Source organism: Micromesistius poutassou (assembly GCF_964030765.1).
Source record: "Micromesistius poutassou genome assembly, chromosome: 4".
Taxonomy (NCBI): Eukaryota; Metazoa; Chordata; class Actinopteri; order Gadiformes; family Gadidae; genus Micromesistius; species Micromesistius poutassou.
Genome location: NC_140274.1, coordinates 13,144,497 through 13,215,330, shown reverse-complemented (window position 1 = coordinate 13,215,330; position 70,834 = coordinate 13,144,497). Strand labels below are relative to the sequence as shown.

Below are 70,834 nucleotides of genomic sequence, written 5' to 3'. Positions count from 1 at the left end.
GCGGCTGGCCAACACCTTCCTGCACGTGGCCAACCTCCACTGGATCCTGGTGGAGGACTCCCAGCGGCGGACCCCCCTGGTCACGCGGCTGCTCAGAGACACGGGGCTCAACTACACCCACCTCAACGTGGAGACCCCCAGGAACTATAAGCTACGGGGGGACACACGGGACCCCAGGATACCCCGGGGAACCATGCAGAGGAACCTGGCCCTGCGCTGGCTGAGGGAGACCTTCAACGCCAACAGCAGTCAGCCGGGCATCGTCTACTTTGCGGACGACGACAACACGTACAGCCTGGAGCTCTTCGAGGAGGTGAGTGATGAACAGCGAGGCTGAGTGATCAATCATAGTCGGGCTCAAAGCTGAGTATACGGTACATATTTTGATGTATTGTATGTATGTGTTTTGTGAGACATCTGACTGTGACAGTTTACAGACTGTTACTGTTTAAAAAGGACAATTGCACCGACCCCAGAAGCAAAATTCTAAGTGGTCTTGTTTTTGACCACTGTCAAAGAGGGTTATTTCTAGTGATCTAGTGATCACGAGTGGTTCCTTGTGTAGTTGGGAAGAAGCACCCACTATCCAGGAACCACGCATGAGCGAGGTCTGGATTTAGAACCCTTGTCACGTAATATAACAAGAAGCAATTCATTTGAAGGTAGGGAGCAGGCCGATTGAGACGTGGGGGTGTTGGTGAGTGACACAGCGGAGATGGACACAGATCCATTGTCTGCACTGAAAGCATACATCCCAGATCTGAACTTGGACGCGGGGCTGGCTGAAAGCAGGAGCTGGTCAGGCGGAAATTACTTAAGGCGTTACATGCGCACGCTTCAGTTGGTTGAAGACCAGAGTCGCACTGCTGCAATTGGAATCACCTGCAGAGTCTTAGCGGCGTGTGTGTGTTCAATTGGAGAACTACAAACAGTCCAAGACAGCAATAAAGACTTATCCCTGTGCTGAGAAAAGGGGTCTAGCCGTGATTTGATTTGTTTTGTTTGTTGTGTTTCCTGTACGCCTCATTTGTTTCTGTTTCAGCGGGGTATCACTATGTTGTACTATTTTGGGTTGCCACCTAATTTGAGAAATACAAGAAAAGAAAGCTAATTACTTACAAGCGCATTTCCTGGTTGCAAGCCAAGCCAATTCTCTCATTCTGAACTGCTTTCTCAAAGCTAAAACAGAGAGAATGCCCTCTTTCTCTCAATACTCAGCTTTTTTGCTCCTAAGCTTCTCAGAAACACTAGATGCTGAAACTTAATTTAATAATTGATGAAAGATGTATTAACTGAAGTTGGGTTGCATCACTTTGAAGCACTGCATGGATAATTAACGTTTAATGTGAGTCGCCTCAGTTTCCTAGAACCACATAGTAAACTTACTCTACAAATTTGACAGCCCCCTGGAAGAATGGGAACCTGTAACAATTAAAACAAATGCCACAATCTATTCTTCAAATTATTTTCCTCCCAACATATTCAATTTGGTGAACAAAGACTGAAATTGACAACCTAACAGAATGCTCTGGCTGTACTATACAAGCTGCAACAAAGCAGATTTAAGAATTCAAGGCCAAAGCCCAAATCACAGAGCACGTAGGGACACACAAAATAATGTCCCATTTGAAGCAAGCAAATAAATACAGCCATATTACATTGGGGTAATGTGGTTTGATCCGTCAAAATAATATGATTCTAGTTCTTAACAATAATGAAAACAATAACCTTAATTTAGTAACAGAGGTAAAAAAAAAATAGTTTAAAAGTTCATGTTTGTGTTGTGCTACAACAATGGAGGTGAATTATGCGTCTGTATGCTTTGATCATTCGGCCGAGTCGTCTTTAAACTTTGATGCTCAGACTGGCTCAGAGCCATTCATTCAAAAGGCCGCCACGGTTCCTGTTTCATTACTTGAAATTTATTCAGATTAGGTTTTCCAAAACACCCCTTATTTCACCCAAGAGAACACTATCTTAAAAGTTGCTTGACACTGCCCTGACCAATGCCAACAAACGGTCCAGTGGGCGCTATCTGTAGGTGGTAGTTGGCTGTCAGCCGAGGTTCGTTGATTCTCTGTTGGCCAACTTCAGCCAACATTCTATAGTTAGTGTTTTTTGGTACAGTGTAAGCCCCTATAACACCAATTAATTACACTGCCTTCCTGTCTTTTTTCCCCAGTTTGGAGTTTTGAATTAACAATTTTGACTTCACTAGCTTGGCAGAATCAAACTATATTTTCTCAGCAGGTCTCCCTGCTCCCACCACTCACTTGTTGTCAGAGGCGTAGCGACGGGCGGGCCTGGACGGGCTTAGGCCCGCCTAATTGTCAGTCTTGCCTGTCCAATCAGAGAGCTTTCCTTCCTTTACGTTCACCATCTAAAAAAGGCACGCAAGTCAGCGCTGAGAGCTCAAGAATCAGTCAAATCGTGAACAACCAGGGCAGCTCCTCCCCCCTCCCCTCCTGAACGTTTCTGTGAGAGCCCTCCCACGATACAAATATAAGAAATAAAGAAATACAGCCATTAGACTTTAGGCCTGTCTGTCGGTCGAGGAGGAGGTCTCTCTCTCTCTCTCTCTGATGACACACCAAAGCTACGTTCATGCAGTTTTGCGCATGTTTAAAATGTTTAGCCTAACGCCGAATTGTCAGCTGTGACTGAAAGCGTTGAAAATGTTTAAAATGTTTCCGCGTTATTTGTCAGCTGTGATCAAATGCCTCTAATAAATTCCACCTTTATGTCATAAATATAACATGCCTTTGATTAATGTTTGTATGATGCATCTAATCTAGGCCTATCCTATGTTTAATCAAATTTTTTCTGTGCCCACCCATATGGACATTTCTGGCTACGCCACTGCTTGTTGTACTCAAAGAGCTTAAACATGCATATGGCAATATGGGAAAACACAAACAGAATCTCTTAGTAAGTGAGTTACATTGCAGAGAATATGCTAGCTTGTGCTCTGCTGCGCTGTACAGAGTGTGGGCCTTTTCCCAAAAGCATGTACACAAACACACAACGAAAGCCACTGAGACTTGAGAAAACTTGATACAAACACTTCAATGAGGAAATTGGGACGGGTTCAACTTTCTTGCCGTGGTTGTCAAAATATTGCTGCTTTACTGATATTTCCATAAAAGGTGGTGAAGACAAAAAAAGTCAAACAAGGTACAGTTCTAAAATAGTAACCGTAAAGCTACAGCTGAATCCTGACGGTGCTCTCGATTCATGCAAAGTAAGACTGAATCTTTAAATAACTAGCAAAAAAAACTAACTGGTTTGGTTTCCATCATGGAGTGTGGAGGTGTTCCAGAGCACCGCTGATTCCCACTGTGTGAAGCAGTCAGCTCCGGGATCTCTGGTCCTCCCTGCGTCCTGATTGCAGGCAAAGCAGATGTGAGTTTGCTGAGAGGTGATGGATGTGTTATTGGTCTGAGTCACTGAGGTGCAAATTAAGAGTGAGCTGTACCAAAGGGTAGTGGAGGGACACAGGAGTGCAATCACACACACTTCACCATCCTTCAAACTTAACACCCAAAGCTCATTAAGTTGTAGTGTCTGGCCAAATCCTGCAACATTCTCATTCTCTAAATCTCAAATCGATGTATTCTCATAGGCTATGAGGCCACTACAAAGTGTTCAAACCCTGCTGCTCTTTGATCTACAGAGCTGACCGCTCCACGGATACAGCTCATTTATTTTTTACACTTTAGGCACACAGATGTAAGAAACAACTTGCTGAAAATCATATGCTTGTTTGCGCGTGCACATACAGATCATGTGCATGCCCACGCAGGGGGGCACGACACGGCAGCCACACACACGCATACACACACACACCCCATGAAACAAGAGCATCATTATTTCTGGCACATCAAGTTTGATTAAATGCTCCTTCTCCCCTCATTATAAAAAAGCCTTCCCTTTACCGATTGAGCCGACTCTTGCTCACTCTGGAGAGACAGACACAAGTGCTGGATGGAGTGATACAGCGTCAGGGAAGGGCTGGATGTGAGAAGATTAAAGGACAAAGCCACAGACTAAGACGATAGGAGTGCCTATATAACGTTCCAGGAATCTTTCCCTGGTGAGCAGTAACAAAGCCACTTGCCGTAATTGGCCGGCTTCTGCACATTCTCCACATTCAACTATTGACTATTATGTTGACCCAGGCTCATTAAAGGGCTGCTTAGAACAATGACTTTCCACAGTTCAGTGTGTGTTGCATCAGATTAATGTTGTGCAGTGGCCTGCTCAATATGCTATATTTCACAACAACAGCATAGGAAACCATCGCTATTCTCGCTAGTCTGGATTAAACATAGTGTACACCATCTCCAGAGGTGGTTTTCACCACCTCTGGAGATGCCCCTTGAACCCCTTGAAATACCCAACGATTTGCAATGTTTTGAAGAGAGATCCAAGACGCTTGTGTTAAGTGGGCCATGCACACACATCACCACATTTCTCATTTCCTAACGCTCTCACTCTGCTCATCCTACTCTCCCTAGATGAGGTCGACGCGGAAGGTCTCCGTTTGGCCCGTGGCATTTGTGGGTGGCCTGCGTTATGAGTCACCCAAGGTCAACGCCGCCGGAAAGGTCTACGGCTGGAAGACGGTGTTCGACCCCCACCGACCCTTCGCCATCGACATGGCCGGCTTCGCCATCAACCTCAGGCTGGTGCTCTTCAAGCCCCAGGCCTACTTCAAGCTCCGGGGGGTGAAGGGGGGCTACCAAGAGAGCAGCTTGCTCAGAGAACTTGTCACACTTAATGACCTGGAGCCTAAAGCAGCCAATTGCACTAAGGTAACCCCCTCCCCCACCTTCCTCTTCCCAACTACCTTTTAGTCATTCTACTTTAGACCAGGGGCACTGGAACACTGCAGTATTTCCAGCTTCGATATTAGTTTATTTTTAATCCTCACCTAACCCTCTCACCTTTTGTCTGACCACCATTATTTGTCTTTCTTTTAACTATTATAATTTGTTCCTGATTGCTTATGCTAGTGTTGCGACTTTTATTCATTATCAGGTTTTTTACTGCTGTGACAAAGTAATTTCCCTCAGGGTGTTAATGAAGTTAATGTGTACCTTCTTATCTGATACAGAAATAATTTAAGGAGCAAAACATCACACTTATTTATATTTTTCATTATATTTCAAGCTCAGGAGCTTTAGAAATGATAAAGAACCTTTCAACCGCTTTTCCTACACATATACTTATGTACAGAAATGATCTTACAACGCATTAAATATTAAGGGCTGATAGTATGCATAAAAAAAAATAATTCCATGTTAAACCAGAGAGAATATTGTATAATGCAAAGTGCATATATCAGCATCCACATCCAGTGAGTCTTACAATAGATTTCTTGACTGAGATTGATACCCAGTTCTTTGAAACATTACTGCAAACTTTTTTTACTCTACACAATATGTGTGTGCCCTGCTTAAAGGTTAGTAAAGGCTTAAAAGATTGGCAAAGTTGAGATGGAAGCACAAAATAAACAACTCGAGCACTCGAGAATTAGAATGCAGCCCGGCTCCACCAACACATACAGCCACACATCGGCAAGCGCGGGGCAGAGCTAACCCCTCCAGGGCAGTGGCAGCAGTGCTGGCTGCCTGCTGATCCATGCTACTCCAAAACACATGCTGGAGGCTCCTGGCCCGGTTACTCCGTTAAGCCGCTCTCTGGGCAAAGACCTGTTGGCCAGAGGAAGCTCACAAGCCACTATCAGCCGAAACGCTAGCCACACACACACACACACACACACACACACTTCTATGAGCCATCCAGTGGGACAGATGAGCAGCCAGAAACCTCAGGGAAGAGGAGCTAGAGGAGGAGGTCGTGTGGTGAAGGAGGCGTGGAGGGGAGGGGGGTGGGTAGGAATGTTCCACTGATTACAGATGAGCACAGGGGGGGGGGGGGGGGGGGAGGTAAGGGAAGACAGGGCTGGGAGAGAGATGGCAAATTGTGTGCGGGCATCTCACTTCCTTATAATCTTCCTCCTCACCACGGCAATGGTGACTATTGACCTCCCTGTACACCTGAGTAAAGTGGGAGTGGGTCCCTGGCACATCTCAAACACAGATCTCCATGCATTATTCATCCCCGCTGCTGCGGCGGCACCCAGATGAAAAGACACCGAAAGCATTCCGGTTCTTGGGCTGGAGACGGGGAGGAGGGGGATGGGACAAATAGGACGTTTTTTATTTTTTTCTCCCCATATATCTCTTTCTCCCCGATTTCTCGCCTGGATATTTGTCGAGTCAACCATTGACCCGCGGAAGACTTGATTAGACCCCTCGTATCATGCAGCCCGGGATCTGTGCTGTTTACTTGCAAGAGCGCTGTAGCAGCGGAGCTGGGGGGGAAGGGTCGGCGTCTTCTCCTTGCAACTCATGCACACAGACTCATCTTTAGCAGTGGCTCAAGATGAACAAGGCTTTTGTTCTCGGCCCCTGGTGGCGGGAAGGCATTATTTGGGTAGCGGGAGCTGAAAGACAAGAGCCACACTATATTTTTAAGGCACTGCCCTTCTGTTGTCCCCTTTTCACACACACTCGAGCAGTGGTGCCCCGGAAGTGTTTCCATAGGGGCAGCCGGATGGGGCAACTGGAGATCTCGGGGTGGCCCATATATTCCTTAAAAAATACAAATACACAGCTTGCATTCGAAGGACTACATTTATTGTAAGAAACAAAACCTTTACTGGAGCTGACTGGCTTTGCATGTGTTGTTTTCTTTAAGAAGAACTACTATAGAAAATAAACATGATTGATTTAAGTATACGATTGGAAAGCGTATGATGCATACAAAATATATTATGCAAATGTCCCTGGCCGCTGGCTAGGGGGGTTGATTGTATCAGGGTGGCTGTGCCCCCCCACCTGGCGGCACCACTGCGCACCAGTAGCTTTTTAAAAACAGAAAGGCTTCGTGGCGCTCTGAGCATGTGCACAGGCTATAGCACCTCATATGATTGCTTAGATGAACGCCATGCACAATGCACCAGCAGAAAGGGAGAAGAGATTAATTAATAAATGAGTGTGTTAGGGAGGGGTCAAATTGCTAATTCATGTTTTTACACACGTACGCGTGTGTGTGTGTGTGTGTGTGTGTGTGTGTGTGTGTGTGTGTGTGTGTGTGTGTGTGTGTGTGTGTGTGTGTGTGTGTGTGTGTGTGTGTGTGTGTGTGTGTTCACTAGATTCTCGTATGGCACACGAGAACGGAGAAACCTGTCCTAGTTAACGAAGGCAAGAAAGGCTTCACAGACCCCAACGTTGAGATTTGAGATTTGCAGTTCCTCCAGACCACGGTAAATATGGTAAACTATGTGCTGAAATATCATATAAACAACTGTTTATGGACTGCAATCCATCCCCAACAACATGTTTGCCCAAAGGCCTCAATTTACACCCTGCTCCTCTGGCTGGATTATACTTAAATATTCAAGTATTACCAATACAAGGTCATCTTATTTGCCTGAAGTCGCCCGGTGGTCTTATGATGGGAGTTTTGTATTCAAGTTCCACAATACACTACAACAGCTGTGGGCCGCAATTGAGCAGTGAAAATGCTACCGGTAAACTTTGTTATCATTGATTGACCCTGTATGCTATTACCCAACATATGTCTTTGTTCGTTCCAGGTGGTCGATCCTGGATGCTAAAAGGAGATTAATCAAGGACCAGTCGCATTCACATCTTAACTATCTGACCAAAGGACTGGCTTTGGAGAGGCACTGCAATTCCTCTTCACAAAACACTTAATCATTGAGATTAAAAAGAAAAATGTATTATACTAAAGCACATACAAGTTGAATATGGCAAACATTCATCAGGTCCACCTTTTTTTCACCATTGCACGTGTGGGCGCAGGTGAACTGACGAGAAGACTTTCCTGGGTGACTGGAAAAAAATAAGAAAATAAAAGTCCTCGCCTGCATGGTACGGTAGCCCACTGAGGACATAATACAAGAGACAGCACAACAACAACAACAACAACAACAACGCAACGCAAAGAGCCAGCCAATCCAACCCATAGAGCTTGTGTGGAGCAAAGCAAATGAAACAAATGACCTCAGTGCGGTGAGCGAGCGAGGCCTCTATGGACGCATGGGCCTGGATCTGCTCACAGTGAGGCTCTGCGGATAGGGATTAACTGTTGGAAAGGGACACACCTAGAGGAAAGAGTACACCTGAAGTGTAAGTCCTAGATGCAAAATGTAGCCCGCATCACCACTCTGGAAAGAAAAACAACAACAAAGCTACATGGACCTGGACAATGGATCTCATTTGTTTTTAATGGATTTTACTTTTTAGCAAGCACAGGCATAAAAGGGAAGGAATGTCCTTTTTTTGTAGGAAAAGTTTGCTCTAACTTAATTTTTTTGGGGTTGTTTACATGCGTTTTACTTGCTGGTCACAAACTACTGACTCTCCGCCTATGTTTGACTCTTTATCATTGTCTATTTCAGTATCGTCTATGTCATTATTGCTCTTGCATTTTAAGTCAGTCAAAATGTTTGAAGTGGTTGCGGTGTAACATAGATCTTCTGTTCTTGGGAGCTACAGTATAACCTACATGTATACATTCAAACCAAACACTGAGGTAAACACCTGCAAATTAACCTACCATCTCCCTTAGAGGCAACCTGTAAATACCTTACTCAAAACGAACAATCAGGTGGAATTCAAGGCAATGTTGTTTGCTCGGATACAATAACATATAGCACCATTACTGTATGTACTGTATGTAACTGATTCAGTCTCCCTTGTCGTCCTAGGAAAAAATTCATTATTGCACTTTTTTATAACATAGCACAGGCTCATATAGGTTTTATCACATGTTAAAAAGTGAAAGCGCATCACAAAACAAATTCCTTTGTAGGAGTTTGGAATGGATAACAAATACACAACAAAAGAGGCATTCTTAAATGCCGACCCAGTTCCCATCAAGCCTCTGGGAGAATACTGGTGTACAGTGGGTCATCAACTGCAGAGTATAAATACTTTATGCAACCCAGTCTGTGTACATAAGCTGTTGACTAGAATGGGGGCAGTAGGCCATGAAATAAAGATATACATTCCAGGAAATGGTATAAAATAAAACCGTGAGTATAACAGGTTGACTTGTTGATTACAACCCTGCCCAAAAGTATTTTTTTGCAATTCAAACCACAATGACGAAAAAGCACAACAAAGAGAAAAACTATTGGATTTGCGCAGGTCAATTGATTTAAAGCATAATATTAGTTTGAGTCAGTTTTGTCCATTTTTTGGTGAAATATAGGTGAAATTATATCATGAAAAGAAGATGGAGCTACTGAAAGCAGCAGTACATTGAATGTTGGGTATCCTAAATCCAACACTGGTTTTATATCCTATATTAGGGAGTTGTTCCACTTGAAAAACAAATTGTACCAGTGCAGTACAAAGAAATGGTTGTCTAAACATTGCCTGCCACTAGTATAGAGTAAAGCAGATATAGGTAGATACCATGCCAGAAAGAGAATCAACTTTATTTTATCCCAGAGTCTCTGCAGTGTAGTATCGCTTGGGAACTCGCCCCAGAACATTTTTAAACCCAGATAAATCATGGTACGTTATGTAGAGATAATAAATACTAACCTGCTGGGGTTTATCAAATAATGACAGACAAATGAACAAATGAATGAATGAATAGATAGATATCACATATATTTCATGACCATACTGACGCGGTCTGCATGATATGGGTTGAGGAAGCGATAAGACCATCGGACACCTTGACCGATTCTCCCCCCCATGTATACACTTAAATGCCAACTTGTCTCTTAACTATTTATTTAAAAATATCCATCTTAATATATTTATTTATCTATTTATTCCAAGCATGAATGTGCAATTGAATTATTATTAGTATTACATGCTATGCCCCGTCCTCCCCATTCATAATTGATACAAGCGATTTAAAAATGTCACACCCAGCTAAAAACCAGGGTAGTCACATCAAGGTTAGAATGGCTGCCGCACTCCTTTGTCTAAGTGCTGTTGACAATACATAGATTTTTGTTTATCTGCATTGTTTGGCAAGTCGTAGACAGCTGTTCAATTCAATAAATTGAAACAATCTGAAATACCTGGAGGACAGTGGGCGATAAATGGGGAGAGGTTCGGCAGTTATTTTAAAGCTCTAAATTCTAATGGACATCACTCAAAATATAGTGTTGTAAAACAAGGATGAAAGATCAGATGATTTGTTGATCTACTTTAGATGGTTATTAACCCTTCCCTTAGGTCTTAAGTTAACTACTCTGGCTCATTTCAAGTGGTGTGGTACTAGCACAGAAACTGGGTTCACTGATGTTTCGATGTGACACCTTCGATGTGACACCTTATAGGAATGTTTTCCAATAGGAAAACATGATGTAATGGGCCTAAGACTATGGAGAAAAAAACGGCCACTGAAACAAAAAAATTGACCAATCCACAGGCTCCACTTTCAGTGCACTAAACGACTACTGCAGCAGTGGCAAGGCTTACTGGGAGTTGAAGAGAACGGAAATCTACAGTTTGAGTGGTGCAGACTTTGAAACATTCAATGTAATTGACTGTTGTTGCCCTCTAAGGGCTTTTCTAGTGCACAGCACTCATACCAGAGCTCATCTTACCTAACGTCATTGCCATCCTTGTTCCTTATGTAAATCACAGTTTTGCATGTAACTCTCAAGTTTCATTTGTCATAGCGACTGTCTTAGAAAAAAAATACAAATACATGATGAAGATGAATAAAGAGATGCAAACTGGGAAATGAAACCTGGCATCCGTCATTGTCGTGTTGTGAATTGAAATCAGTATGTGGTCCGCTTACTTGGTTTGCACTATGAAATACTAGCAGGGGCTCCATGTTTCCATCCACAGTTTGATGTAAGACAGCAGGAAACCAACTTAAAATCATCAGATCGATAATTTGCCTGCCTAATCTACAATGAATGAATGTACAACTGTTGTTTTGGTTTTGAACTTCTTTCAAATCACCATGGTTGCCGACAGACAGATGTATAAAGTACTAGAGACCCAGACTTCAGGATTTTGGACATCGGGTCTCATTTCCAAGTGAGCCAGTGTGTTATTTATCATTGGAGACGTTTAACACTTTTCATTTAGTACTTCTAGTTGCAGAAATCACTGTGCAAGTTGAGGGGAACTGCTAGCCTGCCAATAAAAACAGTTTTACCCACTCCAAAGTACACCTGATGCAAACCAATTATAATGCCCGACTATCGATGTAAATGTCTATGTTGATAGAATAATATTAGAAATAAAACTATCCTTGTATCACAATGATCACATTACATTTTGGGGGACTACTTTCTCAGTAGCGGCGCAATTTCACTTTGCTCCGGTGTAGCAACCAATTCACTAAAGCAGAAGGTAAACAGAGAAGCGCACTCCAGGTAATATCAGTCCGCCGCTGCCGTAGCTTGCTTCCAACTACAGGGATTATAAACTAAATGCAATGCAAGGGTAAGTTTATTTCTAACACTATTCTATCAACACAGACATTTACATCGATAGTCGGGCATTATAATTGGTTTGCCTCAGGAGTGGGTAAAACAGTTTTTATCGGCAGGCTAGCAGTTCCCCTTGACTTGCGCTAGCCTAGCACCAGCGATTTCTGCAACTGGCTCACTTGGAAATGAGACCCAATGTCCAAAATCATTGTGGGGGGTTCTTTAAACACCCCACTTAAGTGGAAGTACCTAAGTATTCAATTTTTGTACTTAAGTATTGCAAGTAGTTAATTTTAAAATGTACTACTCAAGTACTGAAAGTAAAAGTATTGTGTTATGTTTATATTAAAGAAAGCAGTCAAAAGTTTGAATATCATATTGTTTATATTATCTCAAATATTTAAACTGAAGGACACACAATTCATTTGGCTGTAGCAGCAGTACAAGGACAGTAATACATACAGAGCTGTCTTAAAGCTGTCAAACACCACATACAAGTGTTTATGTAAAAACAAACAACTAAAACATCTCAAAGGCCAGAGGAGTATTCCAAGAAAACGACTAATTGACAAACATGGGTAAGTTAAAGGACAATTCCGGTATTTTGAACATTGAGCCCCCTTTCTGGTTTGTCTAGGTTTAAATAGAGTGGTTGACACCGACATTTTGACTATTGGTCCTGTCCGGGTATTTGGCTCATTTAGAGTCGCCCCTGCCTGCTTCAGAATGGCTGGCGACGTGTCCTTAAAACAACCCTAAACGTTCGTTTTCAGAAATGTGCAACTCACCGAGTGGGTAGTGGTGTTTGTTTATGTTCCAAATCAAGTATCGTAGCGAAATACAGTTTCTGTCATGTTTTATTGCTATTTTATCACATTTTGTAAATCCCACTGATTTCTGTTGAAGACTCATTGCTCGTTAGCCGGAAAAGGAAAGGGGGGCTGTTTACGTTTGGTTGTAGTCTTTTCGTTTGGTTCTAGCCCTACTGTTGAGATGGAGAACCGAACGAAAAGACTACAACCAAACGTAAACAGCCCCCCTTTCCGTTTCCGTTTGCAATGAATCTTCCAACAGAAATCAATGGGATAACATTTTTATAATTGTAACGAGTAACGATTCAGCACATGAAAAATGTATTGGAGTAAAAGTATTAAACTCATCCAAAATATGTAGTGAAGTAAAAGTGGAAAATAATACTCCAGTAAAGTACAGATACAGCATTTTAATACTTAAGTACAGTAGTGAAGTAGTTCTACTTCGTTACTACACATACATCTCTGGTTGCAGATAACCTCACCTTTCTACCGCAGTATTCAATAGTCGATTACATCAGGTGTGTTATGTTGCTCTAGTTAATTACACTGTGCCTAAAAGAGGTAACAAACTGCCAGTTTATTAAAAGACAACAAACAATATTGCCCTTCCCGCAAGAAAGGTATATGTTGTAATGAAGTGCAATTGGTTTTATTAACAACTGAACATATTACGACTTGCACGTGTCTACATCGCCTTGTAAAGGGACATCGACATCCAAACAGTGTTTGGCAAAAATTTGACAAAACATATTTTACATTCATGACAAAACATAATAAATAAACCAAATAAGTAGACCAATATGATAATTTGTATGTTAATTCATTGTTACATCCTATTCATATGCTTTTGAAACATTTAATAAAATGTTGGAATAAAACATTTCCACAAATTTTAACAGAGCCACCTCCCAAAATAATATGTTGGGAGTGAGTTTAGTTTTAACGCAACAAGGAAATATTTAGTTGAGCAAAAATAAGGTATATTGCAATATCACCGAGGATCAGGTGATAGGCGACTGGGGCCCGACCCTTCCACATCCTCCATGGTACCGCTCTGACCAGCCACTGATCAAAAAAAAAATCCCCTCTCACCTCCAGTCCTCACTGGACGTCCACGGTCATACCGTAGTCGGGGCCGCTGGCAAATTGGATCTTTCCATCCGCTTCCTGTTCTTCAAACACCATGACCTGTGGAGAGAGCAGATCAACAAGAATAGCCATGTGTGGAGAGAGGGGAAAGGTCAGGGACTTGGAGTTAGCCAAGTCGGTGGAGCGCCTGAGGACTGTTTTCTTCCCAGAAAGGGCACTGAAGTTCAATAACATCAAAACCATTGTTGAGGTTGGACAAGAGGCGCATAAAGTAGTATATTAAAAACTGTTGACCTATGATGGACTTTGTGCTGCATTTTAGTGGGGCTGGGGAAGAAAAACTGTTGGATAAAAACAAATGATACTGTGAACTTCAAAAACATTTCATGTATTCAAAACTGATGATTAGGTGTCAGCGGTTTATGTGTCTACAAACTAAGTGTCTGTCCGTCCTTCCGTCCATGTGTTTGGCTCAGCCATCCAGAATGGACATACCTGATTGGTTCCCTTGCGAAGCCAGGGCCCAGGGAGGTAGAGGGTTTGCTGTGGACCAATGGAGCAGTAGCGTCCGAGATTCTTCCCGTTGATAAATACAACACCTTTACTCCAGCCCTGCAAGTCCAACACAGCCACCAGACCGTTACAACTTAGATATCTGACAATCTGTCAGTAGCTTCTCTATACCACTACTACTAGTATAGTGTCACTACTATAGGTGCAGTAGTATAATGAAAAGGAATGAAGACATCAATGCAGTCTGCAGAAAAATAATCCTGTTTGACTTGTTAATGCGTCGGGTGAGGAGGCTAAAGGAGATGTATGCCTAGTGACTCACAGGAAGCTTGAGGAAGGTGTCTGTGGGATGGCTGTCCATGTACAGTTTGGCCTGCAGGAACGCTGGGAAGGCTGGCCGGTGACGCAGAGACTTCCAGTGGCCGGAACTCTGAAGTCTAACAGTTAGATTTCAATTATTAGATTTACTTCATTTTTCAATCCAACCACAAACTTTAAATATTGGGTCTGTTGTCACAGACTTGTAAAGTAGTTAACAATGAATATGCAATTCCTCTTGTTGTGTGTCAGTCTGAGAGTTTAAACTGAATTATAGTGAGAGTTTTATTGCAGAGGTACCCAATTTAATTGGGTGAATGAAAAATTATGGGTGAGGAATAAAAAAATATGACCTACATATGGACAGCCATAATATATTTCCGTATGCACACATGTACACATATTGCACACATATTCATTATCAGAAGGAATATTCAGATGGAATTTATTTGTTTGTGATATTATCTGAATCTGATTTGCTCCAATACAATGGCATCCACAAATAATGTTGACATAATTAATAACTAGTATTCTTGTCCCCATTAACCAGTGGGGCATGGAACCTATGGGGCATGGAACAGTGTGCGTCGAAAATTTATGTTTATGTAAAACTGACAAAACCAAAATCAGAACATGATTGAACATCTGTTGATCATCAACAACTGTTGATGCTCAATTATGCAAAAGTATGAGCAGAGCGAGTGTACTGAAAGAGAAAATGCAAAAAGAAAACAAAGATAACAAACAAACAAACAAACAAACAAGAAGGTAGCTCCCAACAGATTCCCAGTATCCAATCAAAAATGATGGTTCAAAATGCACCATGTTACCGTGTCGGCGTGACAGCCCATTAAATGCTTTGGTGGTATTTTTGACATGGTTCCACCATGTTCCCAGTGCAATTTAATGCTCTGTGTGAAGTATACTCTGTCCAAAGCAGAGAGCCAGTCTGAGAGGCAGGGTACGGACAGGAGTGCAGGGAGAATGACCAACATGAAAATTTAAAATTAAATGAAAGACACAAACCTGTTTACAAAATCTGCCTTCATATCCAGACTATAAATTATGAAGTCTCGGAGGTGCTTCTTATTCAACGTTATATTTCCAACAAGACCTGGAAGGCAAGTCAAAGTTGTTACTCAAGAGGTACTGTTAAATGTGTTTTTTCCATGGTGAATTGTGAAATTAAACCATCCATAAATGGCCTCAGTGGCATGTCGGTAATGCAATTGCTTTAGCCAACGATGGGGGACTGTACCTTTGCGTTGCTCATCCAGCATTATCCCATAATTCACTCTGCCACAGTTCTCAACAAGTAAACTCAGAGTTCTTTCTCCCTGTAAGTAGTACATGAATAAAATATTATACAAGGTCTGATTGGCGGAATGAGCCCTGCACACCTTTTTTGTTCAAACTTGAAATACATATTGGTGTGAAAACTTTCCAGATTTTCATATAGATTTAAATGGATTGATCCAGGATGGCAGGCACCCAAGCAGGCAGCACGGTGTTAAATATTAACAGCCTTAGGTTTTCAAAACATACTCCCTCAGCAGGCTAACATTGCTACACACTCACACAGACATTCAATCTAAAACAACGCACACGCAAACAAACACACACGAACAAGGCCACTTGTGACAGCAGCCTGCTGCAGTGGTGCCCAGACAGGCAGTTCATCAGATGCAGCTGTTGTGCTTGGAAGCAACTATAAAGTGGAGGTGAACCCTGTTTCAGCTCGAATTCAAACACTTTGAGGTTTTTTCAAATGCGTTTTAGGCTGAGAGTTCTAGGAGGAGAGGAAATGTGTTATCCCCATGGTTATGCCCCACGCCAACTTTGTGATATATTTTTTTAAGCTTGTGCTGTCGTCGTGTTCTGTTATATAAAACAAGCTCATAAGGTGAAGAACTGCATTTCAAAATCCATGATGTTTCATAACAAGAAGATGTGAAGCATTCAGAACAAAGTGTACCTTCTCTTCAAGAAGCGGCAGCTCCAGGGTTGTGTAATCCAAAACACCAACAAAGTGTTTGTTCAGAAAAACCTGGAGGAGTGAGAGCAACATCCATGAGCAGAGGGTCAGAGCCACGGTCTACTCATCAAAGTACACAATCATTAATTATGGATATGGGCATACAGGGAAATTGATAACCATCCACTCTGTATACTTGGGGATTTTGCCAGGTAATCGCACCATAATATCTTAACTGTAAAATAGTCTTGTTTGCCAGCTCTTCCTGGATGGTGGTAAAAGTGGTATTTTAAAGGGTTTTTAAAGTGAGGGAGGAAGGACTGCGCGCTTGGTTGCCATTGGCCTGCTTGCACTGTTAGTGGCGTATGGTGGCATAAGTATGAAGTGAGAATCAAGTTGTTTCAGGGTGTTTTGGTGAACTACAAAATAGCAGTGAGGGATAATTATGTGAAAAAGGGTTAGGGTTATCATTGGGCCTATTTTTGCCCTCAATGACTTAAGCTATTGGTTGTAATTTGGCTATGCTTATTTTCAGCTCCAATTGTTTTAAGAAAAATTAAGACACAAGACCAAAAGTGATGCCATTTAAAATGCATCATGCTCTGAATCATTCACTAACATCCTTTCCACAATATTAAACAGAACGGTCAGAGTAACAAACAATAAAAATAACAACAAGAACATAATTTCACAACTATTGACATGGGCTGTAAGCCTAACAATGTTTGAGGCAAATGTGGATGTTAATGGACGTTTCAGAATGTTGGTCACGGTGTTAAGCCAAATAAGATTGAGGGACTTCATTTATAGATCAAGTCAATCCTCCTCGCTGTTTGTGTTGCAAAGATATCAGTGACCTGGTCATACCAAACGGGATATTTTTTAAGTGATTTCAGAATAACGACGAGTGTAACTCCACGTTTTCGCCACCCTTTCACACGGCTTGGTAACCCAATGGTGGAGTACCAAAAAATAAGGTCTCAGCGTGTTTATTTCGGCAGACTTTTGGCAGTGGAAACGCCAATATAAGCGAACCGAACTGCTCGGTGGAAACGCCAGTGAATAGAGCCGCACTGTACCGCAACGAACAGTAGTGCACCGCTCGGTGGAAACGAGGCATACGAGCGAGTTCGTTGGGTCTCGTAGCCTAGAGACTTGAGCTGATACTTGACTTGAGCCCTCCCTCCGGGCTGCTCCACAGCCAGGGCTCCTGCTTATTGGTTCATAGCACAGCCAGGGCTCCAGCCTATTTGTGAATAGACATTGATGCGATTCAGATCCCTTAGCTAGTCCCACCCACTCAGAGGAGGACTTTCCTCCTCTCTCCCATTGACCCCCATGTTATCCACCGGCCGCCAGTAGTTCCCGAGAAATGAATGGGAGTCAATGGAGGCTGAGGGAGGAACGTCCTCCCCAAAGTAATATTCAATAGGCGATAGGGGGTGCTAATATCCCTTTACCCAGGGAAACGAACATTGCATATACAAAGGCATTAAAGTAGTCATATTTAAGGGCATTAATTCATTACACTAGTCTGGGCAATCTACACTTTCTATTCTCACAACATTCCTCCTCACTGGAGAAGCCTCCACTGACTGAGATTATATATATATATATATATATATATATATATATATATATATATATATATATATATACATATATACACACACACACACACACACACACACACACATACATATATATACATACACACACTGTATATACACAACATCGTTTTTTTCTGAAACAAAAAACGTTCTCACTTAAAGGAAAAAGGATTATCCCTTGAGGGTTCACACAACAAATACAGCTACTGCTGTGCAATGAATATTCTATCATTGATCGCTGTCTTGCCCGCGAGCATGAAGTGAGACATGTAGCGACACCAACTCGTTAGCTTCTTCTTACTCACTACATTGATGGGTTCAGCGTCTGCCCATTAGAGTCTAGAGACGTGATACATTACAGAGTGCTTGCATTGTGTTTATTATAATGCTCACCAGCGCTCTGTCTCTGATGTTATTCATTGAGTGAAGGGTTCCCCCACTGGTGATGGTGGTCTCGTACAGAGTGTAGCCGTACGACTGGCCGTTGTTGTTGTTCACCGGAAGATTCTCCATGTTCACTGGTGTGCTGGATCTGAAAGGCTAAATAAAAAATAAAACATGAAATATCTGCACCACCAATTGAAATACACCTTTCTCTCATGAAAGTTTTACTCTCAAAGTAGATTTATGTTTTCTGCAAGTTAGGTCAAATAAGATGGAACTTTATTCATCTCAGATGGTCAAACAAGCGAAATCGAAAGAGACAAAACATCAGCAATCTTTAACATAATTGATAACCTACTTTGTAACACGCAAGACCAAACTCAGACATGGATTTACTTTCAGGCAAACAACATAGAACTAATTCTCTCTTTTGGGTTGAAATCCTTTGAGGAGGAAGCAGTTGGCATGGGGAGTGAACGGTGAATGTTGTGAGGGACATGTTAGCTTTGTCTTGAATAGAAACAACCCTAAAAGGGGTAGGGGGTAAGCAGCGGATTGATCTATTGGCCATGAAGCTAGAAGTCAAGAATGAATGATTCTTCTTGATTCTTCTCCTGCGGATATCGGAATTTGAATTGGTCATCAGCTCACTCCTCTACTATTACAGTGCAGAGTGGACCTAAGCTTGTGTTTCTATGTAACTAATGCACCCGGCTAGTATATTGTCATGTTAAACTGTGTTTGGTTTATTGGGCTTGACAAAAGGCCGCTGTTGCTAGATAGTGTGTAGGGAAAAAACATTTTCATGATACTAATGAACAGGGCTCCTTCCCAAGTCTGAGGCTAAACATTCTCCCTCAGCCGAAAGGTGTTAACGTGTAATATGTGCATTCACACCATTTGATTAATTAGTTATACTAAATGTTGCTTGATTGGCCTGTGTTTTGATTGATGCTCCGTACACGTTTGATTTTATCGTTTGTTGTTTCAGTGTCTTGCTAACGTGATGCGGTGGGAAGGGGTTTGCTTGGCCGCTGCGTAGCTCACCTTGCCAGTGAAGGGCAGGCTGTCCCACAGAGACAGGTGCTGCATGAGGACAAGGGGCTGGTGGGCGCTCCTTCTCCGAAGGAGCGGGACTTCAGGCAGAGGCTGTGCTGAAGGACAATGAGAGAGGGAGGTTTGATGCTGCTTCATCTCTCTCATTCAAACTCCCTCTCATTCAATTAATCTCAATAGTTTTCTCAATAGGAAAATATGTAATCTTGAATATACACGCATTTCCCTGATTAGATATGTACACAACAAAAACTACCCCACCCACTCCTGCCTTGTTCGATCGTTGTGTTTTTCTAGACACACAAATTAGGCAGCTGCTATAGGAAGCATAGACAACAGATAGACCACCGTCCAGATGGCAAGGGTTTGCTGTGCCGTTAATCACGCTAATAGCAAAAGCCATTGATAAAAAAAACATTTAACATTTCATGGGGTTCACTCCCCTAAATAAAAACATAAGATGGTTATGGATCCAAGTTTTTACGGGCAGATTGGAGTTGTAATCTAAAGATTTGTATGCACATAGATTTTCTATGTGCATACAAATCATAACACACTAGGCTTTTCCATCAGATGTCTGTAGGACCTACAGATATCTGTAACATATGTATAGCCCACAGTGTAGGCTATTATAACCCATATATCGTTTGACATTTGGAGATAAGCTATTCCTGAAAAGGAATGGAAAAAAGATAACCATAGGACCTAGGAATGTTTCCCCATTAGTGAGGACTATTTTCTTTCTGTAACCCATATAGAAGAGGGATTCTGATAATAATAAAATAATAATTCATTCATTTTGTATAGTGCTTTTCGACCCAAAGACGCTTACAGTGACGGAGACATAAAAGACACGAAAAGGGTGATGACAATCAGGGGTAGGGCAGAGTGGACAGGGATGAAGGTGGTTATGGGAAGAGGAGGTCATAGGCTTGGGAAAAGAGGTAAGTTTTTAGACCGGATTTGAAGAATGTTCTTGTTTTCATCCAATCTATACTTTTTTTTTCTTCTTAATACAAAGGACAGTCAGCCAGTACCCTGGTGTAGCAATAGCATAGTCAATCTTTGTTCAAACACATGCAAAAATAGAAATATTATAGTGCGGCCTTATCGCTGCAAGTGTCATCCCTTGCCAGGCTTGCTACAGACCCATCCATACATTAGGGAATCAGGGATATTATAGTGCATTTATAGATTCACCATCTATATAACAAGAGGATTGATTTCTTTATACCATCCCTTCCCATTAGGACTATTATAGTGCACTTATAGAGTTACCAATCTATATACCTAGAGGAGGTTGGATCATTCTATATTTCTACATTCTATATATTTGATCTCCATATTTCATGTTTTTCCAAAATGATTGGAAAATCTTTAAATTAATTATGAGCCTAATTAAGAGGGGAAGGATTTTTTTAAAATGTTGGCAATGCACAAAACATTAAGACTGACATGATTCTGTGGAACCAAACAAATAATAAAGGTAAAGTACTATATGAATACTGGTTTGATTTAAAGTTTTATAGAATTACATTTTGGATGTCTCACGAATTTCCTATGTATGTAGCTTACTTAAATGAATGAATGCATGCATGCATTTTTATTGGTCGTAACCAAGGGGTAGAGGCAGAAGCTTCAGCTTATTTCAAGCCTTTTTGAGTTTGAATTTCTCCATTGACAGACACAATGACGATTGGCAAACTGGCAAACTATTCATCATTCAATAGTCCATGATTATTCTTATTAGTGTCAAAACATACATTACATACACATACACACAACATACAGGTTCAATAATCAACTGCTCCACGAAAGCCAAATTCATAAATCATAACGTTATTATTTACTCAGTTAACAAAAGCCAGGGCCCCGTTTCCCGAAAGCATCGTTAGCCTAACGACGTCGTTAACACCGTCGTACGATCATCGCAGAATTTTCGGACCGTTTCCCGAAAGCATCGTTACGTAACGACGTCGTTAAAACCCTCGTAGCTAATGACGCCTACAGGGATACTCGTTAAGCACTAGGATGCATCGTTACTATAGCCTCAGTGGAGTCACCAGCTGGACATTCCGTGTATCGGATGTGTTTTATTAAAACACGTCATCCAATACCACTGAATGTCCAGCTGGCGCTATTTCGCAATACCCCAAAAACAGTGGTTCCCGCATATATATTACTCGTAGACTACTGTTAGATTTAAACAGGAAAGACAGAGACATGTTAGAAGTCAACAAAAATATAACTTATTGCAGCAATTAAAAATTCCAAAAAGAAATGTAGGCCTACCGATGAAACGCCACGTCACAAGGCAACCCTATCACAAGGCATATAATAAAATCAAATGATTCCATTGCTCGTGTGGGAGGTCGCTTGCGAGCGGCACTTGCTGTCTCCCTCTAATTTTAATTCAACCATCGTGGTTAAAATGTCCTCATATTGATCAATGACAGAAGACCTACTGTAGCCTACATGAATCATGCTGAGACCAGCGGGTGTCAGATAATTTCTGCAGGCGTTTTTTGTTGCGATTGTTTGCCATAAAGCACTGTAGGCGCGTCGGTGAGGCTGTGATGAAGTTCACTATTTATTGGACCGTGTCTAGACAGTTACGAACATCCCTGACCTTAGTGGAGTGCACAATCGCCAAGTTGAGAGCGTGGTTTCTGCAGTGAACGTAGACTGCTGCGTGCCTTTCCCGCTTACATTGCCCGCACACCATCATACCCCCTGCCTAACAATATGGCAGGAATCGATCTAGACCAGCAACAGCAATAGCCGTGTCAATGCCTCTGTGTTTGAATGATAATGAATGAATGGAACGTTGCATTTTTAATGTTGACACCAAAGTTTCTAGAGAGTGAGCGGCGCGTCAATCACTGAATGAATGAATGAAACGGAATGCAGGAATCAGAGAAAGTCCGCCCTCTTTGCGGCGCAAAGCATGTTTCAGAAATCAGCACATTTAAATAAATGCTATAGGCCTAGTTGTCACACAGACACATGCTATTTTTTATTTTTTTAATATGGAACTATTTCAGGGGAGAAAATGCCGTGAAACAATGTACGCACGGTGCGTTCGGGATTAGGACTGATATAGCATATGTCGGCCTAGACCTAATAAATTGTGTTTTAATATTTGTAGCATTCATCTTACTGTGTGTTCACACCGCACTTCGCCCCGCGACACGTTTCAATGACGTCGTAAGAGCAGAGCACGCGCGTTCATGTTAAGATGGGATCGTTATCGGGAAACGGGGCCCAGCCTTCATCTGTATTAGAACAACAAAAAGGTAAACTGTGAATTATTTATGCAGTCATATGTGATATTAGGTGATATTAGGATGACAGTACAAACAAACATTACCCCAAGTTACATTGATATGGAAAATAAATACCAACCAACCTATTCACTTCTGGCAGTATAGTTTTATAATTTCATAATCAAACTTTACAAGAGAAAACAATTCAATGCAGTTTTTACATGGATCCCAATGCTGCACTTGCTCATGTGACCACAGTAGTTTATGGTAACACAACGGTTCGTTACCATCTGGCTGCGCATCTAGCCAACTGTTTGTAAACGAGAAACCCATCTATAAGTAAGGAAGATGCCCTGTGACTTTCACTTCAGAATACCGCACGTTCAACACTGCCTACTGTCTACTGCCTACTGTTTTATCACCTTAAGGTGGTAACGCCCGAATCACATATTTAGCTAGGATACAGACACTTACAGACTCTTGTTTCTGATAGGTGAAGCATCTTTCTTTTTCCTACCACAACCAGTACTACTGTGTGGCAGTGAAAAACTACTTGGAGGATGCCTTTGTTTGAGGGGAATGATTACTTCTCATTGATTCCTGGCTTTTGCCTCTTCTTCTTCTCCCATGTCACTAGTATTTTACTCCCATGATTTGTCTGCCTGCTTGGCACCTGCTGCACACCTTGCTATCCTGGAACGAGCATTCGTCAAATTGAATGTCATTACTGTCCAGTCATTGGTGTTAAAGCTGCAGTAGGTAAGATCAGAGTTTTAAAGTGAAAGAGAGCAAAAAAGAAAAGAACAGAACAAGATTTTGAAAATAAATAACCCCCCCCAATAAAATCCCCTCTCAGCCACTTCCCTACCTATGTTTCTCCATCAAGAATTTATGCATTTTACACACCTGTGATTGACAGACAAGGTGAATGCCTTGACTTGTCAGAAATGAGCCACGAGCATCACAGTTTTTAAAAGGTCTCATACAGAGGCAGGCCACTCACAAGATCTTTTCACAGCACATTTCCCTTACTAATAGCCGGCGGACAGCTAGGCCATTTATGACAAATTAAATGCAAATAATAGCTCTTAAATTTTACCTACGCCAGCTTTGTTTTGTGTACGTCGTTAAGAGATCCTTGTGGAGATTATGTGGACTGGTAAAGCCTTTGAAATTCTGACTGTTAACATGCTGTTTGAATGCTATATAAATATATGTGAGGTTTGTGACTATTTTTGCGGATTTGATCTGGTGAAATGATAAGAGTGAAATGCAGAGCATTGGATGCATGTCTTGGTTGTCTGGTAATGCGATGTTTCCTCTCATCCACATCATAAATATTACATCTGTTGTATTCCATAATGCAATTGCTTCAGATTCTGTGCACTAAATCTAATTTGCGGTTTGTTTATTTTGGCGTTGTTGTGCGATCCTCATTCAAACTCGACCACTACTGGGTTGACAAGACTTAATAATAGCATAATGGAACCCTAATCTTGACAAGGAAGATGAGTGAAGGTAAATTGCATACACGTCTGCAACATAGAATAGTGGCCATTTTTTATTTTGAAAAACCTTGAGATTAATACAAATCCACGTAGGCTTGAGACGGCCCGATGCAACAATGCAATTCCTTGAGCCCTGTTGTCAAGCAAATCATCATAGAATAACGAGGAAGAGAAAAATACTGGAAGAACACAGATTGGGGGGAGTGACTCGCACAATGTGAAGGGCATGAATGTAGAGTCAAAGTAAGATATTAAGATGATCTGGTTAAAGAATTAGGTCATGGCTATGCGCTGACCCAGGAAAAGGCAATCCCGTTTCCAACATCATATTCAGACGGCTGCTCATTGTTCAACATACTGAAAAGAAAACAACACAACGTATGGCAAGAGATCTTCCACAAGTTGGGGTCGGCTATTGTTAGTGAGTGGAGTGGAGGTAAATTAATGAGCTCATTGGAAACATAGTTTCCAATGAAAAGTACACAATCACTGACCACCAAAGACACACACACGACCAAAATGCCCCCAAAAATATATATTTACTATGCAATGCATGCAATACATTGTATGTATTGTGTGTATGTGATTTCTACCTTTATTTATGTATTTATTTTGGTTTATTTTAGGAACAGTCAGACTAATCTGGGGTTTGGACTTTCATCCGTGTCTTGAGAGATCATCGTACGTGACCAAGCACAGCGAATGCTTCCTTGAAATCCCTGAAAACAACCCGAGCAAGACTGTGTGCATTTTGTGTGGCATTGGCACAGAAAAAAAAGCCACACACACACACACGCACCAAGGCACTCGGACACACTTTTCCAACTTGAGAGAAAGTAGCAAAAGCTTGAGGAACTGTCACACTCAAACAAGCAAGGAGAACTGGACAGCGGCTATGCCCAGTATAGCCCCCCCCTCCGACTACATGCCTGCAGCCCCAGTATGGAGAGAAAGAAGAACAGAAGGATGGCAAAAAGGCAAATGACAATTAATAATAAAAAATATTTAATAATCACAAGAATAAAGACAACAACAGAGAGATGCAGAAAGAGAAAAAGGAAAAGGTGCCCCACAGAGCCCCTCTCGGCGACAGCACTCACTGTGGTAAGGGCTGAAGACCTTCCTCAGAAGATGGTACTTGGAGGTGTAATCCCCAGCCTCGGATAATGGAGCGTCGTAATCTGAAAGATAATGTGTTGCTATCAGAACAGCCAGCACAGGGGAGCCAGGGACGTAGAGGCAGCCATCCCCCCCTGCTCAACCCCATCCCTCTTCCCCTCCAATTTGCAGAGGATTATTTTTGCCATGCTGTCTCCCTATCAATGCATCTTTAGACGGCGCTATAATAGATGAGGGACGTTTTGGGTTATCTCCCAACAGAAAATGCAGACTTTTTTTTTACGCTTGGGGCAAAAAAAAAATAAAAAGTATGATCCCAGTGAGGAGTAAACAGAGGAATAAGGAGCACTGAAGGTCGAATGTGGCTGCCGCTGCGATTTTCTGTCAAATTTCTCCCTGTACAGGAAAAAGATTGATGCATGTTAAGCACCCTCAAGAAGCATATAAAAGTCATTGGAGCATTTTAAATTTACATTTGCAATGCATTTGATAACGTAATCCATTCATTACCGTACAGTAATTATTTAATTGCAATGCAGTTTAAGGTCAGGTGCGACGATGAACTAGCACCATCTATTGGCAAAAGATTTATGCTGTCAACACAACAACATCAACTGGAATGAAGACATGAATCCAAGTAGTAAGAACATTATTAAAAAGTAATATTGTGATCAATTATTTACATCTTATCATGCTAAATAGTGCAATCAAATTATTCCTCCAGCCCTACCTGACATGGTAGCAAGTGTCAAACTGTCAGTCACCAAGCATGCAAGAACACATACTTTAAGAATTATGATGCATTAAAACTGTCCCTACCATAACTTGTTACCATGGGTTTAGGTGCTGGTAATCCAACAGCAGCAGCCCCATTCATGAAGCCAAAGTTGGTCCCTCCATGAAACATGTAGAGGTTGATTGACATTTCCTGTTGCAGGATTCCATTTACCACAGCCACCATGTCTGTTAAGAAATACAGGAAAAATATATATGTAGCTCTACATTACAGATCATTAAAAGAGCAAACCTCTTCCAGACCACCACAGGTTAGATTCCCGACTTGCCATACTCATCCGTGTGTGTAATGATGAACTGTAAATACACTGTATATGCTAATATATTGCTGCTATGGCATGTTGTACCAGATCACGAGTCAACTGTTCAAACATGCGTAAAGTATTTATATTCCCTATTATTTTATTTTAGATTATAATCCATAGTATTGTGCTGACCCTACCCTTTGAAGCAATGAAACCGGGTTTTCAGAATGGGCCGTGCATCGTAACATGCATACACTCCCCTACTTCTAAAAGTCATTACGGAAGGTAAGGATGATTATGCGCCAGGGGACTCTGCTGCCGGTGATGTGTTTCACCATGTTTAATTTATCAGCCCTGTATGCAGGACAATCACCTGGGAACCTGCCTGCTGCTGCCGCAGTAATATAGGGGAACGGGTGTAGGTGCAGGAGAATAACGGTACAAATAGATGGCAATAAATTATTCTAACTTCATAATTTTCTACTCTCTTGCTGTGTTCACGTGGATCTCGGTAGAGCGTAGGCAAAAAAATAAAGAAAAATAAAGAGTACTCAAATGGAAGCTAAGAAAGTCGAGAAAATATAACTCCTCATTCACCAGCGATACGTACTACATGTGTGAAACGTCTTCAGCTCCCTAATTAACCGTTTTTCTGGATTATGGCTGAATATCACATCATCAACTAAATCAGGGTTTCCTCTACATGCATCCAGCATGGGTGCAGAGAATGGCACAATGACTAGCACAACTGCATCCGCCATGCAAAAACAAGATATATACAAAAGTATATATCCTTTTTTTGATAGAAATGACATTGGGCACCCCAAATGCCATTACATTTACTTAGAAACATAAATCATAGAAACATAAACCCAGCCTGCTACGGGACCCCCTCCTCAATTGTCACATTCTCATTATTGCATCAGGACCAAAGTACGGACAGCAAAACAGTTTTCTGCTATAGTAAGTTACATGATGGCACGGCAACAAAGAATTAAATGCTTCATGAAACACAACTAGGAGAAAGCAGACACAGGGATATGCCAAGCCATAATGCAGTGTGTGAAGGAAGCCATGGCCTGGGAGAGAGTGAGTGAGTGAGTGAGTGAGTGAGTGAGTGAGTGAGTGAGATGCAATCATCCGTGTTTTCCCCAGCAGAGTTTTACTCATGCAAGACACCATCTTAAGTCTTAACCCTTAGCGGGTCTGCTCTAATTGCTCTCGGGTAGTGGTAGGCATGTCTTTCACAGCAGAAGCGTGCCGTGTCGACTTACAACTTTACTTGTCTCATCTGACAGAAGCAATAGAAGCCTCTGCCGCAGTCTCTGTGCTATCCATCACCCCCTAAAGAGAAAACATTTTGCCCTCAGTCCTTCGGCTGACGGCCTGTCGGGCGCTCATCACAAGGACTGTCTGTCTGTCTGTGGGATTCTCTCTCCCGCTCTCTCTCTCTGTCATTGCTCTCAGATAACCTTTGTATTTTAGAGCAGCGTGTCTTACCCTCAGCAGGGAACAGATGGTGAAGGCCACCCCAAAGGTCAAACCAGCCAGACCAGTACTCCATCACCATCTTTGGCTTCTGAGGCTGACCACAATATTATAATCAGCCATGGTTAATAGTAGCACAATTAAAAATGTGGGAGGTTTCCATTGGAAATATACAATGTGCAGTTAATTCTAGATTTAAACATTAATAGTTAGATAAGCGATGGTTGAGTGGATTTTTAAAAAACAACAAAAACAACATGACTTTAGGTACTGAGATCATAGTCCTGGATATTTGGATTGTGTGAAAACTATATATCCATAACCCTTCCAGGTAGTGATACAATGTGGCATAGTGAGTGCAACCAGTCTGCTTCAAGTGGCTGTAACCTCTGTTAAACCCCTACCCTACTCCAGGCTGACTCACACAGCTTGTATTACGCTGTATGAGGCCTGCATGCGTGTGTATTGGCAATGATCTAAAGAGTTCCCTGTTGAACGAGATTCTTGGTGGTGCTAGATTGGGACTTGGGACACTCATTTGAAGCATTTCATTAATGTTATTTGATTGGATCTGATGAAGAAAAACAACACAGAATGTCTTATGGTCTCTGAAGTTCTCAAATTTGCTTTCATAAGCGTCTTTCTTAGGAAACATCACCAACAATAATCTGCACATAAAAACCGTGATCCAAAAGTTAAGACTCACTTGTATTTCTTCCAGGTAATTAAGAACAGCCGGGTTCAGCTTCTGCAAATTGACGGTTTCCAGAGCTGGGGGTAACAAACATAGCACAAGGAAATACACTGTCAAGCAAGTTATTTTCCTCTAGACAACAGCATCTTGTTCTAAAGTATTTAGATAGTTGAGAATATAGTTTTAATCATTTGTGTAATACACGTTTATGTACCTCCTGGAACATTAACTTTGGTAAAATATCTTGACCATCTGTGAAGCTCTCTTTTTGAATATTTGAAACAACATTTACTTCTCCTCCACAGTATCTTGTGGGACCATTATAAAAAATTCATAATGAGAGATATTCAGATCATATTAGATTCCTTGGTAGAATCAGGTCATTGCATGCACCCAATGAACACAGCCTAAATACAGCCAACATGATAATAACAAATTATGTCTTGTGTAACTGCCAATTGTTTGGCTGTCTATTTAAAATGACTGAGAAGTTAGGAGTTAGTGATTACTGACAATATGTTAGCAGCTGCCACCTAGGCTGCTGCAGTCGGTTAAAACAGTTTTACTTATATTTGAGGCACTCCCATTTATTTTTGTACTATTCAGCCACTGCACTGCAGGACATACCTTAATTGGAGTGTAATAGCATTAGGAATCATTATTTACTACAGTAAATAAGCAATTCAAGGTGTCGCTGATATAGATCAAGAGGTCCCAAACTAGGATAAGAAATCCTCTAAATTGTTAAAAAAAATGAATGTTGCCCAATAGTGTCTAGTACCCAGGAGCTAAAAGGTATGAACAACATCTGCATTATTTTGACCTATGAGTACGCTCAGTTGAATTGTTCTGCGGTGCAGCCCATTTAGTTTTCATTAGGGGTTGCTCTGAAGAACAGCTGCCAGACATTGCCTCACATGATCCCGTTCATTTGTCTTAGTGTTCTATGCACCGACTTTGTGTGTGCGTACATAAGTGTATGTGTGTCTGCGTGTCTGAATGACAATACCTCCATTCACTCCCCCAAGAGTCCACCCGTTCTGGTTGTCTGAGGTCAGCAGCAGCTCAGTGATGCCTCTGGACAATAAGGCCTGTAAGGAACAGAGATTATATAGAAAACAACTCCTGCTCTTCTGAAATAATAATGTTATTGTCTGTTTTGAATACGTGGAAGGAGACTAGGGGATAAGCGGAGGAAGAAGGGTTAAAGCGTGGAAAAGGAATTGGTGATTATTGATAAGACACTGCTTTTCTTATTGGTGTAAAATTTATATTTCTTACCTCCTTGATGAATGACATATATTCTGTATCTTTCGCGTAGGAACCATATTCATTCTCCACTTGAACTGCAATGATGGGTCCCCCATTTGAGTGCTGTGTGCAAGTTAGGCCAAGACAAATTTGGTTTCACCCTATGATGATTTGTTCAAATATTTATTGTTGAATTATTTTCCAGCTAGATTTTAATTAAACATGTAAGAGAGGATTATACAATCAACAGTAAAAGCATCTTAGTTGGGGTGGTGCAAATCCTCAAAAACACATGTGACAGCATGCACTGTATTACAAAGATTTTGAGGAACAGGTGCAGGTCTAACAACTGTAGACTTAAATGTTATATGTAGCATTATTCAACAGCTTACCATACTCCAAAGTGGAAGTAAAAGAGATTAATTTAGAAAACAATAAACTCTACATGCACTATATGTTATCATATAGAACAACACTTTCACATTACATTTTTTATATAATCAGCATGTGGTGTCGCTACCTAGATGAAAGGGTTCATCTCCTTGAGTGATGTGATTGTGTGAAGCATTAATTACATTTGAAATGTAGACCACACCATGCAAAGACGTCAACAAACCTACCTGATATGGAACAACCCTCTTCATAAGCTGGTGGAAGAATGAGTCAACAGCCTCTGTGAATCCCAGGTATGTTGTCCTTAGCTTCATTTTTTTATCACGTAGCAACCAACTGAAAAACATGTCATAGGAAGAGTTGTATATTCACTCGTATCAGTCACAGATTAAGTGACCCAACCTGTTCATTGTAGGTGCAGAGCTGCCTCTCAAAGCTAAAGGCCACCAGTTGATGACCAGAAACACTCAAAATTTCACAACAGAAAAAATTCACTCCTACATGTTATCATTGTTTTGGTCCATTTCTTGTTCATTTCAATGAGTTGCACTGTGCTCTTGTTATTTTATGGTCTGGCAAATAAAATCAATCCATATTCAATTTCTATCAGCTGCATGTTCACCACTAACAGAGTAATCTTGTCAACTAACTGTAAAGGTATTTCATAACATTGCATCACAACCACTATGCAACTTTTGATTGCAGTTAAGATACTGCTGGCTCTTCCGTTCAGACTAGTTCCATTTATCTGATAACAAAAAAACATTATTCCTTGGTAAAAATAAGAAAAATGCAATGTTATATGTACCTGGGTAGCCCACCCAGTTCCCACTCAGCACATATGTAAGGTCCAGGACGCAGAATGACCCTGAGACCTAGTTCTGCTGCAAGGCTCAGGTACCCTCTAGGAAATAGAAACATGATATTGTGGGTACTCAATCACTATGCCATCCTATTTTATTGAATAGAACCTGGTCCAAATGTCTTTATATGAATAAATGATAACACTATGTGTGCAAAGGAAATTCATTTCTGAAATTAAGATGAAATATTTCCTTAAAATTATAAATTAGCTCAATTCCTAATTGACAATAAAAGCAAATTATGTGAAAACTTAGCACCTTGGACAACCCAACGCTGCCCTCTGTTGGAAGTCAGTGGTTCGACGTGAGACTACTATTGTGTAAACAATGACAGTTGTTGACAGGTCCTCCCTTACTCCAAATCCAAATTGTCCTGGAAGTCGAACACTCCTCTCTCCGGTTCATGCAAGTTCCATGGGACATATCTAACAGGAATACAATAGCTTCAATATGCATGTGAAAAAAGTGACTTCTGTGCTATTGTGATTGGTTTGTCTCTTTAAAACATAGCCTCCACATCTTCCTGTAATACGTTTTGAAGTGAATCTGTGGGATCTGTCTTTGAACTCACACTTTGTATGGCTCATCAAGAAGTGGTTTGTCTCTTTAAAAACATAGCCTCCACTGTAAACCACTTCTTGATGAATAATCGTTTTGATCTTCCTGTAATACGTTTTGAAGTGAATCTGTGGGATCTGTGTTTGAACTGACAATTTGTATGGCTCATAAATAAATTTAGATGACTCAATGGTCTAGAAGTCATGATGAAGTGTGTCTTACGTGGTGAGAGTGTTGAGACCACAGGCCTTCATCTTCAACAGCCGGTCTTCCCAGTGGGTTTTGGGGACACGGAAGTAATGGATGGAGCCTCCCAGGATGCGAAAGGGCTTTCCCTCCAGAGTGAACTGGGAGGAGTTGGCAACCAGTCCATTTCCAACATTGGTCCACTTTTTCTCTACAGGCACCCGCCTGATAGACAAAACATGATGTGTGTGAGGTAGAAAAAAGCGTTGTCTACGCATAGAAATGTATGTATGTATGCATGTATAAAATGGTTGTAAATTGCAGACTAATTAATACTATAAATCACACGTGATATCTGTGTCCTCACCAATTACTGTGATATCTGTGTCTTTACCAATAACTGTGGTGTCTGTGGCTTCACCAATACATATCCGTGTCTTCACTGAAACTGGTGATACCTGTGAGAACGGTGATGTGTGACTTCATAGGGTGCAGTGAGAAAGTGTCCGACTAGCACGCAGGATAAATTACGTGTTAATGTACAATGTCTATGATGATAAGATAAACCTCCTAAAACATCCTTTAACCTTAAGCCAAGTTCAAAACGTATGCAATGCTTTGTTTTGAAAGCCCAGGAAACATGGGCACATCTTTCTGTCGAAGTTATTTACTGGATAAAACTTAGAATTAACTTAAGTAGGCTAGTTCAGTTCAGGGCTTACCGTGTCCATTGATACGCAATGATTCCAGCGATAATGAAAAGTAGCAGAACATTTCTCCGAATTGACGTCAAGCGAACAAACATCGAGCTCTACTGCCTTTTGAGGACGAGGACCGTGTTGCTGCTGCACGCGCTGCGTTGAAGAGTGCAGGCGCCTCGCGCGGCTGTCTGTTTCCGCGAGATGGGGACAAGTTTTGTTTTTACGCAAAGGCTATTTTAATTTCGTTCAATGCACATTCGACAATGCCGTTCCCTTTAAATTGGTATCAGTGCAAACCGACTTTTTAAATGTCGATATTAATTTGGCATACCGAAATTAAGTTAGTAGCTAATGAGTTGGAGTTGACTTGATGCCGTCATCAAACATATGTCATACGTCATCAGCTACACGCGTTCTTTCGATAAAACTATCGATAGCTATCGATAAAACAGAAAACATTACTATAACAAAGACGGGAAATGAACGCACACCATATTATGCAATACTTGGCACTCGATGGTTACAAAAATGTCGTCAAAAATCTTTAGCCAAATTGCAGGCACGTGTTTTTGTGTTCAAATAACGTGTGACCAAATAAAATAACAAAATAATACATACAATATCAAATATACATAGTAAATTTCGTATTTATGTTCAATACACATTTATATATATATATATATATATATATATATATATATATATATGTGTGTGTGTGTGTGTGTGTGTGTGTGTGTGTGTGTGTGTGTGTTTATATATATATACACAAAAGCTAACTGCAAACGGCATAAAATGTAAAAAGTATCTCTTTATAGCTTCCCTTATTTTTCTCATACTTTTATTTAAAGAGAGCATGGGCATGTCACGTTGAACACAATTAGGCTTTTGTTCTGAAGCAACAATAGATCCTAATGTCCACAGTATTCTAGGCCTCTCACCATCGTTATCTATTCAAATGCCCCGCAGGAAGCTCAGCCTTGAGGTACAGTATTGCCTTTTCCTCTTCAAAACATTGAATTAACAAATAATCTCTGCTGATATTCACGGCTTTTATTTATGATAGAGCTGTGAAACTAACACGTAGACCTTCTTGTAATTTACAAGAACAAATAGTGTGAAACAGCCATGCTAACAGTATATATTCTATTGCTGCAGTGAATTGCCAGTTTCTTACCCAGTTTGCAATTCGGCATGATAACATAAAGTCATTCAACTAACATCATTTAAAAAGTAATAGTTTGACAACAATAACGTATACTGTATGTCATTACAAATATCTTTGTTTATTATCGTAGTTTGTGCTTTTTAATAGGATGTCTAGGGATTTATTTCGTAATGACAACAATAACGTATACTGTATGTCATTACAAATATCTTTGTTTATTATCGTAGTTTGTGCTTTTTTTATAGGTTGTCTAGGGATTTATTTTGAAACTTGACCCAGTTACCGGGCGTCTGACTGAAGTGAGGAGAATGAGCAGTGGAAAGGGACTGATGGCCAACTCCTCCCAGTTCACTCTGGAGGGAAAGCCCTTTCGCATCCTGGGAGGCTCCATCCATTACTTCCGTGTCCCCAAAGCCTACTGGGAAGACCGGCTGTTGAAGATGAAGGCCTGTGGTCTCAACACTCTCACCACGTAAGACACACCCTTCAGCATTGATTCAGTGAGAGAAACACATTTGAATTGATTCATGATACTTACCAGGATTGTTATCATTTTTTAATGCAGAACCAATTTATCCAAACTAAAACCAGAACACTCAAGTTCAAGAAAACAAATGATCTAAATTCAACCAGTGTCTATAGACACATTTTACTCACACGTACACACACCATGACACTTGATGTGACACTTTAGTGAATATTGAGTCTTGTTTGTATGGCTTCTTGGCTACAAAGCTTAGCTTCTTCTTCTTCTTCTTCTTCTTCTTCTTCTTCTCCTTCTTCTTTCAGATATGTGCCATGGAACATGCATGAACCTGAAAGGGGAATGTTCAATTTCCAGGATCAGCTGGATTTAAAGTAACAATTTTATTTAAAATTACCCAATCTTCCTTCATAGTAAAATCATTCAGTCCTGATAAATGTGTTTGCAATAAAATACCGGCTTTATCGATCTCTGCTAGGGCTTATATCAGCTTAGCTGCAGAGCTAGGACTCTGGGTGATTCTGAGGCCTGGACCCTATATCTGTGCCGAATGGGATTTGGGAGGTTTGCCGAGGTTAGTCCATCCAACTAGTATGATTACTAATTATGTCATTCACAAGCTGTAAAGATTCCTCACCTAATTCGCCTCTACATATTTCAGCTGGCTGTTACAAGACAAACACATGCAGTTGAGGACAACCTATGCAGGATTTGTCAGTGCTGTTAATGCCTACTTTGACAAGCTCATCCCACTAATCAAAAATCTTATGGTGAAGTCTCTTAAAAGTGTTTTGGTCGAATAATCTTCAGTATATTTTAAACTTGTGAATCATTTGACAATATTTAGAATAATGTTACTTACCACATCCATTGTATTGTGTGTGTACTTCATTGTTGTGGTCTTTAAGTTTCAAGAAGGTGGCCCGATAATTGCTGTACAAGTTGAGAATGAATACGGATCATATGCCAAGGATGACAAATACATGGCATTCATCAAAAATGTAATCTTCTATTTTCAATACATTCCATGACAAGCTTAATTATTAACTTAACTAAATCAATGAAAATGACTTTGATATGGGAATTTTATGAAATTGTATAAATGCATTAACTGTTTATGAGTGGATAATTGGATCAACATGTAATCATACTTGGATGATCTAGCTGTACTGTCTTATTATGTATCTCTGCCCACCTCTCTCTCTCTCTCTTTCTCTCTCTCTCTGTAATGTATTTAATCTTCTGTTCTCTGCAGTGTCTCCTGTCCAGGGGCATCACTGAGCTCCTGTTGACTTCAGACAACTGGGAGGGTTTGAAGTGTGGGGGTGTAGAGGAAGGTATACCTGGAGACCTGGACACACAAACATGGTTTTAATTGGCAATACATTATAGACTATGTATTATACTATTATTATTCATACTATGTATTTGTTGTACCATGATTCTCCATTGGTTCTCTATGTTATTCTCGCTTGACTTCATTCCAGCACTAAAAACAGTGAACCTGCAGAGACTTTCCTTCGGAGCCATACAGTATTTATCTGACATGCAGGTATGTGGACCCACATCAACAGTGATTGCAGGAAAACACTCAAGACATCTGTCTGTTAGAGCACCAAAATATAAATAAAAACATATTACTTTATAACTAGTATTCAAGCCAATAACCATAACATCAGTATTTGTGCATATGACTTGTTAGCCCCAAAGACCTCTCATGGTGATGGAATACTGGTCTGGATGGTTTGACGTCTGGGGAGAGAATCATCACATCTTTCAGGCCGACGGCAAGAAACATTTACTATACACAACAATAAAAGCAAAAGCATATGCAGAATCACGGTCAGTTGCACACAGTTCATTAAATTTACCAAGAAGCTACATCTCTGCTAATGGTCATTTTTGACAGCAGTTGTTAAGGCAGACAAGAAGAAAATAACTGATAATAAGATGTAATGCTCATCACCTCATTATATAACTGCAGAACTATTCACTGCTTTTTATGCTACACCTGCTCACTAGTCACTGAGATGAGTCTCACTTACCGTCACTTCATCGGCAGACATGCTGGCAGTGGTGACAGAGATTCTGGAGAGAGGCGTGTCCATCAATCTCTATATGTTTCACGGCGGGTCCTCTTTTGGCTTCATGAATGGAGCCATGGACTTTGGAACCTACAAATCTCAGGTCAACAGTTATGGTAGGTGGACATATTGTTGGGCAAGGCCCAAGGCTAAATGTCAAAGACGTCAGATTATCATCTGTGTGAATATGAGTGTTTCCATGGTTATGCATGATATGCTAGTATGTATTAATCAATCAAATAATAATATCATTCACTCTAGATTATGATGCACCTTTATCAGAGGCTGGGGACTACACTCCAAAATATCACGTCCTGCGAACCTTGTTCAGCCAATACCACTGTAAGTAGTATCAATAGTATCAATAAGCAGATTTTAGTTCTGGCATTCAGTGTATTGCAATGTTGGTTTTAGATGCAATAACTATTCAAAGCAGAGCCACATCTAATTTAGTCCTAGAGAGCAGTAACCCCAAAAGTGTTAAATATGAATGGAGTCAATTTCAAAGTGAAGCGTGCCTGGAAGACACATTTCTCTTTGCCTTTCAGTGGAGCCTCTCCCTGACGTGCCGTCTCTTCAGAAGAGGTCAGCCTATCACCCTGTTGACGTACAGCAATACCTGTGCTTGTGGGACACCCTGCGCTTCGCAGACAAGGTGCGCTACAAACACAGAGACCAAACTCATGTTGGGTGCTAGTTTAGACAATAAAGACAAATAATAATCAAAATCATAATATTTATATAACAAAAAGATCAAGGTTAAAGAACTGGACCATGAGGTTAATATCATGGTTATACCATGTTTTTCAGCTTTCAAATAATATCTCACTGCGTTATTTGCCAAACAGTTATGAGAGAGAGTGGTATGTTTTATATCATGGCAAAGTATTCAGTCCTCACTATGGTCGTTTCATTGAATCTTATTTTGTTTCGATTTTTTAATGGTGCACTGATGCCTGAATTGAACTGAGTGCTTTTACACACGCCAATCTAGCAATTAAAGTCAGAGAAGCCAATTAACATGGAGAATCTTCCGGTGAACAACAACAACGGCCAGTCATATGGCTACACTCTGTACGAGACCACCATCACCAGTGGGGGAACCCTCCACTCAATGAATAACATTAGAGACAGAGCGATGGTGAGCACATACTTTATCATTCAAAATAAACCCAGCATGAAGATACACACACACACACACACACACACACACACACACACACACACACACACACACACACAGTCACGTGAAAACCATCAGATATATTTGGTCCCCTGGGGTAGCTACAAAACATTTGTTGGTCTCATGGGTTTCGTATTAATGTTCTCTAGGTGTTTTTGGACAGACAGCCAGTTGGCAGTCTGAACTACAAGACTCAAGAGCTTACAATTCCTGATGGAAAGGTATTGTTTTGTGCTCCAACCTTCCAGGTTTTATTTATTTATTCATAAAAAAAAATGCAAATGGCATGTTTTAAAAATTAAAACATATTTATTTCTATCTACTGTTTTTGAATCCAACACACATTTCTGTTAAAATGTGTTTCTTAGCATCACAATATCTTATCTTAATATTTTTATGATAAGATAAGCTGTAAGCCATAAAATGATAAGCTTTAATTCTTACTCTCCACACATTGTGATACCTCATCCCAACATTCTAAATTTGTGTGAAATTGCTTTAAATGCCTTTAATACCATTATACCATTGCTAAGAACCATGTTTAATGCATTTGATTTTTAAAGAGAGAGAGAACGTTGAGTTTGCTTGTGGAGAACTGTGGAAGAGTGAATTATGGGAAAGCACTGGACCACCAACGCAAAGGTATTCTTCAAGCGTAAATTTTTGGGTTGTTTCATTGTATTATATATTTCTTATCACACTACTAAGTGCACTACAATTAATACATTGTATCAGCCTCTACAATGTGAATATAGCTCAGCTCTGCCTTATTTCAAACCTTGTGTTGTATTTTTCTAGTCACATCTTTAATCATTGCTTTTCAAGGTCTTGTTGGAGATATCACGTTGAATAATGTCTCTCTGAGAGACTTCACTATCTACTGTTTGGATATGAGGCCAAGCTTTATGAAGAGGTTGGTCCCAGCCATTTTACCATATATATGAACACAACAGTTTCCTTTTGATTTATTTTCATTTCTAAACTAATGTCACTGTAATTGTATACTGTTCAGATTGAGTTCAGTTCCCTGGAAGTCTGTCCCACAGAAGCCCTCCTTCCCAGGGTTTTTTCAGGCCACACTGCATGTGGAAGAGTCTCCCAGAGACACATTTCTCACTATGTCTGTGAGTAGCACAAACTGTCATAAACCTTTATTTATTTTTTGAAGCCTTTTAAAGAATTCAATGATTTTATAAATTAGGATTTAATTAATTATTTCATTAGTATTTGTTAATTGTAATTGAAATTACATCATAAAATATGTATTAGATGTTGAAAATCAGGGGCAGAGTTTAAAATATACAAAGTTGTAATATGTCATTACTTCATTATTTACCATCTATCCTCATAATTAATGGTTCTACATTCCACAAAACATCACATTTATCATGGATAATGTGTCTATGTGTTCAAAGGATTGGGGTAAAGGAGTAGTGTTTATTAATGGCCAGAATTTGGGCCGCCACTGGTTCATTGGTCCCCAGCACTACCTGTATGTCCCTGGACCCTGGCTCAGGAGAGGAGAGAACCAGGTGTGTTCAGTCAGAAATAGTCTGATTCTTCTGATACATTCAATACAATTAAATATGTTTGTGATATTTTCATACATTGTTTTCATTCTTATCATTTGAAGATGAGAATGAAAATATGTTTCTATGAGATATTCATTGTCTGTTACTTGATGCAAGCTTATTTTTTTTTATGTTTTATGTCCTTCTAGATTATTGTTTTTGAGGAACACAAATCAGAAGAAAAACTTGTCTTTGCTGAAAATCCTGATCATGGAAAGACAATTGATGTGTACAAACTCCCCTTTTGCACTTTGCTGTAACTTCCCTTTTGTGCCCTTTTCTCCCCCCCCCCCCCCCCCCCCCACACACACACACACACACACACAGATTATAATCTTACTACAACATGAAGGTAATATAATGCAATGATATCTAATAAATTGCAAAATACATTAAAATAAAACAAATATTAATAGCACTAGGAATTATTGTAATTTGTCATCTATCAGTTGGAATCAGTTTGTTCACTTGAATATCTTTCTCTTTCTTTACTATTTTTACTAGTCGCGTTGCTTTTATCATTAAATAAACATAATTGTGTTCAGATTGTTTTTATCTTGTCCTGTGTCCTGTGTCCTGTTGATATAACAAAACGATTACTTTGCCTTAAGACACGCCTAGACATGCTTCCTATTGGATGCATCAGGGTATGGGGGCGTTCCCTTGTGATTCACAAAGAAGTGACGCGTATGTTGTGCTAAGGAGCTGTAACGGTGCAGAATTGTTAGCACTAGGTGTGCATTTGTCAATCATTTCAAGTCGAGGAAGTGTCAATATGTTGACCACAGCCGCATGAATGTAGTATAGTTGAAAATCAACCTGCGAAGGGGCTAGTTTATATCCACATTTGATTGTATAGTATTTTGCACAAGCTTGGCAGTAGCCTAGCCATTAAAGCAGCAGTCCAGCTAGTGCTCTCAGGTAGCTACTAGACATTTAATTCTAGGTCACATCGAGACACTTTTATTCATAATTATCATATTGAGGTTGTCTCGGGATGGATTATCTGGGAGTCATCGGGTACTCCTTGTTCATTCCGCTGAGTGCACTTCTGTTTGCAGCCTACAAACTTGGTTTACTCTACCAGTTGTTCCACAAGGTGAGTTGTGCTTAACATCATAAAACACTGACGTGCTCGTACCCTTCTTCTTGTGATTAATATAGGACGGCTACCGGCATTTGTGAAACTTGTTGGAACAGATGATGAACAATTTGAAACAGTCGTCAGAAGTATAGGTGAAAGGTAAACTGGTGACATCTGACACCAGTGACGAGAGGAGCTGTCAACTTTGGACAGGCTGTTGTTTTACAACACAAAGGCTTTCTGAACAGGTCCTCCTGAAGAGGCGCTCTTTAAGATGGGGCGCGTCCAAAGGTAACAAGTCGATTGTGAAATGGCTAACAGAGGGACAGATAACCTTCTTCACCTCACGTGTGATGAAATATTCGGAATCGTATACTATATTTTGCAAGGTGTAACTTAGGCTAGTCGGTTATGTAAAAGAGTCGAGGTGCTCAAATTACCATTTCACCTCAATTGACTTTCCCCACACAAACAGGAAAAGCTAAAGGTGAAACGCACTTTGACAGAGGCCGACGTGTGTCACTCACTGCCTCTGGTCGTCAACAATACACCCGCCGGTGCAGTGCCTGTTCAGTGCAGATTGTTGCATCTTTTTCGATAACCGCTCAACCAAACTACCTCCCACTCGACACATTTCCTAGGGTGCCCAGGAATAAATACGTAAAGCAGGAAGTAGATCAGATGGACGGTTCTAGAGATATGCGTAGGACAAATGACACAGTTTTACCTTGTCATTTAAATGGGTCACAGAATCAGCTGCCATACTGTTAGTTTCAGTAGTCTCTCAATTCAATTCGAATTCAAAGAACATTAGTTTTCCGTAAGGCACTTAATTTGCATGGTTCAAGGATTCGGTGCATTTCCGACATGTGCCACAAATGAACTAACTAAGTACAATACAAAATAAAAATGCATGTAATAAGCAGTCAAAAATGTAGTACAATGGTCCACTGAATGGTTAAAAGCAGTGTAAATGACCAAGATAACTATGATAAGTTGAGCAGTGGGCTTGAGGATGGGATAACAATAATTTGATATGGCTTATTTTTGTATGTGAGGGGAATCTGCATCTGAAGGGGATCTGGTTGTAATGGCAGTGCAGCCAGCAGAGGGTGTTGGGTGTCTCAGAAACGATCTTCAGTGGTCTGAATAACATTCATCATCACCCTACTCTTCAGGCCGAGACCAAGAGCCCGCGCCACGGCGGGGAGAGCGTCGCTGAGGTGCTGCGTGCGCACAACATCAAGTATGTCTTCACGCTTGTCGGTGGCCACATCTCCCCCATACTGGTGGCCTGCGAGAAGCTCGGCATCCGCATTGTGGACACAAGGCACGAGGCCACGGCTGTCTTCGCTGCTGACGCTGTGGCGAGGTTGTCGGGTAAACACAGCTTTAACCACGTGAACGCAACCCCTATTAATAAGCTTGATCTGTGAATGTGGCGTTTCAGGCCCATTTGCTCTATCCTATCATTCTGCTATTCATTCATGCACCCAGTATGGGTGTTATCATGCCACTGCTCTACCATATGAATACAAAGTAGTGTGTGTCATTAAGTAGCTCGTATGCATGCATGTATGCGTTACATGCATACATTATCTATGTAATTGTAATGCAATGTCAATAAGCAGACCTTTTAGTTGCATAAAGTACATGACTAGTTAGTTTATACAGTATATGGTGCCTTGGAGCAGTTACACAAGACAGGGTGGATATGGGCTGTGTGTTATTGGTGATTGTCACCATAAGTTGTCCCTCCCTCCAGGCACTGTGGGTGTAGCAGCAGTGACTGCTGGCCCAGGCCTCACCAACACTGTGACGGCGGTGAAGAACGCCCAGATGGCAGAGTCGCCTTTGCTGCTCATGGGTGGAGCAGCTGGCACTCTTCTTCAGGTAGAGCACGTTTCCAGTACCGTTACACCCTTTGTGTCCGCCCTCAAAGCTCAGAACTACAGATCATTTATTTAGCTGTAAGGTGCAAATATGGCTTCACTACAAATGCACGCCATTCCCTTTGCAACCAGTTTAACATGTGTGGAAAAAAACACACCCTGTTTCTACTACAGCCTTAGCTTTCCTTGTGACACATAATTTTAAGCCATGCACAGTATAACTTCTGTGTATCAAGTTGTGTGTGTGTGTGTGTGTGCGCGCGCGTGTGTGTGCTGCTCTTTTGAAACAGGGCAGGGGAGCACTGCAAGACATTGACCAGATGTCCCTTTTCAAACCACTGTGCAAGTTCTGTGCATCCATCAGGACGATCCGCGAGATCGTTCCCACGGTCAGGAAGGCTCTGGCCATTGCCCAGTCTGGTACCCCCGGGCCAGTCTTCATAGAGTTCCCCATCGACACACTGTACCCATTCCACATGGTGTCCAAGGAGTTTGGGGTCAAAAACCAACCCAAGGGCCTAACGGGGAAGGTAGTCACTTGGTAGGTCACTAGGGAGTTTGCTTTGGGTTATGTGTGGTAGTAATTATGAAAATTTTTACCAATAAAGTTTTGTAATTAAAACACGACACGTTGATGTTTCTTTAAGGTATCTTGAAAACCACCTCACAAACTTGTTTGCTGGAGCATGGGAGACGAGAGATGTGTCTCCATTACCTGTTGACATCCCGCACGCCACCGATGATCAGGTAAGACTCATTCTCCCAACTCCAATAAGCAATCAGAGTGTATGTATTAATTTCTACCCAGGACCAATACGTTCTTTCTTACTGTGTCTAACTCAGCGATTTATAACTTGTGTGTTTTGTTGGATCATTAACATCCTCTTGCAGGTCCAAAAGTGCATTGAGCTGGTAAGCCGGGCCAAGAAGCCTGTCATTCTCTTGGGTAGCCAAGCCACACTGCCGCCAACTCCTGTGGAAGATATCAGGTGTGCTGTCTGCTACTCTGCATTGGAAAAAAAATATAGTAATGCACTTCCAAACTCTTTAGCTGCTTGTACTTGGTACTAATTACTCAATTATCTTCTTCCTTTAACATTCTAAATTAGTAAATAATAGCAATAATGGCAACTAAGCTAAATAATTATTAATGTTAATGTTTCATTTGTGTGGTAATATTCATCTAATAAGTATTGATAATTTATCTGGTATTGCATGTATCCCTGTCTTCTAGGAAAGCCTTAGAGTTGCTGGGAATCCCTTGCTTTCTGGGAGGCATGTCTCGTGGCATGCTGGGTAAAGACAGCCCCATCCATATCAGACAGAACAGACGAGATGCCCTTAAGGAGGCTGACGTGGTGCTGCTGGCAGGTCAGTCTTTCTGGCCTCAGTTTAGGTCATTGGTCCAAGCTGTTCCATGGTTGTTTCATTGAGTGAAGAAATGAGTGTTCCAGAGAGAGGGAGAGTGAAAAGGTAGGATAGGAACCGGCTCAGCCTATTTTTCTTATTCCTTTCAGCCCCAATTTGTGGACCACAGTCCCTGATCAGCACATTTTAAAATCACTTGTATAGTTCAGTTCTGGTGGCAGTATAAGTTCAGTATAAGTTTCTCATCTTTTTCTCTGATTTAAAGAGTCCTGAAAAAAATGTTCTGTCATGTGTTGTTTGCTTTCCATTATATCCAGTGAGGTTTATAAACCAGAAGTGTGTGATTTGGTGTGTTGACAGGCACTGTGTGTGACTTCCGTCTGAGCTATGGCAGGGTCCTGAACAGACGCAGCAAAGTCATCGCCGTCAACAGAGATAAAACTCAGCTGCTGAAGAACTCTGACATGTTCTGGAAACCAACTGTTTCCATCCAGGGTCTGTTTCAACACTCCTACTAATTATATTCCATTTTTTTGTTAAGAAGTTAGTGTCACAGTGAATTTGCCATTTTGGTCTCCTGTCTAAATGAAGCTGACCTGTATACCAGTCATCTATATCATGTCAAATGTCATCTTATTTGCAGATAGGCTGATTGCAGTCAACAAGGCGAATGTCATCTAATAATAAAATGTTTTTAGGGGATGCTGGCTCATTCCTGTTGCAGCTCTCCAAAGGCCTTAAGGGCCATAAATGTCCGGAGGAATGGCCTCAGAGCCTCAAATCAGGAGATGAGACCAAAGAAAACTCAAACAGGTAAAACCTTAGTAATGGATATATTAGAAGGAGCCCAGTGTAAGCTCCTGTACGGTTTGACCCAACTGGAATTGGTTGACTGGAAGTGGGTGAATGTGCATGGCAAACTCTATCAAACCAGAAACCTGAGGTGTTGACAACATCAGTGTAAGAGCTCAGGTGCAGGAACCACAAGTCCCTATCATTCTCTCTTTCCCCCCTCCCCCTATATTTGTAACCAGGGCTAAAGCGGTGGAGAAGACGGACCGTCATTTGAATCCTTTGAAAGTGCTCCACTGTGTGGACGAGCTTATGGCAGAAGACAGTATCATTGTCGCTGATGGTGGGGATTTTGTGGGCAGCGCGGCCTACATCATGAGGCCAAGAGGACCCCTACGCTGGCTGGATCCAGGTAAGAGTCCCATAGTACTCGGCTCAGGGAGAACTGCCCGGATTAAAGCAAACTGGAACTGAGAAGAGCTATTCCCTGGCTCACTGAAGACATTTTGGGCATTGCCTTCAGCTCTTAAAAATGCCACATAAAATGTGCAGATTACTTAAAGTTTCTTCAACATTACAGCAATATTAGTTGAATACAGGAAAAATACTTTCAGTACACCGTGACAGGGGTGCCTTTATTGGCTACAAAGATTCTTGTTATAAATTGTATTCATCCCAAATCCTCCTAGGTGCCTTTGGGACGCTTGGAGTAGGAGGCGGGTTTGCCCTAGGAGCAAAGCTGTGCCGACCAGAATCGGAGGTAGCCTTCATTTACTATGGATTCGTCTGTGCATTATTTAAAGGATTGTTCACTTGATCTAAATGTGCCCTTTTCTCTGAGGTATGGATTGTCTACGGTGACGGCTCCTTGGGGTACAGCGTTGCAGAGTTTGACACCTTCATGAGGCATAAGGTGACAATTCCATTTTAGAGCTCATGGCTCATAACCAGGTCGATTTTAGGGTCCTCATTTACTTGATTATCATTTTACTTTTGATGTTGCTCCACCAGCTGGTTTGCTAACTCAGTTATTTCTCATTGTAAATGAAACTTCAAACTGTACAAGCAATCAAACACGTGCTTTCTCTGTATTTCTGAGTGTCTGTCTATCTGTGTGTCCGTCTAGACGCCAGTCATAGCTGTAGTGGGGAACGATGCGTGCTGGAGTCAGATTTCCAGGGAGCAGGTGCCCATACTCGGCAGCAACGTTGCCTGTGGCCTCGCTTTCTCGGGTAAATATTGTTGTACCGCAGCACTGATCTGGAACAATTGCCCATGCCAGATGCATTGTTTACAGTACAGCATTTTTGCTTGTTCTTTTTTGCTTTCTTGTTGTTGGCAACTGTCTATCATGTATTGTCTTGTATGTGCTGTAGGTGTCCTTTTACTATGCCTGCTTCTAGGAATTGCCACTGTCGTGGCAATTTCTTTAAGAGATATTGCCTAAGACAGATGAGACTTCTCAACTTCTAAGCACACAATAGATGCAGACAATTAACCTATTTCAATGTTTGCATACACTATACACCATAATGGGATGCCTTCTCCCTTGTGACCCATTTACCTCAAGCAAAACGGTTAACATTTTGATGACACTGAGGAAAGGCAGGGTGGCTAGAAAATACAAGGAATAGGAAACAAAGCTTTGGATGACTAAAAGGAAACAACTATTGGATTATTCCATCACACCACTAGGGGGGAAATAAAGTTTTTTTAATTGGATTGGATTCAATTTAATTGTTTTTCACACGTTCATTGTCAATCAATAGACATCATGTCCTTTCCAGACAGAAGACAACCTTTTTCACACGTTTCCTTTTTCAGATTACCATATTGTGGCTGACGGCTATGGAGGAAAGGGCTACCTCATAGGACGTGAGGATGAGGACAGGCTCAGTGAAATCATCATGTCCGCTCAAAGGGAGTGCCGGGAAGGCAAGGCCATGCTGCTCAACGTCCTGATCGGCAAAACAGACTTCAGAGAGGGCTCCATCTCTGTGTAAAGGGCCGCCGCTCTGTGCCCCACTCCGACCCAAAGTTTTGCCCGGCTTGCCTGAAGGATTTGTCGTGGGTCAGGCAAAGAGGGAAAATAGAATGTAATGTTATGAAATGACTGAGTTCAAGACTGATTATGGCCCACCCAGGCCCTGACCCAACCCTGGCTAACCCTATGTGCCCTTAAGAGTAACTACAAGGTTATTATAATTATGATTATAATTATTATTATTATTTAAATTACATTTGAGTTTTTTTACATGCTTACCTCGATTAAGAGTTCTTGAAACAGTCAGCCACTACACACAGGATTCATCGCTCACTTTATTTTGTTATTGTTATGGTTACAAAGTATCAACCTTCACAGTTATATGTCCGAATGCAAACAGGCATTAATGAGTTAGTGAGACTGACTTTTGCATAAATCTATATTGTATATGTGATAGAAATATGTTATGTGGAAAAATTGTGTAACTGTTGAAAACATGAATGAGAAGTTAATGGAAAACAACTATTCAGGAACTATTTCAACCTTTACTTTTTCAATGCTGCCTAATTTAAGATGCATCTTTCTCTTAACTTTAGCTTACATCTTTCTCACTTATGCTATTAAGAATGGATGAAACTGCTTCAGTTGACACTATGTGCTGGCATTAGTTGTATGACCAGGATGCCATTTCAACCTACAGAATGTATGCATTGTGTATTCAGTCTAATGATTTACTTCTATAGGCATCTATATTTAATCTATTCAGTGGGTTTGATTCAAAGATAAAAAAGATAAACCTCTTGGCAGGCCGCAAGTTTTTCTTTTAATCATATTCAGATAAACTAGCATATGATATCATTGTTTATGTCAGATCATTTCTGATCCAATCTATCATACATTTGCATACATGATGCATTATTTTCAAAAACTTGCTTCAGTTCACATTTCAAGGGAAAAAAGGGTATATATTCTGTGTTTGTTAATCAGGATTTTAATAAATATAAGCAGTTATGTGAATAATCCTTTTCTATTTTATGCATAAATTCTGCTTGTTGTTCTTAATCATGTCATGTCAAGACAACGTTGATACCTTCTTTGAGGTGTCACAAAAAGCTAAAAGGGCATGTCCATCTTTTCAAGCATTATGAATAAATAATGTAGTGTTTTTCTTCATTCGGCAACATTACTAAAGGTGTGTGTGGGGGGGGGGGGGGGAGGGAGAGAGAATTGTAATTTTACCACTAGATGGCAGACAGTAATTTTATGAGGAAGATTACTTTCCTCTTTTTAAACTTGCAGTAGCAGCTGATTGACTCGAATAAGGAAAAAATATAAATGTCCAGATCGGGTAACATTTCATAAAATAAAAAAGTACTCCGTATCTATGAACTGTGAAACAATAAGACACGACATCGCTGTCATGCTGGGCCGCATACATCTGGTGTGTGTGTGTGTGTGTGTGTGTGTGTGTGTGTGTGTGTGTGTGTGTGTGTGTGTGTGTGTGTGTGTCAGCACTCGTAATCCTAGAGGAAGCAGGACACACTCCTCCCGTGATGTGTTGAGAAGAAGACTGGTGGGAGACAACAAGTATCCGCGTATCCTCACATTATGTTTACAACCAACATTGTTTTTTAAACTAAAATCGTACCGTTTACTGAATTATTCGGTTTTTCTTAAAACTCCTGTGTCCTCTTGGATGTCACTATGTGGAGGACAGCCCCTTTGGGTACCCTGACTTCTTCGGTCTGTGTCCAAGGCGAGGAGCTGCATGTGAGCCCTGTGCTGCGCGGTGCGGTCTGGGAGATAACTGCGGTCTAGCGCGGCGGTCTGACAGCGCGTCAAACACTTGTCTCCTCCCCGGCTCAGCGGTGACGCTAACGGCAGAGCTAGCTCCCACTAGCCGGTAACATCAGCGGCGGTTTCTCTGGTTGTCTGTTCAGTGGAGGAAGTGGCAGATACTTCTGTTGAGTATAAAATTACAAAGGAACCCCACTCGGGTAAGTTATGGAGCTATTATTACACAATCTGGCTTCGTTTTTCTTTTAAATTGTTGTGCTCGTGGTAACAAATGAATAATTGTAATTTAAAATGACTTCAATGTTGTACCGGCTTGGATTACGTGAACACAGCAACAAGTGTTAGGTCGTCACACTTCTTGAGGCTTGCTTTGTCGATTCATTGGCAATGAGCAAATGCTTCATGTTTTCTTTGCTGAACTATTTGTGACGAACAGCCGCAGTATTTATAATCTTTAATAGCATATAAACTGTACAGATTATTAACAATTGCAAGCAGCCATTTGACCATACGTTACCTTATTGCCTTGTATTGTTGTCAATTGGTAACCTATGCAACGGGCCGCTGTAGACGTGGCATTCATTATCCGAATTATGTATTTTCTAAATATGGATGCACATTTTGCCTTTTTAGGAGCTGAATGGCCACTGCTCTAGCAGTAAAAACCGAGAAGCGACCTGCACATGATTCTCAGGATGTAGACTCTAATGCAAAGAAGCCCAGGTAGGTCCATATGCCTTGTTTCAAAACAGCCACACGCCATGTCAACATGTATACAATATGTACATGGAATGGATATACTGTTATGCAGCTATGTGAAAGTATTTCCAATCCCTTCATCATCACTAACCTTAATGTTAACCGGGGTCACATTTCATACCACGCGTGATTAGTGCTTTAAAATGCTCTGTTTAACCTACATGCTTTCGGAAGGATGTGGAAAGCCCCATCAGTGGAACCATCGTCACTGAATATCTTCCTGCCCCAAAGGAAACTGCTGCCTAGCCTGAAGACTAAGCGGGCCCCTGAGCTGGTCCTTGTAATTGGCACAGGGGTGAGCTCCGCAGTGGCCCCCCAGGTCCCCGCTCTCCGTTCATGGAAGGGACTGATCCAGGCCTTGCTCGACGCAGCCAATGACTTTGACCTGCTGGAGGAGGAGGAGAGCCGTCGCTTCCAGAAACACTTGCAGGAGGATAAGAACTTGGTGCACGTGGCCCATGACCTCATCCAGAAACTGTCTCCGGTAAGGACTTCCTTCCTGCTTCCTCCTTCCTGTCTCGATCCAATCTGCATGTAACACGTGGGCTCAAAGTCTAACAGCACACTGTTCTCTTCCTTGATGGTGACATTTCCCTCAGACTTAGAATTATCTTATCTGATTAGAATTAGGGTCATGGTAACTTTTGTTATGGGGCCAGCTTGGTCTTTAATTCATTTTTAACTTATTCTGTACACCAAAATAATGTGTTTAGTCAGAAGATGGCGATTATGTTTTGTTCTTCAATATCAGTCTTTTATAAAAACAATCAAAGATCCAATTGTCAACATGGATTGGGTTAAGGCTATGTTCTGCCTCAAGCGTGTGCTTGTTTTTCAAATCTTCGTTGGCTTTATGAAAAACAAAGCATGGACTTTGTTTGATAGTTTACGATCAAGAAGTACTTTATCTTTATTCCCATCCTAACTTCATTTTATGTGACTCATTTCTAAAAAGCAGTTTAATTTCCACAGGACTAAACATAGAAGCAATGTTAATAAATGCCTCAGTATTTTGTGATTTGGAAGAAGTTCTGTTTCATGAGTGGAAGCAGAAGCATAATATATGATAAGAATGTTATGGTATTATTACTTAATATGTTGTTATGCCAGCCAACTTGGACAATACAAGACAAGAGTTTTCCACAGACACAATACCTCCCAGCTGCAGAGTTACATGGTTTAGAGTTAGATGTAATAACTATTGAGCAGTTGCTTGTTTGTTTTGGTCCTTTTCATACAAGCAAGCTCATGTATCTCCAGGTGAAGAGGGCGATATTGATGCGTCTATGAAGTGTTGTTGTCTGATCGTTGTCTGATATTGATCATCTGAAATGGAATGAGGTGAGGAAATATGTACAAATATATATTTTTCGGCAATAAATTCCATATCACTCCATTCATTTGCTGTGAGCCCATGGTGATGTTCCAACCCGTGGTCAACATGGTTGGAAAACGCGTAATGTTTCAGCCTCCAACCCTTTGTCACAAAGGGGACAAATTGAGTTTTTATGGCTTAATCCAGTAGTGTAGATAAACCACGACCACACTGCTGTTGGTTGCGGAGGCATCAGCCGTGTGTGTGTGTGTGTGTGTGTGTGTGTGTGTGTGTGTGTGTGTGTGTGTGTGTGTGTGAGAGAGAGTTGTGTAAGCAAAACCTTGTGAACCAGTCGTTCCAAACCTAGGCACAGAATAGCCAACATGGACAAACAGGCCACTACCAATCCATATACACACTAGTCCTTGTTATGCTTTTGCTCTTCAACAGCCCAACAAAGTAGCTTTTGTGTTGCTCTCCTCCCTTATCAAAACGATACGCTGGAGAATATGTATGACCTTATTGTTTAAACGACAAGTAGGTTTCCATCCCTGCCCGTTACTAACCTTTTTTCCGTTATTACAAAACTGCTTAATCTACCGAAGCACTTTAATGTCATAATGGTAAAACAAAGTCTTTGTAGCTAATCCTCTCACATCCTTGACCCTGGACAGAAAGTGGGCTAATTAGAACTTTGCTGAGTTGTTAATTAGAATAGTCAGAATGAAAACAGGCGGCTCCTAGAAGCTTGGTGATTAGGCCTAGATAAGTTCTGTTCAATTTAAGGGTCATCAAACGAGATAGATTTTGGATTCAGTTCAACCTGAAAAACTAAAAATCGCTTCAATTCTGTGTCACTTTGAAGCAGTGCTTTACCTCAGGTCTACTGTCGGTCTTCATACCAGAGACATACATGCATTGTGATTAGCACACCATTTCTCAATAAAAAGGTGTTAATGGTTATCAATTGCTGTACCACTAAATTGGTTGTCTGTATCCCAAAGACTCCCTTGCTTAAGTCAAATGGGCTTGCCGAGCCCATTTAACAGTGGATAATGATGGTTGTGACGTGTGGTTAATGTCTTCCTTCCGGTGAAAGGATTTTGAGTGTTTAGCTAATTTAGCTTCTTTAATCCATGGGGTCCTCCGACACGTCCCCTAAGAATCATACCATCTGCATCACCAACGCCCTGGGCTGCTCTCCTCTGGTATTAATAGCGATCCCTCCTTTCCTCGGTCCAACGTCTTCTCCTCTGCCAGATATGTGTTTGCTCTAGCCAGGCTTAGTGTGGAATGTCATTAGAATAATCCCTCAATGATGCAGTCACTAATCTGTGTGCAGTAACTCATCTTGTCCTGCCACCAAAGACAACACCAAGCAGCTAACTGTGACAAATGCACTTGCAGCTACTCTACTTGTTATGTTAGGGCCAGGAAAATATGAAAGTGTACTACTTTGACATGCCTTGCTGACCCTGTTGTCCATTTGCCTGTCTTTAGTATAAAGCGCTGGTTTCTGAGTTTACCCAAGCATAAACCTTTGCTTACCCAGCAGTTTCAAACTTGGCTGGCATAATCATAGACGGAGACCAGAGTCATTGGTAGGGGTGTAAATCGGAGCCTTCATGATGATTCGATACAATATCGATTTCTTAAGCCAACGATTCGATTATTTTCGATACTTCAGAATTCCCCACGATACGATTCGATACTCGATATTTTTTACAGTATATCTATTAATATAATATCTATCAAATAAATCAACAAAAAAATTAATAATTTACCTTTTATTGAGAATACAGATATAGTATTCTATACACACTTTAGTGCTTACTGTGCAGGTCTAGTATGGCAATTAGCCTATTCACTGTAAAAGAAAATTCTTAAAAAATAAAAATAAAAAATTAAATAATTGATGCTCTTGCAAATGAATCGATGCATCGAATCGTCGGCTGTATAATTGATTAATCGATACAAATCGATTAATATTTACACCCCTAGTCACGGGTATGTTGACTTTAAAACATTCCCTTCAGTCTCAGATCAACAGTGGCTCAATCTCTCAGTGACAGCTGCTGGGTTGAATAAGTATATAGTTAGAATGACACTGTTTGATTCTATTTGTAAGGCATATACATTGTTCCATCCTTCCTTCCTCCCTCCTTCCTTTTGATCACTCATGTTAATTGTTATGTTTTAAGTGTCAGGGATGATGTTCATGTTCCTACATGATGTCATGTACATTATGTGTTCCATCCCATTATTCCCTTTTTTTTTTGTTTTGGTTTGCCTAATAATACCCGGTAATAATTTGAACAGGTTGAGCAGCCATTTAACAGTAATCACTTTAACACTCATCATATGCAATCACATCTTCTGCCCTTTATTGTGGCGGGCTGCTTCAATGCCACCAGCCATATTGTTTGCGTGTCCCCACTGTTGGTTAACTTTTCATAGTGTGTGCCTTCCCACAGAGGACGGGCAACGTGCGCTCCACCTTCTTCAAGGACTGCCTGTACGAGGTGTTCGACAGCCTGGAGTGCAAGATGGAGCACGCCGGCAAGCACCTCCTGCGCTCCGTGCTGCAGCTGATGGAGAGTGGCGCCCTCGTCCTCACCACCAACTTCGACAACCTGCTGGAGATCTACGCCGCTCACCAGGGAACCAAGCTTGAGTCCCTAGACCTCACAGACGAGAAGAAGGTGGGAGGGTGCTCCACCGGGGTGTTTAGAGAATTATCCTTCTGGCCTCTGGTTTAGTTTTTTTTTTTTTTTCACTTTTCTTGAACATTACTTGTCTGTGTAAAAGTCCAAAGGTCCCAATGAACCTGGGAGTGCATGCTTCACTAGCATAGCCTGTCTTCCGCCTCAAAGAATCTTTCCCGGCGCCCCTTGTGTCACGTGGGCACGGGGGTCAAAGTTTGGCCCGTTAATCGTCTCTGTGGGAGAACTTTACAAGTTGGAACAATATTTGCATTTGATGAAAGACACGGCTGGAGGAGGGGAGTATTTCTCTAATCAAGAACAAACAGCTGGGTTTGTGTAAGTTCTCACAAGCTTTCTCTGTGATAGCAAAAAGGTCAACTGCACCCAGCCTCTCAATCCTGGTATTTATGTCCCATCTCCCATCCGAGCTAATGTGTTGCAAACCTGTTTCTGTCCAGCAGGAACAGGATGAGGTGCGTTGGACTGTTAACAAACTGTGTGTGTATGTCTGTGTCCTCGCGGGTGTGTCTGTGTGCGTGTGTGTGTTACCAGGTATTAGAGTGGGCCCAGGAGAAGCGTAACTTGAGCGTTCTGCACATCCACGGTGTTTACACTAACCCGAGTGGAATCGTACTACACCCTGCTGGCTACCAGAATGTACTGAGGAACACAGAGGTTATGGTAAGCACGACATTAGATAGCCACCGCTTATCCTTGAGTGTGAATGTTGCCGGCTGCTAGGTCATTGCTAAGGAAACATAGAATAATTTGGGACAGGCTTCGTCGTCATTCCAACCCTGACCAGGAAGAGAATAAATGTGATGGATTGATGACATGGGAACCGCTGCTGACATTTGAGGTTCAAGGGAAAGATACTATATAAAGGCACCAATAATTAGTTTTTTTTCACATATATAGAATATATATATATTTTTTAAATATCAGCAGTTTTAACAAAATATCCTACTGCATGGCTTATGTCTTTATTTCTAAAATGTGCTTTCTTTGTGGATTCTGCTTGCCCTTGTTGGTCATGTCCTGATGTAAACACAGCTGAGAACGCAGCAGTAACACCCCCAACCCCCCTCTCCTTCCCCCCCCCCCCACAGCGGGAGATCCAGAAGCTGTACGAGACCAAGTCGTTTGTGTTCCTGGGCTGTGGACGCACGGTGGACGACACCACTTTCCAGGCGCTGTTCCTGGAGGCGGTGAAGCACAAGTCAGACCTGGAGCATTTCATGCTTGTGCGGCGGGAGGACGTGGGCGAATTCAAGAAGCTGCGCGACAACATGCTGGACAAGGGCATCAAGGTGATCTCCTACGGCGACGAGTACTCTGACCTGCCCGAGTACTTTGAGAGGCTGGCCAACGAGATCTGCAGCCGGGACACATCCACCACCGCCGCCGCCGCCACCGCCACCGCCACGCCCTATGGTCAGTTCTATGTTTTTTGTTTTTATCAGGTACCATTAGACGGTGGTGCTCGGGTTAAGGGTCAAAAACGCTGACCTACTTTTCGTTGGTCTTTTGTATATTTCGTAATTGTACAATTTGGGTTGTAGGTTCAAGCTGAATTTTCTTACATTTTTTACTTAAAATAGGGTTCAGGCATGATGGTTGTTAGAATCTTTTAATATATGTTTAATATGTATGTTTTTCCACATTGCATCCTACACACCCTACATTTTGAGCACTTTTAAGTCATCTATCTTTTTAGGTTGTTGGTAAACCAGAATAAAGAGAGGTTTTAATTTTAGTTTTCTTCTTACAGGGTCTCCTTCACAAAACGGGGACGAACAACAGAATGGCTTTAACACACAGAAAAGCCTTCTCCAAGGTTAGGACTGAATGCTTCTCTTTGGTGTCAGTGCCTGTCTGCCGGTAGCATTTGAAGAATATAATTTCAATATGTCATTTCCCCTTCCCTCCCTACTTGTAGACATGCAATTTCAGTCTCTTCCAGTATTTATTTTTGGTTTTAACCCACTTGCATGTATGGCAATCAGTGATGGCAGATGTTGCTCCTTGTTATGCAGTCTTCATCATTCGTCAATTCATTCCCTCCTCTTTGTGTTTTGCCCCAGACTATCGTTCTTGACAGGCAAACAGTCGGGAGCTCACTCTGTCAGTTTCCCCCAGACTCCAGTAGAGATCAGTCTACTACTCCCAGTCAAGCTCAGGTCAGATTTCACTCATTGGACTTATTGAGGACTACCAGTAACAGGGGCCACAAGAGACCTTATGCTGATTTAATAAAAGCCCTGTTTGATTTCCTTTTTATTCACTTTTTTTTATAAAGGGAAGCAGGGTGTAAACAGAAATGGACAATTAAAAAAGAATCCCAGCATCAAGTCTGCAAATAGCCTATATCCAACCCCAAACTATTTATTTTAGTAGTATGAATATTGCGGGGGGGGCAAAGTGATATTTAGTATGGAATTGAAACTCACTTTGATGCATCACCTGGTTCATAAGACAAAAAAAACAGTGGGCTGGGTGGTGATGTCCGAAGTTAACTCCATGCAGTGGACCATGTAAATATGAATACATCTCTGAATGAACTCCCATCACTGGTCTACAACAGCCCTGGCTTGCAGTGATGGGACCTCAGGTCAACTACAACTTGAACACCAGGTTATACTATAATGCATCTTTTCAATCAACTGAAAAGATAGTGCATTATATTTTTGAATGTATTATATTCCTCTGTTGAACTTGAATCTTTGGACACTTGACTTGAGTCTTGCAGTGTTAAGGGGAATGAGGTTGGAGTTTCTTTTTTATCCATTAAAGGGGTAGATCAGGATTTTGGACATCGGGTCTCATTTCCAAGTGAGCCAGTGTGTTATTTATCATTGGAGACCGTTTTCAATACTTTTCATTCAGTCCTTCTAGTTGTAGAAATTGCTGGTGCTAGGCTAGCGCAACTCGAGGGGAACTGCTAGCCTGCCAATAAAAACAGTTTTACCCACTCTCGAGGCAAACCAATTATAATGCCCGACTATCGATGTAAATGTCTGTGTTGATAGAATAAACTTACCCTTGCATTGCATTTAGTTTATAATCCCTGTAGTTGGAAGCAAGCTACGGCAGCGGCGGACTGATATTACCTGGAGTGCGCTTCTGTTTACCTTCTGCTGTAGTGAATTGGTTGCTACACCGGAGCAAAGTGAAATTCCGCCGCTGCTGAGAAAGTAGTCCCCCAAAATGTAATGTGATCATTGCGATACAAGGATAGTTTTATTTCTAATATTATTCTATCAACACAGACATTTACATCGATAGTCAGGCATTATAATTGGTTTGCATCGGGTGTACTTTGGAGTGGGTATAACTGTTTTTATTGGCAGTTCCCCTCGACTTGCGCTAGCCTAGCACTAGGACTGAATGAAAAGTGTTAAACGGTTTCCAATGATAAATAACACACTGGCTCACTTGGAAATGAGACCCGATGTCCAAAATCCTGAACTATTCCTTTAAGTGCATATAATGAATGTTCTCAAAAGGTGACCCAGAATGCCCTATGTAGGGGGAACTTTGCTTCTCGCATTAACACAAAATTATGAGTTGTATACTTTTCCATGTAAGCTTTTTTTGTATTTAATACTTGCATGTGTTTGTGAAAATTGTTTAATATTTATAAGCACACTTTTCAGAATAAATTCTTCATATCCCATGTCTTGCAATTATTTGATATATTATATGTACATGATCCATATTCCACAACAGAACAAATATACTGTGTAAGCGGTGATGGCATAAAGCAGCTTTATTTAGAAATCTCATAAATTACGGCAAATCTTCTGTATATTTATAGGTTCGTATTGCACTACCACAAGTTAAAGGAGGTGTAGATGGTGAACACCTAAGACAGCCCCTTGAACCAAACTTGAAGGTAGTGTGAATTGGAGAGGTGAGGGGAGCTTCATTTGACTACGCAACTAGTCTTAAATTTGAACAGAACTGAAACCTAGAAAAACAAGTGACATGATCAAAACACTTAAACCTCAATCAGGAAATTGTAAGAGGAAAAAAAAAAAAGGTTTTAATTATGTTTTTGTGAAATGGCAGTTAGCTTTGAAATCCTCAGTCCTTCCCCTAGCTCAGATTAGCGTTATCTGTGTTTGATTCGGCTCGGACACATTTAGAAACTCTTACCCATATAAAAAAGGAACTGCAACCTCATTTTACTACTTCCCCAACATGAATGGCTGTATTTGCTCAGAGTACAGCATGGAGGCTGAGTATGAACGGCCATTTCCCAGTACAACTATAATGGGAGAATATAGATTCAATATTGACATAGGTGGCCGCGGGTAGCAAGTAAAATTGTATTTAGATGACTTGTTCTGACTGCTGCTCTGCTAAAAGTATGGGCTCGGACTGTGGTTCGACTAGACATGTGACAGGCACTACGGTCTCTAGACTTTCCTCTGGGACAGGCAGCTGCTGAAATGTCACATCCAACGAGCATTTGTGATGTCATTTGTAAGAAGACACCAGGTAAATAATTTAAAGATTGCTGGATAAACCAGTAAAGAAAACAAATAACATGCAAGTCCTAGGTCCATGTGATCAGTGGCAGTTCAATTGCCAGACACAAATTGGGTACCTTCCGATTTCACCCAAACATTTCTGATTTATGCAAAACGAGGCTACTTGTTTATGTAGCACATTTTTTTGTTGTTTTCCAAAAGTCCATGTGATCCTTTAGGTTCTTTTATCCAGGCTGTTGGAGAAGAAACTCCTCATGACGGTGGAATTCATGACTGGAGTTGTGTGTTGTGAATTAATCAGAACTGTTGGCTGGGTCAGGGAAGAAGAAGAAGATGTCTCATAGTCCAAGCGTAGGTAGTTGGGATGTATTTGTCAATAGGATGAAAAAAAAACAAAAAAAACACCTGAATCCGACCAATCATGCAACCCCTTAAGCCTTCATCAGGGCGCTGACCACAGCGCGTGCATTGAGGCTGCGCAGGTCATTGTAGGTCTGCCCTGTGCCCACAAACACGATGGGCTGGCCCGTGATGTAGGTCATGGAAATGGCAGCGCCGACCTGGAGAGAGAGATGGAGGCATATCAGTCACAAATGTCACAAAGGCAAAGCATAAAAGAAACCTGTGGGTGCTCCAAACTGGCAGGGACCTCAACCAAACATGCCAGAGTCAAATGCCAGTATATTATTGAGAACTTTGTTAACCTTGTCGTCGATGGTATCAAACTTGGTGAGAACGATTCCATCGATGAGGCGAGGCTTGTCAGACATGGAGTGGTCCGCCAGTGCCTGGTTGAACTTTACCTGGACACATGAGGAAATTATAAGCCAGACAGCGTTATCCTGAAGTGCTGCTATTGAACAAGGAAATCATTTTTTTGTCAAAGCTGAAATTCCCTAGCCTGGCTCCACCTGCCAAAGCTCAATTTTCATTTCCCTTCAGCACTAGGTCTGGATTTGCGGTATATTCACAGGTTTTTTTTGGCTGTCCAATCAGCGAACAGAGGGAGTGGCTGAGAACAATGACGTTGAGGTCATGCGCTAGTTGAGTTGTACTCAGAAGACCAAACATTAGCGATTGGTTTTGGCAGATCCAGAGTGGAACTGGGCAGATCCAATAGTTTGAAACTCCAACAGACACTGCCTTCAAGTGAGTTAACGTTTGTCAATGGAGAGTGGCCAGACTCTGCAAATGAAATGTGCAAATGAAGTACGAGAGTCTGGTAGGACCGGACTAGAAATTCTGTGGAAAATTTCTGTGCAAACGGACAATAAAGTATTATCTTAATATGCATGTGAACATATTGATTGCCATCAATATACAGAATATGCAATACACACGTGTAAAGTGTGTAGAGCAAAACTCAGACTCTACAAATATTACCAATGTAACTCAAATTGACATCAAATGTTGCATATAATATGTTTACAAACAAAAGTCTCCCTGCCTAGCATCTTCATTAGTTTATCTCATAAGGCATAGGTCAGAATGTATTCTTCACATGTTATCCCCCTTTAATTTTGGTGAAATTATCAGTAATTTTGAAGACACCGAAAATGAAAACATGCCATATTAAAACAATCATTTAAGGGTATTCCCAACAAGTGTCAACTGTTCAAGCTTCAAAACCTTGCTTCTTATAGCTCTGAATCAGCACTTCCCAAACGGGCCCTGATAATATGGCTGCCCCTTTTACATTTCAATCCTACTGCCCTCCTCAGCCCACTCCCAGAACTCCTTACCAGCTGGTCCACAGCCTCGTTGCCCACCAGCGCCTCCCCAACAAACAGGACCAGGTCAGGCATGTTGACAGCGATCAGCTTGGCCAGAGCTGTCATCAGGGGGGCATTGTCCTGCATACGCCCTGCTGTGTCCACCAGCACCACGTCGAAGGCCTGGTTCCGGGCTGTGGAGGAGCACAGGTGGGGTTGAGAGGTCATGCATCTGAAGTCCACATTGGATTATTGGATGATGATACAAGCTTTAAAAAAATATTCTGAATTTCCGTAATGACTCTTTCACGCTATTTGGTGAAGTCTTCGTAACGAACAAGAGCTGATATTGTGGTTGATGTGTAGATTGGGTATAGACTACCATAACAGCGCTCTCTCTCTCTCCAATCTGCCTTTTTTTTAACCATAAGACCAACCAAGCCTGAGCGCAGGGTGTCCGAGGCTATGTGGCCGAAAGCCACAGAGCGAGTGGTCGTCTTACCGTAGGCAATGGCCTCCATGGCGATGCCAGCAGCGTCCTTCCCGTAGCCCTTCTCGTAGAGCTGCACCACGGGCCGCCCGCCGTGCTGCTCCGGCGGGTGCAGGGAGTTGAGGCGCCGCTGGTGCGTCCTCAGCTGCTCCACCGCTCCGGCTCGGAAGGTGTCGCAGGCGGCGATCAGCACGGTGAAGCCGTTCTCGATGAGCCAGAAAGAGATCTTGGGGGGAGGCACGATGAGACAGTGTGTGTTTGGTTTAGGTTGATGCGTGGCGTACATTAACAGGTTGGAGCCGTACATTTTTCATGGTGCATTTTGAATGAATGACGCATTTTCTCAAAAAGGTCCTACCTACTGGCATCATAAAACAGGCTAGTACAGTTCAATCAATGGACCTTTATTGAAGTTCTCTTTATGCTTGTATTCATCCCCCCATTGTATGCCATTACATTTATGTTTTTTCCCCCTTCCTCCAACTGAAATAAAACCCAATTTGCATGTTTCATTACTTCTTACTGCAAAAATAATTATCTACATGAATGACTCGGCATTCAACTTCCCTGAAGTATCCGGTTCACCAACTTTCACTAACTTTCCAGAGAACTGATAGATTTTTACAAAAATGTCCCTAAAATGGACCCCAGTATAAAAAGTAAAAAAATAAATAGAAATGGGGTCAATGGTAACTAACAATTCCAACTTCACTAACAATTCCACCCAGAGTGAGTGAGTGAGTGTAAATGACATTGACGTATTGACTGAGCCCAGCTCATACACACACCTTGGCCAGGTTGGTAGACTTTCCGACTCCGTTGACGCCACAGAAGGTGACGATGTAAGGCCGGCGTTGGCTACGGGCCTCCAGGACGTCTCGGAGGATGTCCACCCTTCTCTTTGGCTGCAGGATCTGCACCAGCGATTCCTGCAGGGCCTGTTTAACCGTCGAGGCTACAGCTGGAGAGACAGAGGGAATTACAAATTACAGTGTAGTCATTCAACAGACTTAATCCCAAGGGACTGACAGAATGCCCAAAACAAGATCATTCTGTCATTCATAAGCAGGAAGGGGTTAGGGGCATCTAACCACTACATATCAGGTAGACTGTGGGGCTCCAGTCAGAACCTTTCGGGTACGAGTGAAACATCTGACCATAGACCTTCCTTTCCAAAGAAGACTAGCCTTGAGAGGCCACCGTATAGCATATACTGTATATTTAGAATTGTATAATTACAACAATTAAAGGCCCTTTACCACTATGCCCTACAATTATTTAAAAATAAAAAATGTCATGCCAACTTACTGGTGAAGGTGCCCATGACTTTGCCCTCTAGCTTTTTGGCCACAGAGTCACAGAGCTGGTTGGATATCTCAGCTGCTACATTCTTAGCTGTGAGATGAGAGAGAAGTGCATAAAACCGATACTCAACAGGTCAACATTGGACTAAATATAAGTGGGAATAGATTTCTTACCGATGAGGTGATCCCTCATCTTGTCCAGCACTGGCTCCATGTCCTCTCTACTCAGGCTTTTGGCGCCCACCAGGCCCTTGAGCATCCCAAACATGCCCCCAAAACCTACACCCTTCTTAGGGCTGTGGAGAGTTGAGAGTCCACCGGTTGAGTACCAACAGTGATGAAGCAAGCAGCCTGTTCTAGAACTGCTATAATGTCCCAGGACCACAACGCCCCAGAACCCTTCAGAGGAAATATTCGAAAAAACAGAGTAAGTTGAATAAGGCAGGGTGATCTTACGCTCTCTTGGTGTCGGCGACCTTCATCCTCTCAGGTTTCTCCTCCACAACATCGTCCTCCACCTCCTCCTCCTCCTCCTCCTCCTCCTCCTCCTCGCTGGACTCATAATCTACAGACAGCAGGTCTCCCTTCATGGAGTTCAGCGGCAATTCCTGAAACACAGGGGACATCATTGGCAACTGACCCTGCACATCTACTCTTAACCAGCCCCCTCTGATACAATACAAAACAGGAGAACAAAATCAGTTGAACATCAAACTCCTCTAAAGGACTGAAGAAAAACAATGATAGTGTTTATACATACATCTCTTGCTGGTTCAATGGGGTTGCCCAGGCTGTTTGGATCACTGTAGTCCAGCTCCTTTGGACTGCTGCCACCATTGGCCCACACACGTCTCTGCTTCTCCTTGGGCTTCTGAGGCTTGGGGGATTTAGTGGCACTAAAGGAAGTAGAATGGCCCATGAAAAGAGTGAATACAACAGATTGGCCATTGAACAATTTGCAATCAGTAAAATAGTAGAGAACTTAAAAAAAAAAAAATATATATATATATATATATATATATATTGTTTTAAGGGTATGACATTCAAAATATCATTCTAAACCATCTTGAGGGGGGTACATTGTTGAACAGTTCATGGTAATTTCAGCTAGTTTTCCCTTTCAATGTAATATTTCAAACATATTGCAAACCAGCTAGTTGATCTAGCCTATTTCTAAACTTCATGACGGTTCATAAAATATTGATAATATTGTGTTAAATATCCCAGCAAGAAATCCAGTCCAAATCATTTGCGTAACTGGCTAGATTGTCATCAAATCAAAAGTCTGCCTAGCTAAAACCGTACATGAACCGACATTCTGATTGTCTCTGACCTGGGTTTCTCCACATTTCCACCCAGGCGCTTGCGGAAGAACTCTTCCCGCTTCTTCTGGATGACCTCCTCTGGGGTCAGGCCCTGGTTGCCATTCTCCACCGACTTCTGGCTGGCAGAAGCGTTCTTGCCTGGCTCCACTTTCTCAGGCTCGGCTACAGGAGCTGGGAGGAGAAGGAAAGGAAGAAAATATTACAGCAACGCCAACAAGACACGTTCCATTAAATATACAAGATGTATGGTAGTATACATTACTACCGATACATAAACATGATCACTAGCATTCCCTGCAGCACTTACCTTCCTTTTTAGCATTTTTATTCTTCTTGCTGCCCTGCTCCTTGATCTTGTCCCCACCCTTTGTCTCGATCATTGACTTCACCGTTTTCTGGGACTTCTGCGACTCGGTAAAAGTCCGCATGGAGACAGGACCCTTAGCTTTGCTGCTATCCTCTGCCTCTCTGGTTTAAAAATCATCACAATTTTACATTAGATACACACCCAAGATATACAGCCCACTGGCCAGCTGGATAGTGTCTTTCATTGTGTATGATGACAGCTAAAATCTACTTACATTAAGTACATTATAACATGTTTATGTTCAACATGTTTGTATGGGCAGTGAACCTACCCAACATATCACATACAAATGCAATATCTTGCCAGTATCATTACAAACTTGTAATCTGTATATTAAGCATCAAGATTTTCGAATTAACAACACCAGGTCAAGGTATGTTTGAGTCGTGTGGCACTTTACCTAAGCAGCATTGTGAAGTCGTTTTCAAACTCAAAATTGCTGTTGAGAAGTTTCAATGACACATTTTTGTCCAGCTCATTCTTATAACGATCCCTGAACTGAAGTTGGACATCAGTTATCAACTTGTCCACGTAAGTCAGGGTGAGGATCTTTTGAAAACCAACCTAGGGAAAGGACAATGCACAAAAATGCAATGTAAAGTGCTATAATTACTCTGGGAGGTTTATATTGAGCTTGTGCTTCGCATACTTACCACAAAAACCAACTCAAACTCATTATCGAGTTTGTACTTGAGACTCAAGGCTTCATGAGTGTAGGAATTGTTACCACTGCGTTCCTAAAACATCAGGGAAAGTTTGATATTAAGTGTTTATACAAAATAATCCAATAACTGAATGTTTAGCACAAATGAGAGCGACAGTGCATAATGATGTGAGAACAATTGAACCACTATAATAGAGCTCTTCACTCATGAAGACTACACTAGTGATACTCACAAAAAAACTAAACTCACTAAAACTAAACTGCAAACACACCATGGGGTTTGTGGGGTCCTACTACTCAGAGTATCTGCAGGTTTCAACCTGTTTTATTTACATCAACTTTAATACCATTTAAGACACAATTGAATAACGATTGCACACCCAACTGGGTACACGTTGAAGCAAAAGTTTGACATTTAGCAGATTGTTACCAACTGAAGTACTTGCACTGGCGTACCTGAAAATAGGTTGCTTATTTTTTTAACATGAGGGTGTGCACTTGTAGTGCAACAGTTTCGTGAAAGTTTCCCCCTTTGCCCGAAAGAGTGATGGCCTACTTTTAGTAATCAAAGAATTCAATCTAAAAAACTCCAAAATCAAGTTTGAACGGATATTGAATATCAAGCAATGTATTCGAATATATTCTAATATCTACGAGCCCCCCCAATCAATCACAAATGTATTACGTGACAAGGGGAGACATAAACAGGACTTAGGCCATATCCTCTTTGTTTGAAACAGGTTATCAACTTAATCAATATCAAGTGCCACTATGCATATCACAAAATTAGGCTATGCAATGAAAAACAAAAACTGAATCAGAACTGCACAGCGCAAACAATGACAATGACAACTTAAACAGGAGACAGCAGCAGGAGTAAAGCCTATAACCTATTTGCAAAAAATATTAATTTCTTAATGTTGTTTGCTAGAAACACCAGTCTATCAACTTGATCTGGATCAAGTGTGGCTCTCTTTTTATTCACGATGTTACCTGCGGCGGAGAACACATGTTCAGAGCGCACAGACGTGCCTGGCACACACAGGGATTTACGCGTCTATGTTGAGAGAAGCAGGTATTTGTTGCAGCCTGTGTCTCTCCACCAATGCAGCGTGTTGTTGTCTGCAGGGATGACTTGGGGTCGCAATTTACCGCTCAGGCTGGCTGCTCTGTGCGTTATCCATTTCCGAATCAGGATATATTATTCGCTTGATTAGCACGCCCGCGAATGGATGAGATGGCGAGCAATAAAATAAAAAGTCAAAACCAAACGGTCTAATCATAGACTTTAAAAACCGGTTTGATTATATATATTTCGAATACGGATATGTCACGTCATATTCAAATGCATATTCGAATATTGAATAAAAAGTGACAGCCCTAGTATGTATTAAAGAGTGCACACCCCCTTATCATAATCTGTCTTTTGAAACACTACAACTACTTCAACACTTGGGATAAGAAGTGAAAATCCATTATAACTGGATCCATTAAATACATGAGAAAATGTGGTGAAAGGATGGCACATGCTCTTCCTCACTGGAAATATGAGTTGCGTCTGAGAGAGGGTTCAACTTATTTGACACATATAGAACACCACAATGTGTAGAGCTCAGTCTTTCGAGTGGTTGATGTTAATGGGGAGTTCAAGAGAGGCTTTAGCTTCAAAGACCCTTAAATATAATGCCTGGTGTGTGTGGGTGTATGAAGCTCCGTCTGAACCGGCTGATTTTGATGTCCAAACCAGAGAGGGGGATAAGCTTCTCTGACCCATAGTATAACACCCTGATGTGTGTGTGTTTGTGGAGAGCTCCGTTTGGCCAGAGGTTGATGTTGATGTTGCGTCCCAGAGAGGGTTATGCTTGAAGGACACTTAATATAGTAACACACTTCATGTACAACATGTTTCAATATGACACGCCTCAGGTACTTTTAGAAATAATTAGCGATGGGTCGTTGCCATGGGGATAACACGACCACCTCCTTCTTTGATTTATCAAGCCAAAACGGTGCAACATGTCGTGCTCAATGATAGAGGACCTGACCCCTATGTAGATATAAAGGGCTCATTCTAAGTTAACGTAAACACAATGTCTCTTATGTTCATGGTATTATACACACTAATGAAAACCTAATTATGTATAGTATATGCCCTTTCTGCCATATCCGTACTGCTAGACACTTTTTCTACTTTAAAATGACATTTTTATAATAATACTTTGAATACCTCCGTGGGTTTTCTACTACTATTACGCAATGTGCTAATGTTCGCTAGCGCTAGCTGCAGCTAGCACTACGGCTAACAGCAGCTACACGAAAACAACCCGTACGGACACTATACTGTAGCCGTACCTGGAGGATGACGGAGCGGATCAACGCATTGACCGGCCCGGTGAAGGACTCCGTGACCCCGGCACCCTGGAAACACCACAGCACTATGCCCCCCTTGCTGAAGATGGTGAAGAAATCCAGCATCTTGACACCACGTCGCTACACGAGCTGCATCAGGAGAACACACACACATACACAAAAACACACATGTAATGTTGACGTGTAAAGACATAGTGTTTCAAGCAGTTCAGAAGTGACCTGGCTAAGTCTTGGGTCAGGGGATTCTTACCAGATATAGTCTAATAAATACGAAATAAATCCCCCAGAAGTAGGACCAGCTGCCAATGCGAAACTATAAGACACGTCAGATACACGACCAGGAAGTGACGTTTCTCTCTCTTCCGAAGATCTGCAAGGGAGTGTCGTAAAGTGGGCGTGTCGTGCAGTCAGCGTGGGGCACGCAGGAAGTGATATTTTTTTCGTAGGATAGGTCTGGGATTCTCGCCTCTGATTAGTTAGAAGGCTCTCCTTTAGATCGTGTTTCGATTAGTCCTAGCTGTTTGCCGGAGTCTATGGTTAGGGTTAGGTTTAGGGTTATGTTTATGGTTAGGGTTAGGGTACCCACCCTTACCCAAACCCTAACCCTAGGGTCCCAAACCCTAACCCTAACCAATCGGAGGAGAGCCATTCTCAATCAGAGGCGAGAATCCCAGACTATCGCTTCAATTTATTTGAATTCAAATTGAATTCTTTCATGACAATGAAAGAATTTGAAAGCAATGAAGCAACCATTTGTTTTCCCTGTTTTTATAATCTAATTTGAATACTTGCATATGAGTGAGTTTCAGGCCACGCAGCGGGTCCCGGCCGAAGGGGCTTCATTTGTAGTTTTAGTGCAATTGTCTGGTGCTACTCTATGCTTTGGCAGAACTTTTTTTTTGCCATTTATCCATCAATAACATTTTTTTGTCAACAGGGAGAGATGCAGGCTAGGGATGTAAACGGTTAATCGACTATCGGTTAATTGTCGAAAATAATTTAATCGATTAAATTAAATTAATTGTAGGTTAACGCGGGATAACCACGTTAACCTACGGGATAGATTAACGCGGTTATCCCGCGTTACGAGACACCCGCGGGTTTCTCGCGGGCGGCGAGAGACCCGGTGTCGTGCCAGAAGTTGATTTTTGCCAGAAACTGATTTCCGGTCCGCTGATTTTTACATTGTAATGGCCCTTTACACATTATTCAAGCACTGGTTGACATCAAATCTTGTCAGTATTACTTTGCTGAGTGATATCAAGCCATTTTGAGGCAGAAACACAACTTTAACAGACAGTGCGCGCTCCCGCGGACCGGAAATCAGTTTCTGGCAAAAATCAACTTCTGGCACGACGTGCCAGAAGTTGATTTTTGCCAGAAACTGATTTCCGGTCCGCTGATTTTTACATTGTAATGGCCCTGTAATGGCCCTTTACACATTATTCAAGCACTGGTTGACATCAAATCTTGTCAGTATTACTTTGCTGAGTGATATCAAGCCATTTTGAGGCAGAAACACAACTTTAACAGACCGTGCGCGCTCCCGCGGACCGGAAATCAGTTTCTGGCAAAAATCAACTTCTGGCACGACACCGGCACATAAACATGAGGCGATCAAAACGGGGTGGAGTATGGGAGCATTTCAAACTTAATGATGACAAAGACGCTCAATGTAAACTCTGCGGTACTACGTTTAAGTTCAGCAGCTCTACGAGTTCGCTAAGATACCACCTTCAAAACCTGCATGCAGCCGTGTTGCAGTCCATCGCCTTCACAACCGACTATCGCCGCGGTGATGGGAAGGCGAGTATGCGACGACAGGAAAGCTGAGGGCATTAGGCCTACTCAGACGATTTGCGGCATCATGATCGAAAAAGATATGATGCCAAGCAATTAGCACCACTGACGGCGAGGGATTTCGGGAGTTAATACACTTCATGGAGCCAGGTTATAATATCCCTTCTCGAGCGACCAACTACCCGCCTGGAAGCACGCTACAAAAACTAAAATCTGAACATGTATTCTCAGCAGCTGGCCTCACTGTAAACAGGCTGCGCACACGACTTACTCCAGACCATGTTAATATGCTTATTTTCCTGAACAAAAATACAGGGGTCTAGGTCAGGAGTCTATTGAAAACACATTGAGACAGGAATGTTTTTGTTTCAGGAGAGGTAGCCTATATCTTAATTTAATTGTTTAATAAGCATTGGTCCAACAAGGACGATACAGTAGCGAATAGCCTCTGATGAGAACCTGTATCTCTCATAAAGAATATTCTCAGGCAATGCCAAGGGATCGGATCTGTCCCAAAAGACCCTCTGTCTCCGGAGAGACCCCGGTAGGCCTACGATACGGGCTCCGAGGTCTACGAAAAACCCACACATGGTGACGTCATTGTCAACGGAGGGGCGAGGAAGCTGCGCTTATCTTAGCTGAAAACCTGCTCCCGACCAGGTTAGTTTGGTCGGATAAATTGCCATGGTTACTTAGCGGAAATTCCCTTAAGTGACGTTCATGGAACGCAACTCTAGCTGAAAGAAGCCCGGCTTTGCGTTTAGCTTGATGGTTAGTTTGGTCGGATAAGTTGCCATGGGTTACTTAGCGGAGATTCCCTAAAGCTGACCCCACACTACAAGATAAATGTCCCGATATCGGGGCCGATTTGCCCCTTACGAGAATCGGGGTGGCGTTCCCATGGCAGCCGAATCGGGACGAAAATCGGCCAAGATTATCCTGTCTGCCGTAGTGTTCTAAGATAGAATCTCATAAACTTAAGACCTCCCGATCTCAAAATCGGGGTTATCCAACATGTTAGATATTTTCGGCATGTTGAGTGTGTAGTCAACATAATAGCGACGCACGCACACACAAACACACACGCAAAACCCACACACACGCTGACCCGAAGGTGCTCCATAATGCCAAAGCGCATTCAATTCTCACTTTTCAATTTTCGTTTCCAAATATTTATTTAAAAACGAAAATATCTGTTTTAGTGCGTGTGTGTTAAATTAAATGTTTTTATATCTTAAACAAATTCCGTTGCAAATAGGAGGCGCGCAGCATCAATATCCTAACACAGACACATTTTGCAGATTGTAAATTGACATGATACATTGTAAACGTTCACAATCCTGCTCTATGCTCTGTGATATTTTGTTTATCATCATTTCTATTAACTTCTGCGAGGCGCATAAAGTGGTCATGTAGATCGGTCGTCTGCTGCCCGTCTATTGCGCGTATCACACATGAGCAGATCTTGCACACAACGTCAGTCGTGTCCCTTGGCTGTCCTATTTGTTGTATATTTGTTGATGTTGTTATTGTCATGCGTGTTCTGGTTATTTGCGCATGATTAAACATGAGTCTTTATATGGCGATAACAAACAAACTTTGTTGCGTTTTTTTTTCCTTCTTTTTGAAGTGGGGATCGGGGGTGCGCCAACCCGGTTGGGACGTAAAGGGGGTGCGCAGGAAAAAAAGTTTGGGAACCGCTGCTCTAGATCTACAATATCTTCTCTCTCGATCTCTTGTCTCGTGCTGGATGACGTAGCCTACACGGCCGAGAATCGGATAAGATTATCCTGTAGTGTGTGGTGTTCCGTCTTGTGTTCTAATCTTATGTAGGATCGGAGAGCAAAAATCGGCTGCGATTCTCGTTAAGTGTGTGGTGTACTCCGACTCAAAAATCGCATAAGATAAAAAAAATCGTGTAGTGTGGGGCAGCCTTTAGCCATTAGCCTTTAGCCTTTAGCCTTTAGCCACATAATGGAACGCAACTCTAGCTGAAAGAAGCCCGGCTTTGCGTTTAGCTTGATGGTTAGTTTGGTCGGATAAGTTGCCATGGTTACTTAGTGGAGATTCCCTTAAGCCACATTAATGGAACGCAACTCTAGCTGAAAGAAGCCAGACTAAGCAAAATAAACGCTTTGCGTTTAGCTTGGTTGATGGAATACCCCTCAAGGTGTGTTCACACCGCACTTCGCCCCGCGACACGTTTCAATGTTAAGTGAACGTGGAGACGCGAATCTGGCGAATTTTTTTTTCGCCGATACGCGCGACAAGATTTGATTGACAGCGCGAAATTTTTCCACGTGAACGGCGAGCGCGTTCACGTGGATTCGCGCCGCGAATAATTCGCCCCGCGAATAAAGTTAAAATATTTCAACTTCTTCGCGGCATTCGCGTTGAAACAGCCAATCAGCGTTCACTCCCTGTGGGTAACGTGGGTGAAGTAACGTAAAACAGCCAATCAGCGTTCACTCCCTGGGTGACGTCACGTAACAGCCAATCAGTTCACTCCCTGGGTGAAGTAACGTAAAACAGCCAATCACCGTTCAACCGTTCAGTGAACCGCAGCTTGGAGGAGAAAGTGATTGTTTGCGACTCCCGCTCTATATCTACATATAATATATAAATATCTATATCATATAATATATACGATATATATAATATCACGGCACAAAGCGGTGTGCGCCTCCGGATTATATTATTAACCCATAAACGACGGGCTCTCCCTCTTCCACAACAGGTACAGACACACATCTCGGCCATGGTTGATGAGAATGAATTGGCATGAATGACCGTTGCCAGGCAAAAAAAAAATTCGCCCCGCGAATGCACACAAAAATGCACAGCGACAGATTATGATTTGTCGCGCGGCAACATTCGCCTATTCGCGCGAATAGGCGAAATGGGACAAAGTGCGGTGTGAACACACAGTCAGGTTTGGTTGACAGCATAAGTCACCATGGTGATACAGCGACACTAAAAGAGATCGACTTTCGTGTCACAGCTAACCCAGGCTTTGAACGCAACATACCTCGCTAACCCACTAATCGAGGTTCGTAATAGGGCACAGTTGACACACAAATGCAAACAAGTTCACAAATGAAAAGCGTCTTGTAAAGTTTAACAGTTTGTATATAAATGTAACAACATCCAAATACATTTTTGATGAAAATTGCAAATATATTTTTAATGAATATATTTATGGATTTATATTACATTTATTTAAAACAAGACACATTTGTGTGTGGATCAGAAATGTGTTTGTGAAACTTATTTTTGTTTATGGATTTATTTTACATTTATACATAGGCTACCGATATCCATTTGTGTGTGCATTGAAATGTATTTGTGAGAAGAGAGTCATTAGGCCTAGGCCTATATATAAATCACAAAATACATTTGTGAATCCTTCTCTGTGCATTCGTTATTAATGAGACTGAACTGACCCCATACGCCTCCGAGGCTCCCGGTTCCCTCGGTAAAATATTTATGGGAAATAACATGGGGTTTTTGAATGAGCGTATATAACACACTCTGTAGGTGGCGGATAAGTAAAAGCTGCGTCACGTTTTGAACTACACACATTTTCCATCTAGTTTGACTGGCTTTTTGGATTGTCGGTGCCGTTAAAGTAGTAAACGATTATAAATGATATTTTAACGGCACCGACAATCCAAAAAGCCAGTCGAAACTTTTTTTTACCCTTATTCAATCGGCTTTGACGGCCATCAGTTCTCGGCAATTCCTCATTCGCCTTCTCACGTCTGGCAGGTTCGAAATTATACGG

General features: G+C 41.6%; 6 protein-coding genes across 10 annotated transcripts in view; 4 read left to right on the top strand and 2 right to left on the bottom strand.

Annotated features, from left to right (window-relative positions):
• Positions 1–10,813, top strand: part of b3gat1a (beta-1,3-glucuronyltransferase 1 (glucuronosyltransferase P) a) — a 59,919-nt gene extending 49,106 nt beyond the window's left edge. For all 4 annotated transcript variants that reach the window (XM_084467504.1, XM_084467503.1, XM_084467505.1 and 1 more), the window contains 4 exons: positions 1–313; positions 4,518–4,814; positions 7,223–7,333; positions 7,667–10,813. The exon at positions 1–313 is cut by the window's left edge and continues 199 nt beyond it. In XM_084467504.1, coding sequence (XP_084323630.1) covers positions 1–313; positions 4,518–4,814; positions 7,223–7,309 — 697 coding nt within the window. In that variant the 3' untranslated portion in view covers positions 7,310–7,333; positions 7,667–10,813. The remainder of the gene's footprint in view (positions 314–4,517; positions 4,815–7,222; positions 7,334–7,666) is intronic.
• Positions 10,814–12,624: 1,811 nt separating this feature from the next.
• On the bottom strand, positions 12,625–32,483 carry LOC311341995 (beta-galactosidase-1-like protein 2). Of its 2 annotated transcripts, none has more exons than XM_084466809.1 (19): positions 32,361–32,483; positions 31,675–31,863; positions 31,251–31,319; positions 30,840–30,935; positions 30,259–30,367; positions 29,669–29,761; positions 29,397–29,478; positions 28,400–28,464; positions 27,706–27,790; positions 25,985–26,128; positions 25,147–25,227; positions 19,264–19,370; positions 18,226–18,372; positions 16,223–16,294; positions 15,506–15,584; positions 15,274–15,361; positions 14,252–14,366; positions 13,912–14,028; positions 12,625–13,515 (listed from the first exon to the last, which is right to left on the bottom strand). In XM_084466809.1, the coding sequence occupies exons 1-19, from the start codon at positions 32,441–32,443 to the stop codon at positions 13,429–13,431; spliced, it is 1,908 nt and encodes a 635-aa protein (XP_084322935.1). In that variant the 5' UTR covers positions 32,444–32,483; the 3' UTR covers positions 12,625–13,428. The 2 variants fall into 2 exon arrangements, with proteins under 2 accessions (XP_084322935.1, XP_084322936.1); XM_084466810.1 differs by lacking the exon at positions 32,361–32,483 and adding an exon at positions 32,006–32,040.
• A 1,329-nt stretch (positions 32,484–33,812) lies between these two features.
• LOC311341521 (beta-galactosidase-1-like protein 2) lies at positions 33,813–39,086 on the top strand (the record flags this gene model as incomplete). The annotated part of the gene is made up of 18 exons (XM_084466352.1): positions 33,813–33,976; positions 34,294–34,362; positions 34,467–34,562; positions 34,650–34,758; positions 34,897–34,989; positions 35,244–35,325; positions 35,476–35,540; positions 35,691–35,775; positions 36,051–36,188; positions 36,334–36,414; positions 36,621–36,727; positions 37,067–37,213; positions 37,405–37,476; positions 37,819–37,897; positions 38,081–38,168; positions 38,268–38,379; positions 38,671–38,787; positions 38,976–39,086. 18 exons carry the CDS (start codon positions 33,813–33,815, stop codon positions 39,084–39,086), a joined length of 1,815 nt encoding a protein of 604 aa, XP_084322478.1.
• Positions 39,087–39,540: 454 nt separating this feature from the next.
• Positions 39,541–47,066, top strand: ilvbl (ilvB (bacterial acetolactate synthase)-like). The gene is made up of 14 exons (XM_084466460.1): positions 39,541–39,925; positions 41,089–41,290; positions 41,676–41,803; positions 42,093–42,343; positions 42,450–42,549; positions 42,694–42,791; positions 43,037–43,173; positions 43,531–43,665; positions 43,869–43,983; positions 44,205–44,374; positions 44,652–44,722; positions 44,804–44,875; positions 45,089–45,194; positions 45,787–47,066. Exons 1-14 carry the CDS (start codon positions 39,824–39,826, stop codon positions 45,963–45,965), a joined length of 1,866 nt encoding a protein of 621 aa, XP_084322586.1. The 5' UTR covers positions 39,541–39,823; the 3' UTR covers positions 45,966–47,066.
• A 463-nt stretch (positions 47,067–47,529) lies between these two features.
• On the top strand, positions 47,530–56,143 carry fam118b (family with sequence similarity 118 member B). Its single transcript, XM_084467119.1, has 8 exons — positions 47,530–47,943; positions 48,377–48,466; positions 48,734–48,986; positions 52,292–52,519; positions 53,075–53,203; positions 53,632–53,956; positions 54,294–54,359; positions 54,607–56,143. Exons 2-8 carry the CDS (start codon positions 48,384–48,386, stop codon positions 54,618–54,620), a joined length of 1,098 nt encoding a protein of 365 aa, XP_084323245.1. The 5' UTR covers positions 47,530–47,943; positions 48,377–48,383; the 3' UTR covers positions 54,621–56,143.
• Positions 56,144–56,273: 130 nt separating this feature from the next.
• srpra (SRP receptor subunit alpha) lies at positions 56,274–65,591 on the bottom strand. Its single transcript, XM_084467118.1, has 15 exons — positions 65,501–65,591; positions 65,233–65,379; positions 62,870–62,953; positions 62,617–62,780; positions 62,157–62,317; positions 61,858–62,020; positions 61,285–61,420; positions 60,981–61,132; positions 60,699–60,820; positions 60,529–60,615; positions 60,009–60,181; positions 59,233–59,446; positions 58,761–58,924; positions 57,723–57,821; positions 56,274–57,578 (listed from the first exon to the last, which is right to left on the bottom strand). Exons 2-15 carry the CDS (start codon positions 65,353–65,355, stop codon positions 57,450–57,452), a joined length of 1,971 nt encoding a protein of 656 aa, XP_084323244.1. The 5' UTR covers positions 65,356–65,379; positions 65,501–65,591; the 3' UTR covers positions 56,274–57,449.
• Between the last annotated feature and the right edge of the window lie 5,243 nt (positions 65,592–70,834).

Coding starts and splice junctions, on each gene's coding strand:
- fam118b (XM_084467119.1), top strand. CDS start 48,384: ATGGCCACTGCTCTAGCAGTAAAAACCGAGAAGCGACCTGCACATGAT. Junction 48,467..48,733: donor TCTAATGCAAAGAAGCCCAG/GTAGGTCCATAT, acceptor CCTGCCCCAAAG/GAAACTGCTGCCTAGCCTGA. Junction 48,987..52,291: donor TCATCCAGAAACTGTCTCCG/GTAAGGACTTCC, acceptor GCCTTCCCACAG/AGGACGGGCAACGTGCGCTC.
- LOC311341995 (XM_084466809.1), bottom strand. CDS start 32,443: ATGTTTGTTCGCTTGACGTCAATTCGGAGAAATGTTCTGCTACTTTTC. Junction 30,368..30,839: donor GAACTGGGTGGGCTACCCAG/GTACATATAACA, acceptor CATGTTTTTCAG/TTGGTTGCTACGTGATAAAA. Junction 25,228..25,984: donor ACCCATGGTAACAAGTTATG/GTAGGGACAGTT, acceptor ATTATCTTTCAG/ATTACGACGCTCCATTATCC.
- ilvbl (XM_084466460.1), top strand. CDS start 39,824: ATGGATTATCTGGGAGTCATCGGGTACTCCTTGTTCATTCCGCTGAGT. Junction 41,291..41,675: donor CGCTGTGGCGAGGTTGTCGG/GTAAACACAGCT, acceptor CCCTCCCTCCAG/GCACTGTGGGTGTAGCAGCA. Junction 44,375..44,651: donor CCTACGCTGGCTGGATCCAG/GTAAGAGTCCCA, acceptor AAATCCTCCTAG/GTGCCTTTGGGACGCTTGGA.
- srpra (XM_084467118.1), bottom strand. CDS start 65,355: ATGCTGGATTTCTTCACCATCTTCAGCAAGGGGGGCATAGTGCTGTGG. Junction 62,954..65,232: donor TCCGCTCCGTCATCCTCCAG/GTACGGCTACAG, acceptor CTGATGTTTTAG/GAACGCAGTGGTAACAATTC. Junction 60,616..60,698: donor GATGAGGGATCACCTCATCG/GTAAGAAATCTA, acceptor CTCATCTCACAG/CTAAGAATGTAGCAGCTGAG.